At 40.9% G+C, this 72089-nt stretch overlaps 1 protein-coding gene and 2 long non-coding RNA genes across 3 annotated transcripts; 1 reads left to right on the top strand and 2 right to left on the bottom strand.

The window, feature by feature from the left end:
- Positions 1-5579: 5579 nt before the first annotated feature.
- On the bottom strand, positions 5580-18746 carry LOC120720338. The gene is made up of 3 exons (XR_005692895.1): positions 18049-18746; positions 6734-6839; positions 5580-5630 (listed from the first exon to the last, which is right to left on the bottom strand). It is a non-coding gene; the product is annotated as an uncharacterized LOC120720338 (long non-coding RNA).
- Positions 18747-41576: 22830 nt separating this feature from the next.
- LOC120720351 (G2/M phase-specific E3 ubiquitin-protein ligase-like) lies at positions 41577-44206 on the bottom strand. The gene is made up of 10 exons (XM_040009994.1): positions 44060-44206; positions 43908-43971; positions 43591-43670; positions 43414-43469; positions 43275-43302; positions 43168-43187; positions 42965-43054; positions 42558-42868; positions 42124-42311; positions 41577-41786 (listed from the first exon to the last, which is right to left on the bottom strand). Exons 1-10 carry the CDS (start codon positions 44204-44206, stop codon positions 41610-41612), a joined length of 1161 nt encoding a protein of 386 aa, XP_039865928.1. The 3' UTR covers positions 41577-41609.
- A 14521-nt stretch (positions 44207-58727) lies between these two features.
- Positions 58728-61898, top strand: LOC120720348. Its single transcript, XR_005692904.1, has 3 exons — positions 58728-59016; positions 61317-61406; positions 61848-61898. It is a non-coding gene; the product is annotated as an uncharacterized LOC120720348 (long non-coding RNA).
- The last annotated feature ends 10191 nt before the right edge of the window (positions 61899-72089 follow it).

Genomic DNA, 72089 nt, shown 5'->3' with positions numbered 1-72089 from the left:
ATATTTTTTTTTTGCATACAGGTATAACAGAATAGCTTTAGTGTAGTTGTTGTTTTAAACTTGAGTATGAACTTATACAAAATGCAGCAAGATATTTAAAAAACAGTTTTGTTGATTAAAAAACACTATATCGGATTCATATCGGTATCGGCAGATATCCAAATTTATGATATCGGTATCGGTATCGGACATAAAAAAGTGGTATCGTGCCATCTCTACAATAGACCACAAACTTAGTCACCGAGCAGTGACTAAGTTTGTGGTCAAAGGCTTGCACCCATTTGCCACAGCAGATGCCCCCGATTTTCGGTAAGTGAATGTCTTTAATTGTAGGCAGGGACATTACTGGATATTCTTGTGTAATTGTAATTGTTGCTACAGATGAATATTTATTTTATTATTTTACATTTACAATTTCTTTTCCTGGGGACCCTGTGACACCCCATTGAAGAGCCGTAGGCTGTGGATCTCTTAAGATCTCACTGTTTTCGGAAACAAACTACTTGTTGTGAGACCAATTCTTTATTTTTCACACCAAACTATTTAATAAGACAAACTTTACACAGAGTTAATCAAATATAACTAATGCTTTAACATTAACAGGATTTCATAACAAAAACTACAGATTCCATCTGAACTCTGTGGAGCCTGATCTCAAGTCCAACTCTGAAACCAGAAGAGGATCTTCCTCTCTCTTCAGAGTCATTGTGATCCAGTGGTTTCAGTCCTGCATGATCAGGCTGATGTCTGTCTCCACGTTGGTTGAGTGTGGAGTAAGTGCATATGAGAGCATGAGGGTGGGAATGGATGTTTGTATCTGTGTGTGCCTGTATGTCTGTGTCTATATGTCAGGTTGGGTATCAGACGCCACCTCTCTGGGGACATCTCAGGCCCTCCAAGGTTTGGAGGCCTCTCTCCCCCCACCACCACTTCCCCTGCCAATGGCGGACTCCCTCAGACATCGGTGCGTTGGTGGTTCTTTGTGTCTGGGGATGGGCGTCCAGGTACACACCGGCTCACTCCTTGGCGGCCGCTTATCGGGGCCTGGAGCCTGGGGCTCGCTCGGGCCACTTCGGAGGTGGGGTGCCCCCGGCCTCTCGGCCTGGGGCTCGGTCACTCAGGCACGGCTGGCTGCCGGCGGAGCTCACCGGCGCGTCACTGCAACTCCCCCTGGCTTCTGCTCCGCGGCTGCTGAGTGAGCCCTCATCTGGGACTCTCCTCAGCTCTTTCTGCGACAGTGGCGCGGCTGCCCCTCTGTTGGTCTTCCTTGGTCTCTTGTGTTCTGGGGGCCTCTGGATGTCTGGAGTTTTGATCTCCTCCATACCTGCTTCATGCCCTGGAGGACGGGGCTGTGGCCCCCCCACACCCTCTAGCAGATCATTACATGAAGGAACCTTTTAAAAAAACAAGCGCGTCCATGCTCACAGGTGTACACACGGGTGATCACACCCACAAACTACACCCTTTTTAGCTCCTACCTCAAAGCACACTGTGTTCTGTTGATCTTATGTGCTGCACAATAATGTTTAATATTTAGTATTTACTGTTATATTCCCATATATCATTGTGATGTTGTTTATTCTATTACTCTTGTTCTCTTCTGCTTGTTTTCTTTTTTCTTTCTCAGCAGGTGATCCAGGTGATTGATATATGCATTTTTTTTATTTTTTTTTATTTCTGCCCGTTCTGTTGGTTTTTGTTTTTTGCCCTTCTCCCCCGTCCCTCTTCTCAGCTGTTTCTCTTTCCCTCTTTCTTTCTCCCCTTCTTTCCTCCAGTCAAGTCTGTCCCGTATTCAGCAAGTGAAAATAAAATAAACAATAAAAGGTGAATCAAATGGACCATTATGGCAAGGCTGGGATGGTCAATTTGGTAAAGTAAATCCGTTGGGCATCTTTCTTTGCCTTTAGACAATAATTCTGATGGCAAAAGAGCCAAACGGGACAGGCAAAAAAAAAAAAAAAAAAAAGATCTCACTGTTGGGTTTGTAAGGCCATGTTACTCCTAAATTTCTATCTTGTTCAAAGAGAAGATATAAACAAAGTTCTAAGCTAATCGACCTTAATGTTCTCCTTTTTTAAAAAGAATTGAAAAAGAATCGAATCGTTAAACAGAATCGAAAATGGAATCGGAATAGTGAAAATCGTATTAATGCCCATCCCTAATCATCAGTATCAAACTGTGACAATAAAAAAAAACTTCATTAAAGCAACCAAGAATGGGATAAGTTTGATGTGAATCTTTGGTAATGCATGGCGGAAGCTCTGTGCCAATTTTATCAACAAAATAAGGATTTTATCGTCTGCTGGATGCAGTACCTTGGCCTCCATTAACTATGAGGAATCTTTGACATTTCGACCAAGATTCGTTCGTCAATGGAAATATTAAGCAAGTATTTAAGACTCTGGTCTCTTAGCCTATGACTGCTGGGATTGGCTCCAGTGCCCCAGCGACCCTTAAAAAGATAAGCAGAAGCAAATCGATGAATCTTTACTTTCTTCCATTTCTGCAATATTATTAAGAGTAGAAATACCCTGTCTGAGTGATGCTGAAAAACTTGTTCATGCATTTATTACTTCAAGTCTGGACTATTGCAATTGGTTATTATCAGGATGTTCTTTTTTGCGTTAGGACAAAGGTAGGATGCGATTGCTGCTGTTTTATCCATGTGTGGATGCACATGCCCAGCTCCCAAATTGTACCCAAATACTGTACCTCCCTCCATCCAACCATACACTTCTTTGGGTTTGCCATCAGTCCTGCCTGCCAAAGGGTCTCTGGGACCGTGACCAACCACTGCACATGCTCCACCACTATGAATCACTATGAATGATAACATCATCCAGGTAGCAAACAGCATAAGCAGTGTGAGGATGCAGCTGTAGCTCCAGCACGTGCTGGAAAATGGCCGCGGCTTCAAACAAGCCAAATGGAAGTGTGACAAATTGGTACAAACCATAAAGAGTGGAGAAAGACGTTTTTGATGATAATAATAATAATAATAATAATAATAATAATGATAATAATAATGGATTGCATTCATACAGCACTTTTTCCTCAGACCCTCAAAGTGGTTTACAATTCCACTATTCATTCACGCTCACATTCACACACTGGTGGAGGTAAGCTACAGTTGTAGCCACAGCTGCCCTGGGGCAGACTGATTGCGAGGCTGCCATTACGCGCCATCGGCCCCTCTGGCCATCACCAGTGTTTGTCTTTGGACTGTGCAGACAAGGGAATCTGCCAGTAGGCGTTGGTTAAATCCAGCATCATAAACAACCAAGGAGTGCTTATAAAGTCCAGGTCAACCTTTGGCATGGGATAAGCATCAAACCATGAGACCTTGTTCACTTTGTGATAATCATCAAAGAACCATATAAAACCCTGCACTCACTCCTTAATTCCCTTGAAGTACCTTAAAAACAACCGGGCCCTCTCAACAGCTGAGACAAATCATCTGGCAAACAGATAAGCATAGGAGACCAAACACTGAGGAACAAATCCTCACTTCATCCTATGATAACAGCATTTTCAACATTTCCTCCAAATCCTTTTGCACAATTTGTCTCTTCTGCTCAGGCAACCTGTTAGGCCATGAACACACTTTCATGCCAGGCTGCGTTTCAAAAAGGTGCACAACACATCTGCAAACTGCTGTTGCAATGCAGGAACATCAGCTTTATTGGAATGTGTGAGATGTTAATCACAATGTATCTTAAACACACTCTCTGTTCAGTGTGAGTCTCCTCCTCTGATAAACCTCCACTGAAAACAGTTAAATTAGTTTGAATCTGAAACAAACTACTTGTTGTGAGACCAATTCTTTATTTTTCACACCAAACTATTTAATAAGACAAACTTTACACAGAGTTAATCAAATATAACTAATGCTTTAACATTATCAGGATTTCATAATAAAAACTACAGATTCCATCTGAACTCTGTGGAGCCTGATCTCAAGTCCAACTCTGAAACCAGAAGAGGATCTTTCTCTCTCTTCAGAGTCATTGTGATCCAGTGATTTCAGTCCTGCATGATCAGGCTGATGTTTGCACAGAGCAGATAATGAAGGGAAGGTTTTTGCACATTGGTAACAGTGAAACAGTTTATTTACAGTGTGGGATCGTTTGTGTTCGGAGTATGAACTGAGATTCCTGAAGCTCTTGTCACACTGGTCACAGCTGAAGTTCACTTCCATGTGTGTACGTTCATGTTTGTTACAACAACCTGATTGTGAGAAGCTTTTGTCACAGTGTCTGCACTTGTATGGTGTCTCTTTTGTGTGAATTCACTTATGCTTGTTCTTTAAGCTCACGTGCAGTGGTGAAGGATGACCCACACTAGTCACAGGTGTGCTTTTTGACCCCAATGTGGAAGAGGTCATGTATTTTTAATGTACTTGGTGTGTGGAAGCCTCTCCCACATTCTTTGCAGTAGTTCATTTTGTCTCCAGTGTGGCTACGTTGATGTGGTTTTAGGTCCTGTTGAAGATTGGAAGTTTTTCCACAAAGGACACAGAGAAATTTTCCCACCACCACAGTGACGACAGGGCTGAGAACAGGATCCATCTGTGTTGCTCTGCTTCTAAACAAAGACACTGTAAGTCAACTCTGCCAACGTCCAATTACATTTTACTGTTTACATTACAAATCTCAGCTTACTGAGTGAAAATGATTCTTCATTTTTCCAAACAGTTCATTCAGAATAACTCCATAAGTTTACTGATCAGACTTGTTCCAAACACTCAGGTTAAAATTACAAGATAAAAAACTAAATACATCCTCACAGTAACTGCACTTGTAGAGTTACTTTCTGGTGTGGATCTGTTGGTGTTTATTCAGCTGATTTGGAGTTTTAAAAGTCTTCTTACACAGGTCACATTTGTAAGGTCTCTCCTCAGTGTGGCTAAACATGTGTTGTTGTAGCTGTGCATCTGTTGTAAACGGTTTCCCACACTGATCACAGCAGTAAACATCATTTCCAGTGTGAATCAGTAGGTGAATATTTCGGTACTGTATGTTGTTGAAAGTTTTTCCACAAAAGTCGCAGCTGTACACCTTAATTCCAGAGTGGGTAACTAGATGCTTCTGTAAGTGTTCATTTCGAGCAAAAGCTTTAGCACACAAGCCACAGATGTACTCTTTAACTCCACTGTGGATGACTTGGTGTGTTTTTAAGTGTCCAGCCCGTAAAAAAGACTTTCCACACAAGTCACAGCTGTACGCTTTAACTCCACTGTGGATGAGTTGGTGGTTTTTTAAACCTCGAGTCTCGGCAAAAGACTTTCCACACTCATCACAGCTGTAAGGTTTAACTGCACTGTGGATGAGTTGGTGAGTTTTTAAGTGTCCAGCCTGGGTAAAAGACTTCCCACACTCATCACAGCTGTAAGGTTTAACTCCACTGTGGATGAGTTGGTGTCTTTTTAAGCTTCCAGCCCGGTTAAAAGACTTTCCACACAAGTCACAGCTGTAAGGTTTAACTCCACTGTGGATGAGTTGGTGACTTTTTAAGTGTCCAGCCTGGGTAAAATCCTTCCCACACTCATCACAGCTGTAGGGCTTCTCTCCCTTTCTTCTGTGAGGTTTGTCGGCCTCCTGAGAGCACTGACTTCTCGCTTCATGTTGGTCCTGCAGTGACAGAGATACAAACAGAGGCAGTGAGTGAAATGCAGTCATGGAACAAACTGTAACTCCCTCCATTGGTGGAATTTAATGTGACAAAAAACACATTGTTGGTGTGTTACCATCACCTTGTGGTGATAGTGTCACATTACAATGATGTGCAATGAGAGTTGTAATGAAAATGACATTCTTGAAGAAATACTGATAAGTAGAGGTGGGAATCACCATACATCCCACGATACGATATTATCACAATACTTAACGCACGATACAATATTATTGCGATTTTTTTTAAAAATATTTTGCAATATTCAGATTCTGTACATAAAGGTACACTTCATCAATATTCATTTTATCTAATATCAAAGTCTCACACTCAGTCTTTCTCTCATTTCAGCCAGTTTTATTGTTGACAAACTGAACGGTTTGTATTACAGTCTAGTCCAACTTAACTGAATGCAACCATCTGGTACAATTACAGCTATTCTGAACTATGCAATTTAGGAAAACTATGCAGCCCATTCAGCAACTGAAGAACTTGAAAGTAAATTAAAACAAAATAGAATTTTACATTAAATAAAAAAGTTTTAAACTTAATTAAAATAAAACATGTCTTAAATTCAAATAAGTAAACTGTCATGTTTATTGCTGCCAAAAAAAAGTTAAACACATTTGGACAGTGAAGGAATGTCAGGATTCTTGCTCAGAAAAAGGATCAACATGCTCTGAAGTCAGAGCACAAAAACCTTTTTTGTAACAAAATATCGATTTCTGCTGTCCCTGTATCGATACATTATTAGCAAACAAAATATCACGATACTACACAGTATCGATTTTTTTCCCCCACCCCTACGTGATAAGTGGAGAAAATCTTTTACTTCATAAAATTTTTTGAGTTCAACTGATGATATTGTTGTTTCAATATGTGCTGATAAAATATCATCTTTGTATTTTCTTCTAACTTCTGTGGTTTTTGGTTGTGAATGTAGATTCTGTATATATGGAGGAGCCCAGGATGGAAAAGATAAAGCTGCTGTTAATGTGTTATTAAAAACCAACCAGCTGTGCACACAGTTTCAATAACAGTGTAACTGTGATATTTTTCTCACCTTCTGTGTTGAAGACATTGTTTCCTCTGTAGTGGCTGAGCTGAGTCCAAATGGCTGAAATTGTTCCTCTGCTGCACCACCAGACCCTTCTCTTCCTGTTACTCAGCTGGGACACAAAAAGTATATATTTGTATTTTATCCCTGACAAAAAGAAGCAGAGCAAATAAACATTACTACACTCCTCAGTGACAACAATACCCATGAAGCTTCAAGGTAAAACCCCAGAAGCAACTACAAAAAGAAAGTCATCAGTTGCCTACAAGAACCTGAAAGGTAAAAAGCCACTGACTGTCCTGTATGTCACCGCCTTTACCCAGGGGATGCGACACCCTGTATATATGGACTTCCATAGTTTCACAAAGGAGTCCAGCTTGGAAATGTTGTAGCAGTATAAACTCAGCCAACTACAACATTTCCAAGCACCTCATTACCATCCTAGGGGAGCTAGGATGGTAATGAGGTTTTTAAAAAACATTTTAAAAAATCACTTTGTTAATGTGGAATTCAAAAAGTATTTCACAAATGGAGAATGTATTCTACAATTCATTATTTAAGCACAGAATTCTTTATTTCGATGTGCGTGGCTCTTGTGGTCCTCCATATAGGGCTAGCAAAAAATCATAGAAGTGGCACACATCACATCACCTGTTGAAGGTGTTAACAACACCTTTACATCCACTTGGTGAACTCGCAAACGCTTAGGATTTAGCTGAACCTGACTTTAGATGTTTCTGAAACAAGAAGGACATATTGATTTGCTCTCCTGATATTGAGAGTGTAGTATTGATATTTTAACCTTTAAGGAGCACAAAATGTATTAATCCTACTAACACATACACGCATGTAATGAAGCTCAAGAAGACCAGATAGTATTTTAAGCCTGTGTTTCTGATTTTATGGTTCACTTAGTGGGATGAGAAGCAATATATGAACTAGTGGACTAATATTATATTAGGAAAGATGATTGAATTATAGCAGGGGTGAACAGAATGCAGCAGAGGGATTAAATGAGTGAGACTAGTAGATTCTTAGTTTCTTGTTCCTGATGTGTAGGGGAGGTTTTACCATGACATACACCTTGTTACATGGGATGAAACTTGCATTTTTGTTACCAAGTGGAAGTGAAAAGTCCTAAAATTAGGCTTTCATATTTTTACATTTTGTAGAATTTTATTTTATTATATATGTTTGAGGAGTGCACTGAAAGTTAGGTTTGAGAATCTGCTCTCCTTCAAGCAGGCCTGCATGATTGGAACTAAACGTGCTATACAAAACTGTTGCTTTAAAAACGATGGTAAGGTGAGCTTCTCCACCTTACAATGGGCTCTGGAGAAAGTCACCTATGTGGGACACGATTAGATAGTAAGTCCCAAGTCCCTTGTCTAAAAGGAATCAGCAAGGTAATCAATTCTGAATTCATCTTTTTTCTTTTTTGAAATTATGTCATGTTGCTGGCAGTTAGTGATGGGATTTCCGGCTCTTTTTAGAGAACCGGCTCTTTCGTCTCGGCTCACTAAAAAGAGCTGGCTCTTTCGCCTCCCAGCCAGCTCTTGAGGTTTTTTTGTTGCTTTAATTAATTTATTATTAACAACAATATAAAATTATGCACAAAAAAAATTACTAACGTAATTACTAGGGGTGCAACGATACACAAAATTCACGGTTCGGTTCGATACTTTGGTGTCACGGTTCGATATTTTTTCGATACAAAAAATGTTCATGCCTTTTTAATTTGTCATTTATTAAAATTATAAATATATATTTTAACTCAAAAGTACAGTTTTTAAATTTAACCCTAACCCTTGTGCGTGTTTTTTTATTTTGACAGCGAATGCGCACCTGCGGACTACTTATGTGCAGCCCTGGTTATTTAGCTCATCATATTGCAGCCACAGAAATTATTTTGTCCATGAAACCATAAAGCTGCACTTTCTTTTTGCCTTATAGTCTGATTTGTCATAACTTTTCTGTTTTGTGGTAAGCTTTTCTTTGGCTGTCACTTCTTCACCCTGACCTGTCTTATTTGGCTCAGCAGAACTAAAATATATATCCTGCTGCTTTTACACACGCACTCACATAATGCTCAGCGATTCTCTGCGCGATCAACCTCTCACATGTTTAAGCTTGCTGCGGGAGATTTCACTTGTCATGCTTGCCCTGCGCTCTTCCTTCTGAGGATGCTGTCTGTGTGGAGCGCTCAGTGAATCTGCGCTCGACAGTGCAGCCTAGGCGGAGTAGTCGAATGCAGATTCACTGAGCGCTCAACACAGACAGCATCGTCAGAAGGAAAGTTGGAAAATAAATTACAAATTTTGTATTGTTCGATACATATGCGTACCGAACCGAAAGCACTGTATCGAACGGTTCAATATCAATACGAATATCGTTGCACCCCTAGTAATTACACTGCGCCTAGCATCCTGGAGCACTTCTGTTGTGTTTTGTATGTGTTTTGGAGTTTGTGCGTGCCTCAGGGTTTATACGTGCTTTGTCTCTAGGGACCACCGTAAATATACTTTTATTTATTCAGTCCACATAAAATGTAATAAATTAATCATATGATACAAAAACCAACTTTTAACTATTTAAATTTTCATCGTTTTCCTTTTAAACTAATTTAAAGTGAAACAAAACAAAACACTGCAACCCACAACACAATAAAATATAAATTATAATATGAAAACAAAAAGAAGATGCATATTCTCTGTCATATGGGCCTGCATGAATAAACTTTCTGAATCCTTTATCATCTGCAACTGAAAATAGTTGTGGTTGATTCCTATACCTTTCTAATGGGATGTTGTTGTCCCTGGCTCTCTTTCTGTCTCGCTCTGTTCATGTGCTACTGCGAGCGTAACTACTGCCCCTCCCCCCTCTTTCCAGCGCAAAGCACAAGGCTCGCATGTGGAGTGAAGCGGAAAAAAGTGCGACAGAGAAGGTGAGAGAAAGAAAATAAACCCTACAGCTTGTGACGCTCACTTCAAAGATCCGGCTCTGAGATTCATTTTGTTCGCGACCGACACATCACTACTGGCAGTAGAAACTTAAGTCGACAGAAGAAGTTGTGCTTTCACCAATAAACATACGGGGACTGACTGGACTGATAATGGAGACAAATGGTTGACTGACTTGACACTGATATGCAAGATTGTACCTACTCCAAGCAGACAAGGAAAGGGTTGATGCATGTATGTTTTTTTCAGGAGCAGGAAGATGACAGCGACATCCTAGGGTAGCATGAACTTGTGGGCTATGAAGACTTAATCTTGTAATTGTTCATTTCTATGTGTATTTACCACCAGTATGTTATTTTCATGATGTGGTGGCAGATTTCTTTTCCTATGTTTTAATCATATCACATTAGTAATAGTAATTTTATTTTCTCACTTCAGTGTTCATCAGTTGTATGCATTCACATAGAATGTTATCACAAGTGGGCCCCATGTTATTGCACCTTCACAGTGGACCAATCGTAGACTGGAAGATCTCCAGACAGCCTACTTTAAGGGAGGTGACAGGTGGTTGTAATTTTTTCTGAGGTCAAGGATGAGCTGGACTGAAGGTATAGGGATACGTGATGTCCTGTGGAATGTTCTTTGTTTGAGAGTGTCTGTGAGGGTGGCGGCAAAACTTCAGAGATGATCCTTGTGTTGACTGGGATGTTCCCACCCAAATTGTAATGTGTTTATTAAACACACTTCAAACCCAGCTCACAGGGTATGTTGCAGCGAGTTTTCTAAAATTTCCATAACAGTTCGGCCTTGATGATCAGGATTTCTCAGGTGAGTTTTGATGAATCACAGGCACGTGGTGACTGGCCATCCTGAGGGAAAATTGCCTCAGTCCCATCGTTCTTTTGTTTGCACAAAAGGGGGAACCGTGACATGTGCTTCAGCAACTCACACATGTAGGACGTTTTAACGAACTAGGAGAGAGACTGCAAAGAATTTGCAATGGAAGTGGAAACACCACTATGATTCTTAGTGTTTTGTTAACCCCTGTTTAAAGGACAAAAATTGAGTTTTGTTCTCCAAGCATTTTGTGTCGCCTTAAATCTCACAAGAATGACAGTGGAGGTCTGCCTGTCTTTAAATGAGGAGTAAGAGCTGCCTCAGCCAGATCCCGCCCCCCACTCTATGGCTGTATTCCAATTCAGAAGAGGTGTCAAAATCCATAGGATGCATCCTACAAACGTACTTCAAATGCGGCCTCAAGAGGATGCAGCCCATGAATTTGGACATCCACAGAGTCTGCAGCTTTGAAAGCGGGATTTGAAGGCCGATTATGTCACGTGATGAAGAGTTTCCAAATTCATGGGTGGGTGGGTTTTGATGGGGTTTTTTTTTTAATATCTAAAGTAACATGGCTGCTATGAGGCCAGCTAGGATCCCTGTGGACCTTTCCCTACAAATGATCCAAGATGGATGGGATGAAGAGCCCATCGGAGGCATTGACTCGGACATCTCAGATATAGAGGACCCAGACTATTGTCCCCCCCCACTGAACAAGGCCAGTCAGACACAGAGGAGTCCTCTGAAGAGGAAATGGATATTGAGTCCAACAGAATGAGCCCCTCTTACTGCTCTAGCCACAATATTCTGAATTAGTCGGCTAGGGCTTGCACCTGGGTTTAGTACGGTCTCCCCAATAGATGTATGGAAGATGTTCATGTCTGATAATATAATAGAAGAGGTGCTGACATGCACAAACATGGAGGCACAAAGAGTCGCCACAGACAGGGGAAAAGAGTGGAAAAATGTAATCAAACATAAGCTCCTGGCCTTTATTTGATTGACCATTCTTGCAGGAAGTGAGAAGAACTGGGATATACCAGTCGGTGTGCTTTTTGGGAGTCCTCTGCATAACCAATTGTACAAGGCCACTATGTCAATTCAAAGATTTGAAGATATTCGCCCGTCTTGCACTTTGATGACAAGAGGACCAGAGCCTACCGACTGAAAACAAACCACGTGGCAGCTTTCCTTTCTACATATGGGGCCTGTTCCTGGTCAACTGCAGGCAGAAATTCATGCTCAGTGATTGTGTTACAGCGGATGAACCAATTGTGCCTTTCAAAGGGAAGACCCAGCTTCTGCAGTATATACTGAGCAAGCATACAAAAGTGATACAAGTGATACAAAAACTCCAATTTCTTAAAATAAATGAAAAAATAAATAAAAATGAAACGGGCCTCATGTCACAAACATGTTTTATGAGGAATACCTCAAATATGAAAATATTACAACTCTTCGTTTTAAAGATTTTGAAGAATAACAACCGAGTTTATAGCAAAATGCATTGATTTTATTTGGGGTCATTTTTGACCCCACTCGTGGAAGAGTGTAGGTATTGGTAGGTTGTGCATCCAAGGGTTAAACGTGCTGCTGTTGTTTAATGCGACCTCGCTGGTTTTCTCTTTCTGGCGCAGAGAAAAGCCGATCAGCTGGTCACTGATCAGTTTCATAACTGAATTAGCAGCTTTCTAGCTGAAGTAGTACGGGACAAACCGCCTTGCTTTTCACCTCAACTTTAGTTCGACTTCCTCGGCTGTAATTGGTCCAGCCCAATTCAGTTGATCATAACCAACTGGCCAATCCCCCACCATTCATTTATACCGTAAAAAAGAGAAAAGAAATAAAACCCCATCGGCCCATAAAAACGAAAAATCAAGGGCGGCCCACTGGGCAAATGCTGGGTATGCTCGATGGCCAGTCCAGCCCTTCCCGTACTGCCACACATTTGTTCGTCCAAAGCCAGTTAATCTGCGATGCCAGTTAAACTGGAACACCGGTCTCAGTCAAAATGCCCGGGTCGATTTTTTTATCCCAGTCCAGCCCTGGATGCATCTGGAGATCGTCCTATGAAGTCCTATTTCAATGACTAATTGCCCTCCCCCACGCTTGTACCCGTGGCTTCCTGTCACCGCGGTAAAGTGAGCCGTCATTTGTGAGCCGCGGTCAAGCCAGCCGCCTCTTATCCGCCGCATAAATTTCCTTGCGCTTTTACACCAGTCTTCACGGTAGCGCCTTTCCGCTTTATGTGCCGATTGAAAGCCTATACCCGCGCACACGTGCACATGCGCGAACGCGAGCACGTGCACGCGCACACACAAATTACAATGAAACAGCCCGATACAGTCAATACAATTATGGAAATGTCATAAATTCATTAAAAATCATCCTGAGTAGTTGATGTCCAACTTTCAACAGATTCCTTCTCTGGGACACCTACTGTACCTGTGTGCCAAGTTTCAGCCAGATTTACTGTAGAATTTCTCAGAAATTAAAGGAAACTTATATTCAACGCAATCAGCCAATACAATAGAATTATGTCAATTTTCAAAAATTCATTAAAAATCATCCTGAGTAGTTGAGGTCCAACTTTCAACACATCCCTCCTCTGGGACGCCTACTGTACCTGTGTGCCAAGTTTCAGCCAGATTTACTGTAGAATTTCTCAGAAATTAAAGGGTACTTGTATCCAATGCAGTCAGCCAATACAATATAATTATGTCAATTTTCAAAAATTCATGAAAAATCATCCTGAGTAGTTGAGGTCCAACTTTCAACACATCCCTCCTCTGGGACACCTACTGTGCCTGTGTGCCAAGTTTCAGCCAGATTTACTGTAGAATTCCTCAAAAATTAAAGGAAACTTATATTCAATTCAATACAGTCAATACAATAGAATTATGTCAATTTTCAAAAATTCATTAAAAATCATCCTGAGTAGTTGAGGTCCAACTTTCAACAGATTCCTTCTCTGGGACACCTACTGTACCTGTGTGCCAGGTTTAATCTCAATCTGCTGCATCAATAATTGTTTAATATTGATGGATCAAAAGTGCTGCTGAGAGAGTCATGACAGTGACTATAAAGAGACAGCATATTTGCTTTTCTTCACTGACTCGCTCTGAAATCCAGATTTTAATTTTGGAATATTAGGTGTACTTGTGGTTCCTATAGAATTTTAAGGTTGAACGGTAATCAGAGTCTTCATCTCTTAGATCTCTCTTCTGTGGATGCAGCTCACATCATTCTGTACAATACGATCATTTTTAATTCTACAACTGTTTATAACCTGCATAGTTCACATTTCTGTATAGCTGTATATCTCATATTCTGTATAGTTTTTTATATTTATATCCTGTTCATAGCGTGTAAATAGTTTGTACTCACTACAGCCTGTAACTATACTTATAGTTATAGCATATTCATAACATACCTTCATACCGTGTACATTGTAACATACCATAATAGACCCATTTCTGTAATATACTTACATACCTATATTATTGCTAATATATATTCTAATATATCTATATCATGGCTAAAGCACTTCTGGATGGATGCAAACTGCATTTTCTTGCCTTGTACCTGTGACATGTGCAATGACAATAAAGTTGAATTCTATTCTATTCTAAATTAATTCAGAAGACAAACACCCGTCTCTGCTTTTGAGATTAGCATTAACACCCTCAGTTTTGACAAATAATACAGTTATAGTGGATCAGGTGCCCCTGAATCTTCCCTTATTTGTGCTGCAATAAGCCTAGGCTCTTGCGGGCTTCCCATCATGTATGAATTTTTTCCTTCTTTGCTCGTTCTGTGTTTATACACCTCTCTGCATTTAATCATTAGTTAGTATGTATCTCTTGCACAGTGTATATGTTTTCCTGTCTCCTTTTCATCAACCTCAGCCAGTCACAGCAGATGGCTGTCTCTCCTTGAGCCTGTTTCTGCCAGATGTTTCTACCTCTTCAAATGGAGTTTTTCCTTCCCACTCACACTAAATGTTAGCTCATATGGGGTACTTAAATTGTTGGGGTTTTCTTTGTATTATTGTTGTGTTTTTACCCAGCAACATAAAGTGTCTTTAGGTGACTGTTGTTGTGATTTGGCGCTGTACAGGGAGTGCAGAATTATTAGGCAAATGAGTATTTTGTCCACATCATCCTCTTCATGCATGTTGTCTTACTCCAAGCTGTATAGGCTCGAAAGCCTACTACCAATTAAGCATATTAGGTGATGTGCATCTCTGTAATGAGAAGGGGTGTGGTCTAATGACATCAACACCGTATATCAGGTGTGCATAATTATTAGGCAACGTCCTTTCCTTTGGCAAAACGGGTCAAAAGAAGGACTTGACAGGCTCAGAAAAGTCAAAAATAGTGAGATATCTTGCAGAGGGATGCAGCAGTCTCAAAATTGCAAAGCTTCTGATGCGTGATCATCGAACAATCAAGCGTTTCATTCAAAATAGTCAACAGGGTCGCAAGAAGCGTGTGGAAAAACCAAGGCGCAAAATAACTGCCCATGAACTGAGAAAAGTCAAGCGTGCAGCTGCCAAGATGCCACTTGCCACCAGTTTGGCCATATTTCAGAGCTGCAACATCACTGGAGTGCCCAAAAGCACAAGGTGTGCAATACTCAGAGACATGGCCAAGGTAAGAAAGGCTGAAAGACGACCACCACTGAACAAGACACACAAGCTGAAACGTCAAGACTGGGCCAAGAAATATCTCAAGACTGATTTTTCTAAGGTTTTATGGACTGATGAAATGAGAGTGAGTCTTGATGGGCCAGATGGATGGGCCCGTGGCTGGATTGGTAAAGGGCAGAGAGCTCCAGTCCGACTCAGACGCCAGCAAGGTGGAGTACTGGTTTGGGCTGGTATCATCAAAGATGAGCTTGTGGGGCCTTTTCGGGTTGAGGATGGAGTCAAGCTCAACTCCCAGTCCTACTGCCAGTTCCTGGAAGACACCTTTTTCAAGCAGTGGTACAGGAAGAAGTCTGCATCCTTCAAGAAAAACATGATTTTCATGCAGGACAATGCTCCATCACACGCGTCCAAGTACTCCACAGCGTGGCTGGCAAGAAAGGGTATAAAAGAAGAAAAACTAATGACATGGCCTCCTTGTTCACCTGATCTGAACCCCATTGAGAACCTGTGGTCCATCATCAAATGTGAGATTTACAAGGAGGGAAAACAGTACACCTCTCTGAACAGTGTCTGGGAGGCTGTGGTTGCTGCTGCACGCAATGTTGATGGTGAACAGATCAAAACACTGACAGAATCCATGGATGGCAGGCTTTTGAGTGTCCTTGCAAAGAAAGGTGGCTATATTGGTCGCTGATTTGTTTTTGTTTTGTTTTTGAATGTCAGAAATGTATATTTGTGAATGTGGAGATGTTATATTGGTTTCACTGGTAAAAATAAATAATTGAAATGGGCATATATTTGTTTTTTGTTTAGTTGCCTAATAATTATGCACAGTAATAGTCACCTGCACACACAGATATCCCCCTAAAATAGCTAAAACTAAAAACAAACTAAAAACTACTTCCAAAAACATTCAGCTTTGATATTAATGAGTTTTTTGGGTTCATTGAGAACATGGTTGTTGTTCAAAAATAAAATTATTCCTCAAAAATACAACTTGCCTAATAATTCTGCACTCCCTATATAAATAGAATAGAATAGAATCGAGTACTTCAGACCGGGAGATTGGCAAAATGTATAAATAGGGTGGCGATTAGGGGAATTGGAGACAGCTGTGTAACACAGCAGGGATACATTGGGAATAAGAAGACAGTGGACGTAAGGCTCAACACAAGAAAGAGACAAGAGGCCACCAAACTAAGACACAGACCTAAGACACACGAGCTTGACACAGACAAAACCATAAACAGACATGAAGACAAGACTGGCTTTAACACTAGAGTGTTTTCACAAGTCTTCCATCCACTTGTGGAATGCTGAAAAAGAACTACACTTAAAAGCAATATGGAACTGAAAACAAAAGAATACATAATGTAAACATATCATCAAATAATCCAGGACTCACAAACAATGATATGATGAACAGAACTATAAAAAACAAAACTGAGAAATGCTTGGTAAACTGACCAAGGACTATGTCATCATGTCATTTTTTAAATATCATAGTTAATGTGTCCTGATTTGTAGATAGTGCCATTTTACAAATACAAGGAAATCCAACTGGGTGACAAGCCAGAGTTGTCTGCCCACACACCCACTGACCAGAAAAAGGGTTGAAACCTCAACTACTCAGGATGATTTTTAATGAATTTTTGAAAATTGACATAATTCTATTGTATTGGCTGATTGCGTTGAATATAAGTTTCCTTTAATTTCTGAGGGATTCTACAGTAAATCTGGATGAAACTTGGCACACAGGTACAGTAGGTGTCCCAGAGGAGGGATGTTTTGAAAGTTGGACATCAACTACTCAGGATGATTTTTAATGAATTTTTTAAAATTGACATAATTATATTGTACTGACTGTATTGAACTGAATATAAGTTTCCTTTAATTTCCGAGGGATTCTACAGTAAATCTGGATGAAACTTGGCACACAGGTACAGTAGGTGTCCCAGAGGAGGGATGTGTTGAAAGTTGGACATCAACTACTCAGGATGATTTTTCATAAATTTTTGAAAATTGACATAATTATATTGTATTGGCTGACTGCATTGGATACAAGTACCCTTTAATTTCTGAGGGATTCTACAGTAAATCTGGATGAAACTTGGCACACAGGTACAGTAGGCGTCCCAGAGGAGGGATGTGTTGAAAGTTGGACCTCAACTACTCAGGATGATTTTTAATGAATTTTTGAAAATTGACATAATTCTATTGTATTGGCTGATTGCGTTGAATATAAGTTTCCTTTAATTTCTGAGGAATTTTACAGTAAATCTAGCTGAAACTTGGCACACAGGTACAGTAGGTGTCCCAGAGAAGGAATCTGTTGAAAGTTGGACCTCAACTACTCAGGATGATTTTTAATGAATTTTTGAAAATTGACATAATTCTATTGTATTGGCTGTATTGCATTGGATACAAGTACCCTTTAATTTCTGAGGAATTCTACAGTAAATCTGTCTGAAACTTGGCACACAGGTACAGTAGGTGTCCCAGAGAAGGAATCTGTTGAAAATTGGACATCAACTACTCAGGGTGATTTTTAATGAATTTTTATACAAAGCGAAAAGGCGCTACCGTAAAGACTGGTGTAAAAGCGCAAGGAAATTTATGCGGCGGATAGGAGGCGGCTGGCTTGCCCGCGGCTCACAAATGACGGCTCACTTTACCGCGGTTTCCTGTCCTGGGGGTTGGTTGTTCTCCTGCCCTGCACCCCATCCTTTTGTTCTTACCCCCTAGCAACCGCCATATTCTAACGTTGCAAGCAATCACAAACTCTACAGTCTGTCTCACTCCAATGTATAATTTCTCAACAGAGCTAAACTCAACATAAACTGAACCCACATTAAAGTTAGCTCGGTGCTTACCTTTAGATGAGCCCACAAACCGAGAGAAACTCCGTGATGAAGCTGGAAGTCTTAAGAAACAGATCAGGGAGCAGAGACCCACGTGGTTCACGCTGATCTGAGCTACGATCCAGGAGACAAGGGTGTGGAGATCGATGCAGATATTAATCCCAACGTTGGTAGTTGTATATGTTCCTGTAAGTTTACTACGTCACTCCCGTTTCATGGAAAAAGCAGCTCTCTCTGCTCGACTCCTCTCCTGCACACACACTTTGCTCCGCCTCCTTTTCCGGCTCTGCAGTGATTTGTTGCTGTGCGGCCACGTGACTCAGCTGGGCAACGTAACCACGTGGGTGTTATTTAAAATTTCAAAATTAGGGCCTATCTCATTTCCCCAAACTCTTTTCCTTGGCTTCGAAGAAAACGTCATCGTGGGAAGGAGAATTGCTAAGGACTCAGGAAAAGAGAGGAGCGGTGCTGAGAATTGGAACAGCCTTACACTCGTCTCTCTGTAACAATGTGACACCGGATGTCCGCCTGTTGAAACTACATTGTGCTGAAGATGGACTACAAAACAAACATCTTACTTCATCACAATGTGTTCTAACCCTGTTGTTTTATGGAAGTCATATAAACGAGAACAGCCTGTTAAAATATCCCTTCATTACAACGTTTGAATGTTAAAGAAGAAGGAACATTTAGGGTCAGATTTACTAACATCTGCAGCAGCTCAAACACGTCTTTTGATCGTTGCTGCTGTATTTACTAAAGAGACTCTTAGCTTTTTAAAATTCAGTGACAGAAAGACTGAAGTCATAGCTGGACTTGCCATCGGGCATTTGCCCGGTGGGCCGATGGTTATTTTTCGTTTTTCTTTAATGGTATAAACAATGAAATGTGGTGGATTGGCCAGATGCTGGCCGATGTGTAAAAAAGTTTGGTGCTGATAGTGGCGGAGCGTCCACAGAGGCCAGGAGTTGGATGAGGGAAAGGGGAGGCAGGAGAGATCAATGACGATAGAGCATGTGTCCAAATTCATGGGCTGCATCCTCCTGAGGACCCGGCCTTCGCGGTCTACGTGGGCCGGGTCCTCAGAAGGTCGGGTAGGCCGGAAGTAAACGGCTGGGGAAATTGGACGGTCTAGCCTTCTGATTAGCTTCACCGCTGTCTCGGTGGAGTTTAATAAACTCGGCCGTCTGCTCCTTGCTATCTAAAATATAACAGGACACTGGCGTAAATTCTCGACCGTCTCACACTTCTGTTTAATCAGTTTTCTGCTTGACGTTTATTCAGCTGTGTGAAAATCCTGGGGGATTAATAAAGTTTTATTTTATCTAATCTAATCTAATAACTTTAATCTCAGCCAAACCGATTTACTCACGAGCAAATAAAACACTGAAAAAAGCCCAACAATAACATTTTTAGGTTATTGTTGGGCTGGTGGGTAGCAGATGCTCCGAAAACGTCGAAGCACTTTTGCAAATATGCGATATCTTGATAAACCGAGCAGATATTTGATGTTTACACAGCTACTTTCTTGCCTGAAAATATGTTAAAAGTTTATTTTGTGACCCAGAAAGATTAGTAACAGTAATTTTAAAACTTAGTAGCGGCCGCCATTATTGGAAACTGGAGTTTGGCTGGGCTGCGCTATGAATTCTGGGATATGGTAGGCCACGAAGGACACACCCGACCCACCCTTCAAATTCGGGGAAAAAGAGTTCCTGTCTACGAATTTGGACAGCCTTCGGCGCATCGCTGTGATGTAATCGGTCTACAAATGCGGCCTCAGGAAGATGCAGCCCATGAATTTGGACACGACCATGGACGATGCGACAGTACCCCAAAAATGAAGCCAAAACGTCTCTATCGCCCCCTAGTGTCTGGCTGCAGTGTAGGTCATAACCCCCCCCATGTTAGCAGATGGAAATTGATTAATTCTCCTTAGATAATTTTTCTTTTCTTTTCAATAGTTCTCATCATGCTGATTTATGTCCAAGGGGTCTCCTTTCCCATAAGTCTGATTCTAATTTCTAGTGCGGTGATGTTAAATTGGGGTGTAACGCAAGGGCGTACATTTGGCATGGATGGAAGGGACATGTCCCCACCAATAATTTGATCTTCTCAAGTAAAGACAGTAAATTAAAACAAAAACGATAGAAAGAAGAAGAAAAAAACAGCGATCAATCAACGTCTCATTCACCCAGCGGTGCAGAAAGAGTTAAATTATGTTCTCTACTGGAGTCCTACCTCATGTGACAAATATGGACAATGTGATTGGCTGCGCCTTACAGGGAGCTCCGTTTAGTTTTAGCAGCGGCAAGCCTGCGCTGCGAGGAGGAGAGGAGGATGGGCAATAATGCGTTACAAGTAACGCATTACTGCCCATCTCTGGATATAAGAAAGTATTTTTCAAAAAGAAACCTGTAAGTCACTTAAAGTCAAGTTTCACTCATAAAATGTGTCCGTCATAAAAACGTTACAGGCTATGCTAGGCCATACATGCGAACCCTCCCAATTTTTTTGTGAGAATCCCGAATTTCAGTGCCCCTCCCGAAAATCTCCCACAGCCACACCATTCTCCCCAATTTCTCCCGAATTCCACCCGGACAACAAAATTGAAAAACCATATCCCAGATTGGCCCAGCCAATTCCAGTTTCAAACAATAGCTACTACTACTACTGCAGCTACTTAGTTTTGATTAGAGATGGCACGATACCACTTTTTTATGTCCGATACCGATACCGATATCATAAATTTGGATATCTGCCGATACCGATATGAATCCGATATAGTGTTTTTTAATCAACAAAACTGTTTTTTAAATATCTTGCTGCATTTTGTATAAGTTCATACTCAAGTTTAAAACAACAACTACACTAAAGCTATTCTGTTATACCTGTATGCAAAAAGAAATATTTCATAGTTCAGCAATACTGATCAATCTAATAAACTTAAACCTACACCATCCTCCCTATTCTGGTATTTTAAAGAGTACTTAGCATAAATATTAAGCAACCTAACTAATAGGGTTCCAACTCCCAGCAACAACAAAAATAAAAAAATAAAAAAATAGGGAACCACCCCTCACGCTCCACCTCATGATGCTTAATCGACGTAATCAACCTTAATTTGATGCAGTGTGAAAAAAAATGCACAGAAATCAATTATTTTTCAAGAAATATTAAATAGATTCAACATCTTTCTTCAACAAAATTGCAGACTGCACAGATGGTACCTTCCCAAAGGAAAAAGTACTATAGCTTACTAGGGTATATATATTAGACTTAATAGTTACTATATACAGTAATGGACTTCTATTCATTTTGCATCAAATTAAAACTTTGGGTGTCAGATAATTATTTATTAAAAGCTAGACATTTTAAATGAGAATAAGAAATAAAAGTATGTCTTTGTGCCCCCTTTCCCCTGTTAATGCCCTATCGGCCCCCCTGGCTAAACTTTGCTAGATCCGCCCCTGCACAGTTACCAGCGTCAGCTACGTAGAAAAAGATCCTCGAGTAGAAAGTAATATTAAATAAATTCTAACAACAGCTTATCAAGCTTAAACGTGCTGCTGTTGTTCAGCCGCTGGTTTCCTCTTTCTGGTGCAAAGTGGGCCAAAAACAAACAACAGAGACGGACTCGCGACAGAAAAGCCGATCAGCTGATCATTAAGCAGTTTCATGATTGAAGTAGCAGCAAGAGAGAGAGAGGCAGTCGCTCCATATATCGTTTGTTAAGCTTAACGCAGGAATGCTTTACAAACATTCAGAGATGGACTTACACACTTGCTTTACTTCTCTCGGGATAACTTTGTCGGAGATGAAATGCCGGGTTGCTAGCGAAGCTCCAAATGCTATCCAGACCACCGACAGGTCCCACATGCCACAGCCGCTCTATCACGTGATGCATACTGCTCCGACGTGCTAACGTTCTGAGGTGAGTTACGGCGTGTTGCAAGTTTTGTGAGGTGCTTTCGTGATATTTAATGGATCGGATTACATTTTTTTATTTTTCTCCGATATCCGATCCAGTAATTTAGGTCAGTATCGGACCGATACCGATACGTAATATCGGATCGGTCCATCTCTAGTTTTGATATTACTCTTTTTACTCTTTTCCGGTCACAAAATAAACTTTTAACATATTTTCAGGCGAGAATGTAGCTGAGTAAACTTCAAATATCTGTGTTATTGTACTTACATTATAAAATCAATCAGCTTTCTTTTGTCCGCTTAAAACATGTTTACGGATGGAAGATGTTATGTTCTTTTTAAAAATGGAGAAAATAAAATTTAGACTCAGAGGAAATGTTAATAAGTTCTCACAGATGTGGCAGCCTTTTATCATTTACTTTAACTCATTGAAAACACTTACAACAGACTAAACTTTTGAACCATGGGGTTCCCTTTTGTTATGGTTTTGGGAGGGAGTTGATTTTTTAATAATTTTTTTATTTTGTTTGTTTTTTGTTGTTGTTTTCTGTGTGTGGGTTGTTGTTGTTTTTTTCTCTTTCTTTTTTCTGTTTTATTGTTATCATCCGAATTTTAATGGCCTAATTTGTTTTGATATATGTCTTTATATCAGTTGGTACTTGCTGTATTGGGCCTGATATGTCAAATTACATATGCAAAACTTTATAAATAAAGAGGGGAAAAAAACATGTTTACAGAACTATTTTTTGCATTTGTTGCAATCTCAGCTGTCCTCTTGGCCAGATTTCAGTTCAGTTCAGTTCAGTTCATTTTTATTTCAAACATTTCAAACATGTGCCTTCACAATCATTACAAAATATCATTCCATTATTTGTTTGAAAAGGAGTAGGCTGAAGTATTTACTTATTTGTCCCTACCCCCTCAAGTTTTACCTCTCATTCATTTAATTTTTTTTGTCTTAAATTAAACAAACAACATATGAAACATATGAAGTAAAACAAAACATAACATGCATAAATCAAAACAAGAAATTAGCAAGCCCCACCACAGTATAGTTTCTTTCATATGAAAAATACAGAATGTGTATATTTGCAGATACACAAGTTATGGAAAAACAACAAACCAAAACAAAACAAAAAAAACAAAAAAGAACCGCAACACCATTACCAGCAACATTACCGTCCTGGGTTAACCCCGTTTTCTTCATTCTTATACTTATTTAAAATTAGGTTTTTATATTTTACTTTAAACTGTTTTATGTTTTGACTGTCTTTTATTTCTTCTGTTAGACTGTTCCATAATTTAACTCCTGCAATTGAGATAGACATAGTTCTTAAAGTTGTTCTAGCACTTTGTATTTTTAAATTCCATCTCCCTCTTAAGTTATACCCACCTTCTCTTTCTATGAACAATTTACAGATTTCTTTGGGAAGCAATTTATTTCTTACTTTATACATTATCTGCGCTGTTTTAAGCTTCACCAAGTCTTGGAATTTGATAGCTTGCATTTTGACAAAGAGTGCATTTGTATGGTCCCTGTACCCTACATTATTTATTAATCTAATGGCCCTTTTCTGTATTATAGTTATTGTTTGTGTGTTACTTTTGTATGTGTTTCCCCAGACCTCTACACAGTAGCTCATATATGGCAGTAATAAAGCATAGTATAAAATGTGCAGTGCTTTCTGATCCAACATATGCTTTGCTTTCCCCAGGACGGCAATGCCCCGTGCCAATTTCCCCCGAACATAAGTAATGTGTGGCTTCCAACAGAGCTTGTGGTCAATGATCACCCCAAGAAATTTTATTTCATTTACTCTTTCTAAATATACATTGTCAACACATATTTCTACTTCGATGTTTTTCTTTTGGTTTCCAAACAACATAAATTTGGTTTTATCTAGATTCAATGATAATTTATTTATATGAAACCACTTCTTTAATATCGTTAATTCCTGTGTGATCATTTCCAAAACCTGTGGCAACTCCACACCTGAACACAGTATATTTGTGTCATCTGCAAATATTACAAACTTTAAAATCTCCGATACTCTGCAGATATCATTTAAGTACATAATAAACATTTTTGGACCCAGTACTGAACCTTGAGGTACTCCACAAGCTATATCCATCAAATTAGATTTATATTCATTTATTTGTACATATTGTTGCCTATTCCCTACATAGCTTTTTAACCATTCCAAAACCACTCCCCTAAACCCGTACTTTTCCAGTTTTTTTAATAGAATTTCATGATTAACAGTATCAAACGCCTTCTTTAGATCTAAGAAAACTCCGAGCGCATACCTCTTATTATCCATACATTCCGTTATCTCTTCCATTAAATCTATCAGTGCCAAAGCTGTTCATCTGTTGTTTCTGAACCCATACTGACTATCTGTCATTAATTCATATTTTTCCACAAAACTGTCAAATCTTTTTATGAAGAGTTTTTCCAGTATCTTAGAGAACTGGGAGAGTATTGACACTGGTCTATAGTTTGTAAAATGATGTCTTTCACCGGTTTTGTAAATGGGAATAACTTTAGCAACTTTCATTTTTTGTGGAAAAACTCCTTTTTGAAACGACAAGTTGAATATATATTTTAATGGTTTTACGATACCATCAATAACTGTCTTTACCGTTACCATATCAATATCATTCCAGTCTGTACTGGTTTTGTTCTTAAGTCCTCTAACTATGTCATAAATCTCTTTCTCTTCCACTGCTCTTAAAAACATTGAGCTACTATTCCTTTCAATATTTTCACCAGTGTCCCTTTCTATTCCATCAACCTTTATTTCTTCTGCCAGTTTTGGCCCTATGTTTACGAAGAATTCATTAAAGCCATTTACTATCTCTTCCATGTTATTAATACTTCTTGTCCCTTCTATAAAGTACCCAGGGTAATCATTATTCTTTGATTCATTTTTGATTATTCTGTTTAATACATTCCATATATCTCTTGTGTTATCTTTATTGTGTTCTAACCTTTTAATGTAATACTCTCTTTTACAGGATCTCATTATATTAGTTAATTTATTTTTGTAAGTTTTATACTTCATTTCAGTTTCTATTGTTCTCTTTTTTATGAATTCTCGATATAGGGTATTTTTTTTTTTTGCTGGCATTTTGTAGTCCTTTTGTCATCCATGGTCTTCCTGCATAATTGTGTTTCCTATTGATTTCAATTACTGGGCAGTTTTTATCAAGTAATGTGTTAAATGTTCTTAAAAATCCTTCGTAAGCTTTATTAACTTCTGTTTGTTCATACACAATATTCCAATCTTGCTTTAAAAGTTCATTTCTAAGACAATTTAAGGTCTTCTCTGTTCTTATTCTTTTGTAAATAATCTTATGTCCATCGTTGTTCACTTTATAATGGCATTTATAAGATGCAAAGACTGGTAAATGGTCACTTATATCATTGATTAACAGCCCACTTTTTATCTTTCCTTCTATTATATTTGTAAATATATTATCTAATAGAGTTGCACAATTAGATGTTATTCTGGTCGGTCTTGTTATCAGTGGAAATAAACCGATGCTGTACATGGAATCAATAAATTCTTCTGTACTCTTATTATGATTTGGATTCAATAAGTCAATATTAAAGTCCCCACAAATGAACATTCTTTTCTGATTTATATTTGTAAATAAGTCCTCCATATTATCCTTAAATATCTCAATCTTAGATCCTGGTGTTCTATATATACAACTGACAATTAGGTTTTTCCTTTTTTCCATACTTATTTCCACTGATAAACATTCCATCACTCCATCAATAACAGTTGTCATTCTTCCCATTCTTTTGTACTTTAGGTTTTTATCAATGTAAAGTGCCACCCCACCTCCTTTCTTGTTGATCCTGTCTACATGAAGGAATTCATATCCATTTATTTTAAAGTCTTCTTCTTTTCCAGGAGTTATCCAGGTCTCCAATATGGCTATCACATTGAATGGCTGTTCAAACTGTGTTATGTAGTCTTTGATGGATTGAAAGTTTGCATATAAGCGTCGACTATTAAAGTGCACCATTGTTATACCCTGTTCTACCTTGAATTCCTTTTTAAGTTGCTCATTTGTATAATAATTGCATTCATTTGTCTTATTGTTAAAGAAATTACAATCAGGATCTATGTTGCTGTCATACATCAATGTCTTATTTTCAATATCTATATGAGTTGTTAGTTGAAAATTGTCAGACATCTGCGTTGGTTGTGCACTTGGACGGTCCCATCATATTTAGCACTGCTTTGCATTTATCAGTTATATTTTTCTAGTTCAGTCATCTCTTTGATGACTAGAACCTTAGCCTGCTCTGGTGTTCCATTTAACTTAATGAATATTTTACAGTCTGACGTCCAAGTTGACTGTATTTTCTTCTGTTTTCTTAATATTCTTGCTTGTCTTGCAATGTCTGCATTTTTCTTGATTAGGTGTTCATTTAAATAAACATTTGTACCTTTTAGCTTTCTTTTTTCTGTTTTCTATTAACAAAACAAATGATAATGGCAGGTATTTGATTTTTTCTCGGAAGCGGATGGCATCCCTCAATATTTTTACTGTCCATTTCTATACCTTTGCTTTTAAAGAAGGCCATTACCTGCTCTTCCAAAGAGCGTAGCTCTTACTCGGGTGGCTCCCCTCTCTCTGATGCTGCTACCCGTGTGTATGTCTGATGCTTGGTTTCCAGTCCTGTCACTATCACATCATTTACTCTTGAATATTGTTCCAGATCTGACACCCGTCCTTCCAGCATAGCAATCTTCTTGTCCTTTTCCTCGCTCTGCCTTCTTAGTTCTTTAATATCATCCATTTTTTCTCAGTTTTTCTCAGTTTATTTCTACTTTTTTCACCCGTGTCTGGGGACCCAGAGCAGAGATCCTTTGTTTACAGTAAGGACCAGCTGTTAGCGCTGCGTCCTGCAGCGGTACTGCCGGCGGACAGACCCGATATTCCCAGCGAGCTGAGGAGGAAAAGACGGGGGTGTCGTGCTGGGAAGGAGCGCCGTCGCCCGAGAAGGAGACGTTATCGACCATCTCTTCCTTCTGTAATTATTGGAAACGTAAGATCTTTGCCCAATAAGATGGATGAACTCATGTCGCTAACCTGGTCACAGAGGGAGTACCGGCAATGTAGCATCATGATGCTAACGGAGTCGTGGCTAACATCGCTAACTCCGGACACAAGCGTGACACTACCGGGATTCCAGCTGCTGCGAGCGGACAGGACCAGAGACAGCGGTAAGAGGAAAGGAGGGGGACTGGCAGTTTTTGTGAACGACAGATGGTGTAACCCTGGGCACATCACTGTAAAAGAGCAACTCTGCAGCAGAGACATTGAGCTGTTAGCCGTTAGCATGCGTCCGTACTACCTGCCCCGGGAGTTCTCGCATGTTATCGCGATAACAGCGTATGTCCCCCCCTCGGCCAACGCGGATGCAGCCTGTGACTCTCTCCACTCTGTGGTCAGCAGACTGCAAACACAATCACCGAGAGCCCTTCTCATAATATCAGGGGACTTCAATCATGCCTCACTGGACTCCACACTGCCCACCTTCACCCAGTATGTGACCTGCCCAACCAGAGTCAATAAAACACTGGACTTACTGTATGCCAATGCAGAAGAGGCATACAGTTCATCACCTCTCCCTCCCCTGGGCAGATCTGATCACAACCTGGTGCACCTTGTCCCTGTGTATGAGCCCTTAGTGCGCAGGGAGCCACCAGCCACCCGCACAGTACAGAGATGGTCAGAGGAGAGCGAGGAGGCTCTTAAGGATTGTTTTGAGTCGACTGTGTGGGAGGTGATTTGTGATGACCATGGAGAGGACATCGACAGCCTTACTACATGCATTACTGACTATATAAACTTCTGTGTGGATAACACTGTACCTACCAGGACTGTACGGTGTTTCTCCAACAACAAACCTTGGATTACCCCAGAAATTAAAACCGTCCTCAAGCAGAAGAGGAGGGCCTTCAAATCCAGAGACAAAGAGGAGTTGAAAAGGGTGCAGAAAGAGCTGAGGGGACTGATAAGGAATGGGAAGGAGAGCTACAGGCAGAAGATGGAGAACCAGCTTCAACAAAACAACGTTGGTGAAGTCTGGAGAGGCCTCAGAACCATCTCGGGCCACAAACAGCAGAACTCTCTGCCTGGGAGGGATGTGAGGTGGGCAAATGAACTGAATCATTTCTTCAACAGATTTGATTCAGCCATGAGGCAGTCTGCAACATCGGCTGCAGACTCACCCACCCCCACTGCTGCTGTTCCACCTCAGACACTTTACACCTCCTCTATTCACCCTGCTCACTCCCCCCCACCCCCAACTGCAGAATCCAATACACACTCAACACAAGGCTCCAGCCTGTCTCTCTCAACCACCCAGGTTAGGAGGGAACTGAGGAGGATTAATGGCAAGAAGGCAGCGGGTCCAGATGGCATCAGCTCGAGGGTCGTCAGGTCCTGCGCGGACCAACTGTGTGGGGTGATGGAGCACCTCTTCAACCTGAGCCTGAGGTTGGGAAGAGTCCCACAGCTCTGGAAAACCTCCTGTGTTGTACCAGTGCCAAAGACTTCACGCCCCAAGGACCTCAACAGCTACAGGCCGGTGGCTCTGACATCCCACCTGATGAAGACCCTGGAGCGGTTGGTCCTGGCTCAGCTTCGGCGCCTAATAAGCTCATCACTGGACCCACTTCAGTTTGCCTACCAGCCTGGCATTGGAGCGGATGATGCCGTCATTCACCTCCTACATCGTTCCCTCGCTCACCTGGAGACCGCTGGGAGCACTGTGAGAATCATGTTCTTTGATTTCTCCAGTGCCTTCAACACCATTCTTCCCTCGGTTCTAAAGGACAAGCTGGTGAACTCTGGAGTGGACCATCACCTCACTACCTGGATCCTGGACTACCTCACCGACCGACCACAGTATGTGAGGACTCAGGGCTGTGTGTCGGACAGGGTCGTCTGCAGTACGGGGGCCCCACAGGGAACGGTTCTGGCTCCGTTCCTCTTCACCATCTACACTGCAGACTTCTCCCACAATTCCACCCAGTGCTTCCTGCAGAAGTTCTCTGATGACTCTGCAATAGTCGGCCTCATCACTGATGGGGACGACAAGGAGTACAGAGGTCTGACCCAAGACTTTGTGGACTGGTGCCAGCTGAACTACCTCCAGATCAACGCCAGTAAAACCAAGGAACTGGTGGTAGACTTCCGCAGGCACAAGCATTCTCCACTGCAACCACTGAACATCCAAGGTATGGACATTGAGGCTGTGGACAGCTACAGGTACCTTGGTGTTCATCTGAACAATAGACTGGACTGGACTCATAACTCAGACGCCCTCTACAGGAAAGGGCAGAGCAGGCTGTACCTGCTGCGGAGACTCAGGTCGTTTGGAGTGGAGGGCCCACTCCTGAAGACCTTCTATGACTCTGTTGTGGCTTCTGCTATCTTTTATGGCGTGGTCTGCTGGGGCGGCAGCATCTCTGCTGGGGACAGGAAGAGACTGAACAGGGTGATCCGAAGGGCCAGCTCTGTTCTAGGATGCCCTCTGGACCCAGTGGAGGTGGTGAGTGACAGGAGAACGGCGGCTAAGCTGTCATCCCTGATGGACAACATCTCCCACCCCATGCAGCAGACTGTGACAGCACTGAGCAGCTCCTTCAGTGGGAGACTGCGGCACCCACGGTGTGGGACGGAGAGATTTCGCAGGTCTTTCCTCCCCACTGCTGTCAGACTCCATAATAAAGACTTTAACTGATCAAGCACACACATCCATACGTGTGCAATAACACTAATGTGCAATAATCTTTTCTGGCATCGTTGTATTTTTACTCAGTTGTATATAGTATTTGTATTTGTATTCTATTTTTATCTTATTGTATATTTACTTTATTTTATTCTACTGTATATAGTATTTTATTCTATTCTGTACAGTTGTGTACTGTATTTATTCTTATTGTATTCAAATTTTTGCCTCATAACTTTTGCACTGTCCACTTCCTGCTGTGACAAAACAAATTTCCCACGTGTGGGACTAATAAAGGTTATCTTATCTTATCTTATCTTATCTTATCTTATCTTATCTTAAATTGAGTATCAGTTTTTGTTGTTTGGAAATTGTTGTTATTTCTTCAGACATAAAGTTTAGGGATTTCTTTATGTCCTCCAGTTCCTCCTCATTAACGTTGCTCCTCCTAGGTGGCATCTTAATGGCGTTAAGGCCCACTGGTTGCGAAGCACCCTTGAGGGTTGCCGAAACCCGGCCTGTCCTGGCAATTAACCTCACTTCAACTCCTGGGTTTGCTTTTTTAGGTGGCATTTTGAAAATGATGAGATTGGTATTTCCTTGTGATGGCCCGTTGAAGTCACTGTTGATTTACTTGTTGGTGCCTTGCTAGAGGATCCTGGGCCTAGTGGCTGCTGGAGGATCCTGGGCCTGGTGGCTGCTGGAAGAGCCTGGGCCTGGTGGCTGCTGGAAGAGCCTGGGCCTGGTGGCTGCTGCAGGATCCTGGACCTGGTGGCTGCTGGAGGATCCTGGGCCTGGTGGCTGCTGGAGGATCCTGGGCCTGGTGGCTGCTGGAAGAGCCTGGGCCTGGTGGCTGCTGGAAGAGCCTGGGCCTGATTAAAAGTGTCTCTCTTAAGAGTTAAGTAAACAATATTTTTTTTTACTGTATAAATACAGGATACATAAAAGTGTGGTGGCTGTGGCTGTGGCTCAGGTGGTAGAGCAGATCAGCTACTGATGGGAAGGTTGGTGGTTCGATCTTTGGCTTCCCCAGTCTACATGCCAAATATCCTTGGGCAAGATACTAATCTCAAGTTGCCCTCCGATGCGTTCATCGGAGTGTGAATGTAGTTTAGTTTGCACTTGACTTTAGAAGTGCTTGTATGAATGGGTGAATGAGGCATTATTGTATAGAGCGCTTTGAGTACTCCGGGAGAGTAGAAAAGCACTATATATGAATCAGTCCATTTACCATTTAAAAGTCACTGCCAAAAACTGATTGCGGTGTCTACCTTGTTACACGAATGTTGTTTGTTGCTCAAGATGACTTGGTAAAATTCATAAGGGATAAATTTGACATATTTTTCACATATTATAGACCAACAAGTTATTTATAGCAGTTTAAATACAAGCAATCAGTTTTTGGCAGACACTCACTTTTTGGCACAACACCTGGTCTTCAGGTGGACGCAGCCTCTGAAATTGGACAATAATAACGGTGACATTTAAATGTCTCCCTAATTCTAAGGTCTGAAGGTTGGCAAGTATGTTCTAGGCTTTAGCCCACATCAGTCTAAACTTATATGTAACCATGAATAACATGTTGCCATGTCCACCAGGGGTCCGTTCTTCGTACCTCGCTAAGTAAGTTAGCTGGATTTGATTGTTGACGATTTCGCGTGATCTTGGATCGTTCGGTTCTCCGAAGCTCTTCCGGGACTTGCTGTCATAGCAACAGATCCGTAAGCGTAAACCTGCTCGGGAGCAGGCTTACTTTATGTAAACAAGATTAGATCGCGGCCACTCAGGTATGTCCGCTTCATGTATACGAAAGCAACAGCGATATTTTACCACTGTTTTTCCATAAATAAATATTATCAATGTAACTAAAGATAATGCAGTACTTGATCCTTTTATTGATATAGCAAAAATACTGAGCGCGCTCCTTCGACATTTTCGCCGACCAATCAAAGGGTTGCCGATCAATGTTTCTACTATCGATGCGTAGCCCCTGTTAAGCCACCCAGTGATCTCACATTACTTCATCCAGCTATACTAATCATCAACAACAGGTGTGTTCGGAGAACCGGAATAGCGAGCTCAAAGTTAGCGCGATGATTTGATCTTGGATGTGTCATTTGATCTTGGATGTAGTAAGCGAGGTACGAAGAACGGACCCCAGGAGAGACTGGACAGTATAGATGTGAAACAAATATGCCAGCAGTTTATCTCAGTTAATGAGAGGAGAAGGCATGTGTTTTGCTCCTTCACATAGTGGACATTGAGTTGTTGTGTGGGGCACCAGTAGTATTAATGTCTGTTGCTGTAACAGTAGTTCATGTTTAGAAGAAAAAAAATTCCAGCTCACTGATTTGATAGGGCAATAGTGTGGCTAAAATGCTGCATTGTCATGGTCTGGTTGGGCACCTGCAGGTCTCAGACAGCGGCTCCTCCTCCTCCTTTAGGCGGAGTCCGGTTGCCCCTCCCTGGCTGACCACCTGTGAGCAATCGTGCCAGCGGTATATCAGACCTGTGCTCTCAACCATTCATCGCCTGAGTATCTGCTATCCCCATAGATAGCACCCGGAGTGGAGATCTCGTTCCCCTCGCTCCCGTCCTCCTGGACCTGGGCCGCCTGCTGCTTACACAACGTGGCCTGCCGGCCCACCGCTCATCTGCCTGCCTCCCCACGCCTCGACCGCTTCCGGGCTTTCCGCTCCACCTGTCCCCTCCATCTGAAACCAATGCCCCCGGTCCCTACCTAGTCCTGTTTCTACCTCCCCGCTGCCTCCGCTGTTCAGCCGTCTCCTAGAGGTGTCTAGGTCGCCCTCATTATTCACCGACGAATCCTACGCGCCACTAGTGTGGTGGCGTCGCTTTGTTTTTTACCTTTGTTTACCTGTGGGCGGAAATAAATCATTTGTTCTCTGTCACCTCGCTTCCGGGTTGGTTTCTGCACCTGTGTCCATCCCTGTTCCTTCGTGCCGCTGGGCCGTGACATGCATAACTTTGCTTTCAGCGCCGGGTTAAGTAGCTCTTCAGGTAATCACCCCGATGGAGAGCAGGTGTGCCGGTGATGGCCAAGCCTGGTGCTGTGGTCCTGTGTGTGTGTGGAATGTGTGATTCCACCACATTCCACACACACACAGGACCACGGACCATGACAGTCTTGATGTGAGCTTCTACTCAGGGTTTTTTCTTCCAGTTCAGAGCAGAAATATTTTTGTTAAGATACTGGAGGTTGTTTTCCCCCCACAATTTTAATTATAAGCTAGATATATTTCTACTAATGAAATTCGTTTGCTAACAGCAACAGGGATGAGTCAGTGAGTCAGCTGGGCTTGTGAATCATGATTCACGAGTCAGTAAAGTGATTCTCGAGTATTGAACGATTCGTTCATGATTCGCACAGCACTACTGAGGTGTTCTTCAGTGAACTGGATTACACGACAGAAGGAACCGAGGCCCCGCTGCACTTTTTCGGCAAGGTAAATGTGTTTTTAAGCTACTCTGTAACTACCAGTGTTGGTCAAGTTACATGAAAAAAGTAATCAGTAACTAATTACTGATTACTTCCCCCAAAAAGTAATCCCGTTACTTTACTGATTGCTTATTTTCAAAAGTAATTAATTACTTAGTTACTTAGTTACTTTTTAAAAACACGATTTACAACCTGAATAGGTGATAAAGCGATAGATCTCTCAGCCCAATTCTACTTTTTCTACATAATCCATCATACAAAATGTAATCAAATGGAAAAGTCCCTTTTTAAAACTTGTTTTATTAGTTTTAATCTTTTAACTTTATGCATCAAGCAAAAATGTAATTATATGCAACATTCACTGACTGGAAGAAATTTGTTTAATATTTAAACCTATTTTCTGCACATTCCAGCACATAAATTTATTTTTTTTGTGTGTTTACACTCAGTCTTTCAAATAGATGCAAGTAAAACACAGCAGAAAATAAATAAAGTCAAAGACTCAGCGGTCCTGTTGCTCTATTTTCACCTGTAAAGCAGGAGCAGGGTAGGCGGAGGTTTACCCTAGTGCAGGTGTGCCGCAGCGGTCAGTGGAAGGATATGGCAGCTCTGTGAATTTCCCATTACGTCGTTGCGCACTCATTGCTTGCTTGGAAGTTTAGGGGTTTTTTTTCGCTGTGAAAAGAAGTTTTCTTCCCACGCACAACGGACGCTAATGTTTTTGTCACTTTTTATGGAATCAAACTCAAAGTAAGGTCAGTACTTCCACGCTTTAAACGCTGCACGCTCATACTCTTTCCAGTACTCGATATATGATCCACTGTTGATCTGCACACAGCTGTTGTCACAAACGTCGCACGTGCTTACGTCACTGTCATGAGACATTCTCGCAAAAAAAAATCACGGTTTTAGTAACTCAGTAACGCAGCGTTCCTACGGGAAAGTAACGGTAATCTAATTACCGTTTTTGCAATAGTAATCCCTTACTTTGCTCGTTACTCGAAAAAAGTAATCAGATTACAGTAACGCGTTACTGCCCATCTCTGGTAACTACTGTCCTTAGCTAGGTCCTGAAACCTAGCTAGCTAAGATGAGCACTCAGCTGTCGGGGAAACTTGTTTTGTAAAGCTCGTTTAGCTAATCCGTGCAGGCGAATGAAGTTACAGTTTGTTCACACCGAACGCAATAGACGTCACCATAGCGTCAGGTTTACATGTAAAGTTAATGAAGAAGCTTGAAGACATGCGATTGCGGGTCCCGCGAAAATTCAGAAGCAGATTTGCGTTGCGAAATCGCGTCAAACACATGTCAAAGTAGCACGTTTGACGTGCAAATAAAAATACGCGCGTCAGTTTTTGTGTTGCATTTTGTTCATGCGCGCGTATCGCGTCTACCTCTTGAGTTGGAAAAATCTGAACACGTCAATTCGTGCCACGACAACCAATCAGGAGCCTGGTGACGTGGCTCTGACCTAGGTCAAATGGGCAGGTGCAGCCAAAGCCCTTCATACTTCATTCAAAATGGAGGAAAGGCTAATCAACGCCGTAGCAAACCACCCGGAGCTGTACAACACCTGCTGCTTTCTGTACCGAGACAGGAATAAAATGTTGTCATATAGGAATATATTTTAGGAATATATTTTATCTTTTTTTTTTTTCGCTGATTTTTTTATTGCACAGTACAGCTTTCAACAATGCACATTGCATTCTGCAGCCTGATTGACAAATCTCCTTCGTGTCGTGTCTCCTGCGCTTGCCAAATTGATCATGTTTTGTTTTGATAACCATCACATCCAAAAAACAGCACAAAAACACCCATAACTATGACCCTCATTCGGAAATAGACACCTGCACCAGGGGAAAAGGCGCACACAAGTGGCAGGCAGACAAAGAAAAAACGTGGCATAATAATACTTTTACGTTTTAAAATCTACAAAGGTTTGCACTTTGAGAATCAACTTGTGAGAACTGTGACTAATGTTCAGGAGTGTTTGGAAAAAAAGAGTATAACGTGCGTGGCAAGGGGCTAGTTATTCAACACGTTCTCACTCCCAACTGGTCAAACGTGTGATGCATGGTCAGGCTCCCTCTGCTTCACTTATGGACGTGCAGGGTACCCCCCTCGCGTCGGGAATTGACGTGAAGGGTCCTCCGATTGAAGAGATTGCCGCGGAAGTGCCTGTTGTCGGTATATTTAGACATTTTCCAAATCACATTGTAGTGACGTATACAGAACACAATAAATTATATAATGTAAACAACTACCTGAAAAACAGGTAGAACAATACTTTTGTATCGTTTATTGCATTTATGGAGGGAGTGATGTATGCTGGGTAATGGCACAGCTAGCTACTGGGTGACTTTATTCACCTGCTTCGGCTGTTATCAGTCCATACAATGGGCGTTATTAGCACAAACCAGTCCCATAGATATGGGCCATCTCCTGCTAGATTGTTCAGAAGGTTGTTCTCATCCATCCAGATGGAGGATCACTAACAGGAGCGTGGAAGACTCCAGAATCCACTCTGGCTGCAATCCGGTGGATATACAGTGTTTACAGGTAAGACCATTTAAACGGACAGCATTTATAGAATGACTATTAAAAGGCAGCGAGTGTCAATAATGTTAATGTGGTTATGTTAGTAATACACCGAGTGCTAATATAACAGCTTTAAGATGCATTTGTAGATGTTATTACGTGTTTTACCGTCTTTATGGTGCTAGCTTAAAGTTACGGTGTAAACGTTAGCTTATATTGGAGTAAAGCTGTTACTGTTTAAACGATGTTAGCACAGAAATATTAGCTTCTGTCATGACTGATGAAGTTACTAGTTAATAAAGTTTTCAGTAAAGTGTTTAATCGCAGCCACAGATTGACAGCAAATATCTCGATTAGCTTCAGTGCATCTATAATAAATATGTGCAAGTTTCAGTGCTTCGTTTAAACTGTATGATACTTATACTGAACCAGGGTCAGTGTAAAATACAATCCTAGCTGTGTGAACAAAGCCTGGCTCCTTTAATCCTGCATGACAAACCTCAGGATGCAGGTTATTATTACTCTTTCCTGCTGGCACACCTGTCACACCTGAGAGTCAGCTAGAAACTTACAGTGACGTGGACATCATGCAAAGACTGCCAGACTCTGTAATACTGCAAATGATCAGTGACTCAGGTTAACACTAAACTTTAAACGGCACCTCTGTGTCTCTGTGTGCTGAACATCTAAGATTGAGTCAGGCTGCATCAGCTGAAGCTGTTATTTGTATATATCAGTATTTTTTATTCAGGTGTGGGGAAAATACGTAAGACTGCAGTGAAGCAATGCACCAGATTAATCCCTGGCCAAAGGTACCGTACTTAAATCAGACTACTGATCCAGCCACATCAGCCTTTTGTGAGGTCTGTTTAAAGTTGACTAAAAGTGAACTGCAGGTTCCTGAGAGGTGGACTGTGAGCACAGAAACACATGTTCATACATACAGCTGCAGCAAACTTACATTAATTTTAAATAGGTTCAAGGTTCAAGGTTCAAGGTTCAAGGTTCTTTATTTGTCACATGCATAGTTATACAAGTATAACACACAGTGAAATGTAGGCTGACACGCTCCTCGACATGTGCAAAAATTGGGGGGGGGTGTAGAGGAAGAACATTATATATATATATATATATATATATATACAGACATATAGTATATACACTGGGTGAATGTGCAGTAGTAGCAGCAAGCAGGTGAATTCTGTATATTAATATGAATAGACATCTGACTATTTTACAGGAGACAATATAAACATATTTAAAATTAAAGGAATTTGAAATGTACATTGTGCCTTGGTTTAGTGTCTGATAGATTTGTTACTCTGATGTCTGTCTCTGTCTTAGTCCTCTGACAGACTGGTGACCTGTCCAGGTGTGCTCTACCTATGACTACTGGGACAGGCTCTAGCCTTTTTAATAGAAATTTAAGTGCTTATGCTTATGCTTAGTTGTGACACTGTTACTGTTCAGTGAAAGTTTCTAAAACTAGATGAACTTCCTTCAGCGTCAGCAGTTTGAGAAAACAACTCCCTTTACAGGTGCTGATAAGGCCAAGGGCACAAAACAGCATAACCATTGATCCGTTGAAGTGTGGTAGGATCAGTTTGTAACTTCCTCCCTCTTCCTTGGAATGCATAAAGGAATAGGAGCACCACTTCTGTGGCAGCGCTGACATGACTGAACTGTGATGTTTGATGTGTGTTGGCGCAGTAATAAAAAGCTTGATCACAGCTCTTTCTGTGTTGCAGACTTTATTTTAAAAATTCCACGACACCCCCCCACCCTCCCACTGTGAACATGAATTGAATATTCAGAAGACATTTGTTTAAATAGTTCTAGAAATCTGAGCTGTTGGTGTGTCCTTTGATTGTGTGGTAATAATATTAGAGCCTGCAATCTTTCTTACTGAATCTCTACTATGAGTCATCTTACCTGAGATTAATTCTATGTTTACCTGTCAGCCTGGACGAATGTGCTGTGTGAAGGAAATTAAATTAAATCAGATCTGAACTGCGTACATTTAAGGAACCTGTTCATATTTAATTGAAATATGAACCAGTGATTTTTTGATTGCTGATTCCAAGAGAGTCTTTGTGGAAATCCTGTTTGGCTTTTTGTTATTTTAATTCTCTTCTCTGTTTTCCAGAACAGTTCTCCACAGTCGCTGTCCACATGGGTCAGTGGGACCAAGAAGCACTCTGCTAATGTGGGACTCTGACCAGCAACATCCAGCAAGACCCAGACAGCGTTTTCTATCTCCCAGCTGGAGGTTTTGTTTGTCTGTGACTGGAGAGTCAGATTTTTGTTGAGCTTCACACTTGCAGAGGTAAGTCAGTTTGCAGAGATCCCTCCCACCCTGGCTTTTATGTGCTAGATTTCTTATCTGAAACAGTAATATTTCAGTGACTGCTGCAGGGATCAGTAGCGTGTATTAACCTGTGGTATACAGGTTAATACACACTACTGATCCCTGATAGGAGAATCATCAATTTTGCCAACAAAGAAGCCTGGTGGATGTTTGTTTACAGTCTGATGATGAGACATCATGCTCTGCATCTTCAAAGTTTGCCTCCTCATTATTATTCATACCCAGTAATGTGAAGTATGCTTATATCTACTATACCTGAACCAACCTGGTGCTCTTCATTTATGGAGGCTGTTGAGTCTGAATGTTGGATGTTGTGTATCTCGTGTTCTCTGGGCTTTGTTGTCCTCAGTCTTTTCGCAGGATCAGAAAACAAAACCAGGAGGCGCGTAAATGTTTCTTCTCCATGATGTTTCTTCAAATGTTTCTTCTGGATGATGATAAGACTGTGACACGGGATGCCACCTTTGGTCTTGTGATGAAGCAAAGCTCAGGAAGAAGTGGGATTAAATGGTACCCACATGTTGAGAAGGATGTACGGGGCACCTGCAGCCAAATCCAAGCTTCAGGTTAGTTGTAGTTGCAGAACGCTATAGGACTGAGACAGCTGAGGCATCAAATGTTTGATTAAACGGATGAAAAAGAGAAGTTTCTTCCCTATAATTATCACTTCTTAAAATCTGTAGCAACTTCAAGTCTGTCAGCGTGCTGAGCATGCTCAGAATGTGACAATATATTTTTGTTCAATATTTAATTTCTTTAAGTTGCAATTGTTCAATGAAAAAATATATATATATATCTGTATTAGTTTTAATAAATTAATTTGACACCTGTATTGAAAATACCATATTGTATTCATACAGAATCAGTATGGTATCATTGTTTGTCTGCTCACTGATTGTTGAAACTAAGAGCTGCTTTGATCTGTTAAGATCTAAAGTATCCAAAGTTGAGCTCTGATGTTTCTTCACCCTTGTGTGTGTGATATGTGATTCCTACATGCTGGCAGAGCAGCAGTTTGTGTTCACAGATGGTGACGGTGTGGAGAGACGGTGGTGTTTCCTCAGAAGAACCAGCAGAGTCACAAAGGACACCAGTCCATCTCACCACCTTGACTCGCTGACTGATGTTCGTCTGCACTGCACAGAGGAAATCAACTGACCGAGGTTTGTCCAGTGACGTGTTATGAAATGTATATTTGTTTTATGCCTACAGATGTGTTTTTCTTGACAGAGGCTCTGCAGAGGTTAGACAAAGCAGAGAAAACACGTGCTTTACATTTTACTGTGATTTATGTGTTTTCAAACTCTCAGATGGGCAGCTAAACAATAAAGGTTATTCTATTCATATCAGTCTTGGACTGTCTAACCTGCCGGAGCAGCACTGAATGACCACCACACATGAGCATGTTCCTGCAACATTCAGCATCTGATCCTTCATCTATGTGCTTCTGCTTTTGGTAAGTAGAATTACCCAACTCCAGTAACTCCAAACACATGCCATCCATTTCTAACGGCCTGGTTACTTCCTGTCAGTTACAGTGGGGCAAAAAAGTATTTAGTCAGCCACCGATTGTGCAAGTTCCCCCACCTAAAATGATGACAGAGGTCAGTAATTTGCACCAGAGGTACACTTCAACTGTGAGAGACAGAAAGTGAAAAAAAAAAATCCATGAATCCACATGGTAGGATTTGTAAAGAATTTATTCGTAAATCAGGGTGGAAAATAAGTATTTGGTCAATAACAAAAATGCAACTCAATACTTTGTAACATAACCTTTGTTGGCAATAACAGAGCTCAAACGTCTACTATAGGTCTTTACCAGGTTTGCACACACAGTAGCTGGTATTTTGGCCCATTCCTCCATGCAGATCTTCTCGAGAGCAGTGATGTTTTGGGGCTGTCGCCGAGCAACACGGACTTTCAACTCCCGCCACAGATTTTCTATGGGGTTGAGGTCTGGAGACTGGCTAGGCCACTCCAGGACTTTCAAATGCTTCTTACGGAGCCACTCCTTTGTTGCCCGGGCGGTGTGTTTTGGATCATAGTCATGTTGGAAGACCCAGCCTCGTTTCATCTTCAAAGTTCTCACTGATGGAAGGAGGTTTTGGCTCAAAATCTCACGATACATGGCCCCATTCATTCTGTCCTTAACACGGATCAGTCGTCCTGTCCCCTTGGCAGAAAAACAGCCCCATAGCATGATGTTTCCACCCCCATGCTTCACAGTAGGTATGGTGTTCTTGGGATGCAACTCAGTATTCTTCTTCCTCCAAACACGACGAGTTGAGTTTATACCAAAAAGTTCTACTTTGGTTTCATCTGACCACATGACATTCTCCCAATCCTCTGCTGTATCATCCATGTGCTCTCTGGCAAACTTCAGACGGGCCTGGACATGCACTGGCTTCAGCAGCGGAACACGTCTGGCACTGCGGGATTTGATTCCCTGCCGTTGTAGTGTGTTACTGATGGTGACCTTTGTTACTTTGGTCCCAGCTCTCTGCAGGTCATTCACCAGGTCCCCCCGTGTGGTTCTGGGATCTTTGCTCACCGTTCTCATGATCATTTTGACCCCACGGGATGAGATCTTGCGTGGAGCGCCAGATCGAGGGAGATTATCAGTGGTCTTGTATGTCTTCCATTTTCTGATGATTGCTCCCACAGTTGATTTTTTTCACACCAAGCTGCTTGCCTATTGTAGATTCACTCTTCCCAGTCTGGTGCAGGTCTACAATACTTTTCCTGGTGTCCTTCGAAAGCTCTTTGGTCTTGGCCATGGCGGAGTTTGGAGTCTGACTGTTTGAGGCTGTGGACAGGTGTCTTTTATACAGATGTTCAAACAGGTGCCATTCATACAGGTAACGAGTGGGGGACAGAAAAGCTTCTTACAGAAGATGTTACAGGTCTGTGAGAGCCAGAGATTTTCCTTGTTTGAGGTGACCAAATACTTATTTTCCACCCTAATTTACGAATAAATTCTTTACAAATCCTACCATGTGAATTCATGGATTTTTTTTTCACATTCTGTCTCTCACAGTTGAAGTGTACCTCTGGTGCAAATTACTGACCTCTATCATCATTTTAAGTGGGGGAACTTGCACAATCGGTGGCTGACTAAATACTTTTTTGCCCCACTGTAAGTGTTTAAAAGTTTGAAATTTGATCTCTGTCCTTGCAGCTTCACATGATTTTTTTCTATACTGAGTAAAGCACATGCATGATAACTCAAAAACTTTTTGCAAACATTAGTAGTACAAACACAAGTATAATTAACCATGGAAACAATAAATAAAAAGGGAAGATGCAAAACTGTAAAATTAAGCAAAAACATACAAATTATTCGAAAAAAAATTTGGTCAAAAGAATAGGCAGACCACTTCTGTAGCTGTGGTCTGTTATCAATTCAGTATAGTGTTGCTTATGGTTTAAAAACAATTTTGTTAAAAAACTATTATTAAAATAGTGTAGCTACATTGCCCCATTATTTAGTATCAGTCCAAATACTTACAAATATGTTACCTTTGGATTGAGAAGTGGTTGCGGTATATGATGTACCACCTAAGGTAGTCCTTAATGATGTTGCCTTTACCATCTAAAGAGTCCGGAAATCCATAGCAGCCAGCTGTCTGCAATAAGCTGCAATGCATTTCAATGCACCCATGGAGTTCCTTCAGCGTTGCAGCATTGGATATCTAGTGTTTACATAAGAAAAAAAAAGAAAATTGCAGTATCACAGGTTGTTGTGCATGACGTTCACATCAAAATTATTTTAAATATAATTACTAGTGCACTTCAATGTTTGGTCTATATTTTAAAGCATGTTATTCTGGTATTGTTTTCTACTCCTCTACTTAAAGTCAAACATTTATCTTTGTTCATAATTAACAAACATCGGTACACTTAGCATGCTGATTAAAATTACAACTACTTTGGAGCACAGTGTTACAGTCCAATGTGCAATTAACACATCAAGCTTTGTGATAACAAAAGAAATTGTAGTTTTAAAATAGAATATTTAAATCAACATACTTCCAACAGAAAAGCTTTTGTAGCTTCATCAGTTACATCTTCAATTGTGACCTCCACCACATCAGACTTTGTTGTCCCAATCAGATGCTGGTAGAGTGTCTTGGAGAGGAAGGCAGGCCCTGGACCACCATGTACCAATGATGTGGCAATCATTCTGCCAGCAAGGAAATATTCATCCTCTCTTGCAGCTGGTAATGGATGTATTTAGTTAGTTATGCTAAAATAATGCTTTAAATTATATGCCAAAGGAGCTTGCAAAGAAAAGCGTCTGGACTTCTTTAAGTTGCTTGAAGACGTTTCACCTCTCATCCGAGAAGCTTCTTCAGTTCAGTTTAAATTATATGCCTTTTTATTTTAATAAACAATTAATCATCCAAGCTTAACTTCAGAATGTATTAATTTAATTTTATAGTCAGATGGTATAACTTTCTCACCAGCGCTGTCAAATGTAAGAAATTTGTTGTCCTCAGGTCCATCAAAGATTCGTCGTGATCTAAGGCATTTCATTAATAATGTCAAAAATTCACGTTTAGGACCACCATTATCCATTCCATCTTCACGCTGTCCTGCATCATCGCTGAACTTCACAAGTATATCATCAGTTGGGTTGTAAGACACACGTCTAAAGCCCCGAGCTGCTCCATCCCAAACATTTGCTCTGTTTATATTAAATCTGCTGACAGATGTTTTTATTGTCTTAGACGCCAGCTCTTCAAGTACTTCTGCAGCAGTCAGGCCATTTGTACTAGAACATAAAAAAATTATTTAATATCACATAAAATGAGGATGTTATTACTCACTTTTAGCATATTTACATTCTCACATTTAAATGTATACTTACCTTTGTGTTTCACTCTCATCCTTTTCGATGAGAACTTCTTTGTCTGAGTCACTATCAATTACAATCGGTGCATAAACACTTGTGTATGTGCTGCAATGAAAAACATTTAGTGGGCAAAGTAGAACATTTCTTAAAATCTAAAGTTAACTAAGATTTTATTGGTCTAGTGTCTCAATACACAAATTTCTGTGTCCAAAACATACCTGTAGCAGGGACCTTGAGTCTAAATATCAAAAATATATGAACAGTTAATATAATTTATGTCTGTAGCCTGTATGATAATTATTAATGACATTTTTCAGAGTCTTACTTCAGAAGAAGTTTGCAAGTTTGACCCCCTGTAAAGAATTTAAATAATTTCAGAATTTACAATATAATACATAATAATGTGTTTTGGCTCCTCCCTATTCAGGGTCGCCGCACTGTATCCTCCACAATACAAAACTTACCTATTTCTTGAAGGTGCTCTTTCCGGCGTGCTGTGATTATCTGGAAAATCCCATACCTGATAAGTAGTAAAATAAGCTTAACAGCACTTTTTAAAACTTTAAAATTTTCTTGATTATATTGGTGTATACAAACACAGACACACACACACAAAACAATGGTAAAGAAAAAAGACTAACCACAGTGTCCGACAGTGGGCTTTCTACTGCTTTTACTTGAACTTCATTGTCCTCTTCAGATTCACACTCTGTGTTGCAATCTGCAAATATTCAATGATTCAAAACATACAGTCTAATTTAAATATATGTATGTATTGAAAGCTATATCTAACAATTAGCAAACATATAGAACACTTTGGCTATGCAGCACAAATTAAATATATTTAAAATCTGTGGCAAAATCATGTCACTCTCTGATTAACATTTTTTTGAAAAATCTTGAATTATTTTTAATATCTAAAATTTATGATTGTCACTGCATTATCAGAATCACTTACCAGTATTTAAGAAGTCATCATGGTTACAAATGTAGAAAGTTATTCTTTGATAGGCCTTCCTTCCCTATGGCATCCTTGTATTTTTGGATGTTGAAAGGGGTGTTGGTTCCAGGAATTGTGTTAACTTCCCTTGCATCGGGGTATAGCAGTACATAGGGTCCATCGGCCATGTCCTGGTTAAAGTCCTTATGTTTTTTCACGCTGGCAGACAAGATTTGCTCAGTTGACCAGTGAGAATGAACATCAACTGGAAGTGACTTTCCTCGAACAGGTCTTATACCATCACTGGTCCTTCTCATGATGCCAATCTGTATCTAGGAATGAGATTAACAATAACATGTTTTTACATCTTTGCTCCTACATGGTCTTCCCTGTCTTCCATTTTATTTCTGATCTGTAGTTGTGCTCCAGCTGTGCTGTGACTCAAAAGACAACATTAGCGACTAAATCTAGTTTTAACAGGGGGCATATATTATTGAAGGAATGTTGACCAAAGGCTGACAATTAAGAAATTCAGATCAGGTTAAAAATTGTAAGCCCTGTATCAGTGGTGAACTACAATCCCCAAGAGCGGCAACTAGATCGTTTCTAGTTTCTTCAACGTTCCCCGAGCAACACTAATGTCCAAGGTTGTGATTAGCTGAACACACCATATGCAGGTAATAAACAGCAATCAGCCTCAAAGTAAATTAAACAGAGATAGTACGGGGGGGGGGGGGGGGTCCATAGCTGTAGAGGACATAGTTAGCCACCCTTGCTACAGGTGCTACAGGTAATTTGGATTTTGTATTAGCAACAAAAGTGGTCAACTTCCACGTTCAAGTTTATGACATACCTTCATTGGTTTCTGTTCCTTCTGTTCCTGGTGTTTCTTTGAAAAAAAATGCCTTTCTTTCCCTTTCTTTCACATCCCTAAATTTTATAAATGACTCAACTAATGATTTCCCAGCTATAAACAGAAAAAAAATAATTTATCATTTTAGGGAAGGGACAGTTAAGAAGATTTATTTAATACAAATATGTTTTTTACCCTGTGTAGACTGTATAGTTGTGCCAGTCAGGATGCTGGAACTGGTAGATGGAAGAGCTGCTGCCTCTTCACCAAGGGCAGGATTTCTCGATGCTGGTGCTGGTGATGTCCTTTAAAAACTTGATGTTTTTACCACATAGACTACAAAAGGCAGGACTGTCTGCCAAGAGGTGTCCACAGAAGGGACAGTACATCTGTAAAAATGACCCCATCAAATGTTTTACAAAATTAAGATTCACTACAACCCACAGAAAATACAAGTATTTCACATCTTACATTAAGACTCCTGAACCAAAAGCATTACACTTAGATTTTTATAACCTCACTTGCAAATACTTGTTTGACCATGAGAATGTTTTTCAATCAATTACTCAGAGCAAAATATTAAAATAAGATTACATATTTTATCTTAACTTTCATTCTATATATGTATATTATAAACGGCACAGCATGCTACTTTTGATGTTTAGCAAAGGACAGAAATCGCTAAAACATTACGTTTTCATACTTTTATCCATTTTTTAAAACCAGTTCTCCATGAGCAAAGCATAAACCAAGCGTTCATAGTAATAAAAAAAACAACAACAATCAAACTAACAACAGGGCCCTGTTTCAGGAAGCCGGTTTAGAAAACTCAGAGTGAAAAACGATACTCAGGGTTGAGTAACCCCGAACTGTCCAACTCGGAATATTCGGTTTCAGAAAGGCTGATAACAAGTAGTTCAATCAACGCGGAGTTGCTTTAACCCCAAGTTAAGCTCGCGCACGAGGATACATAAAGCCCTGATCAGTGGAGCACAGATTAAGCGAGTCACCATGGAGACGGAGGGAAAGAAGGCGCGGTCAATGTATTTTACAGCGCTTGAGGCCGAAATTCTGATGGCAGCATATGCCGATAACATGCAAATTTTGCAGAAAAAAAGTAACACAGCCCCAGCTGCAAAAGAAAGGGAGCATGCATGGCAAAACATAGCCGACAGAGTCAATGCGTGAGTGTTAATTTAAACATTGATCTAGGGATTTCCACCCATTTAACACGTTATTTATTATATTTTATTTTTTATTTTATACATTTTATTTTGTGATGTGATGTGAGCGCAGGTGCAACCCAACAGGCCCCAAACGTTTCTGGCAGCAAGTAAAAATGAAATATAAAAATATAGTCCAAACAGGTAAGGTGTAATTGTATTATGGGCCATAGTGCTTGGTCTGTTTGTCCCATGTAAATCAATTGCAGTTAGAGGCTACATTAATTTTCTTTCTGTAAGCACTTATTGAAATTATCTGAGCACATTACAAGTACATATTTGCTTACTCTGTATGCTCAAATGTGACCCGTTATAGCCAACAGAAAAAAAGCGGAGGCCCGAAAAACAGGTGGGGGTCCTCCACCACCACCACTCACAGAGGCTGAGCAGTTGGCCCTCAGCCAAAACAGTGGGCGCCCTGTGGCCGAAGGCATCTCTGTGGGGACATCCTCTGAGTCAATAACCCTGCAAGACACAAGTGCCTACATAGGGGGTAAATTCAAAATAAGACATGATGTGCATACATCCTGTCTTCACAGTCACCTTTGCAGTGCTACTCATTCATTTGATAAACTCTTTACCATAATGGATTATTTTGTAGTGAAGTTATTTTCCTACTGATTTTGCCTTCCCTCAGTCTTGGTTGTCTTTGAGAGCAATATGACAATGAAGTGTAAGGTGATTGGTATGTTTGTTATTTGCCATTTGGTCCCTTGTAAGTTATAAGTGACCTGTATAAACCTCATATACTATCAGTTGATGGTGGTGGTGTACTGCATCTGGTGCAGCCTCCTGTTGAGCCAGACCAACATGCAGTTGTGAGTAATACTCCACAGATTACATGAGTTTACAGTAGAACAGCAATGTTGTTTATTTCTTTACTACAGGAAAATAATGAAGAAACATTGACAGCTGTTACAGAGGAGGAAGCAACAGAGACACTTTATGAGGTTTACATCTTTTAATACTTTGTGTACAGGAAACACAGGCGACCAATAAAGCCAGTTGAACACAAAATCTGTTTATTCTTCTTTCAACATGTTGAGGTGATGGGTCAAAAGAAATGATTGTGACATATGGTGTCTCTGACTGCGCTTCCATCTTGTATGTCCGTGGGAGGGTCAGGATGTTCATGGTTTGGATCACTGCTGATGTTTGGTTCAGAAGGACAGTGTTCTCCTCTAATTGTGGCAATGTTGTGAAGAATCACACATGGCCACAATAATGTCACATGCCCTTTCTGGGGTGACCCTGAGTCTTTGCAGGCACTGGAACCGGGCCTTAAGCATTCCGATAGTCATTTCAATTCTGGCTCTTGTCCTGCAATTAGCCAGATTATATCGCTGCTGTGGGCCCGGTTCAGGGTCAGGGTAAGGGGTAAGCAAATAGGGTAAACATGGATACCCCCTATCACCAAGCAAGTAGCCAGTGAACTCTCCTAAGACAGAAGGATACACTTCAGTTCAAATGTCCCTGAAGCAATTGGTCTTTATATATTTTAAAGTATTCTCAACTCACCATGTCCAAATTTTGTGCTCAGTGTACATTCACGGAATATTTGTGAGTCATGGACAGAGCCTGGCCACTTGGCTTCCACATTTGTGATAATGTTGGCAGCATCATATATGATCTTCACAGTGCAGAGAACACAAATTAGCATCCATTACTATAATGAAATAATATGTTAGTTTGAAATGCTGCAGGGAACTATGTACCTGTACATTAATGCTGTGGAAAGACTTCCTGTTCACATAGTCTCCTTCATTTACTGAAGGAGCAATGATTGGAATGTGAGTGCCATCTATACAGCCAATCACGCCTGGGAACCCTGAAAATAAATGTAAAATTTAAGTAGTAGTCCAAGTATCACCACATCATAAATTAAGTTTTGGTCATCCTGATACCTGCAATTTTGTGGAATCCCTCTTTGATAAATCTTGTGGGTCTGTGACCGGGGAACACCACAGACGAGTACAGGAGACGTTTCAGTGCAACTGTAACATTCCTGACTGCCCGACAGACGGTAGCCTTGGAAACGTGCTCAGCGTCACCAATATTATACAGAAAGCTCCCGTTTGCAAAAAACCGAAGTGCAATACAAATAATATGTAATGAACTGAGAGCATGTCCGCGATGTGTCACATGCGTAATATATGGCCTGAGGATGTTATCCAAATAACTTATAGATTGTGCTGAGAAACGGTAACGTTCGCACAGAAAATCATCAGGAAATGATAAAATGTCCGAACGCGCTCTAATCACTCTCTCCCGGCGGAGAGCTCTGCAGAGAATTCGGGCTTCACGATCTACTGGCTCTTCAAGGCAGGGGCACGCCATGTCCGACACTTCCTACTGTCAGGTTTCCGACAAAGGGGCGGAGACAGTCAGGGTTAGTTGTAGTAAACCTGCTAGGGGGCAGGTTAGCTTCACGGAGTGTGTCGTCATGGTGACTCACTGAGGCTTCATCTGAACTCGCTTTGTGAAACCGAAAACCCAGAGTTTTCGTTAACTCAGGGTATACTTACTCAGTTTTTCCACTAAACCGGCTTCCTGAAACAGGGCCCAGTTTGCACATTACCTTTATTATGAGGCGTGGTTGGTCTATCCTTGCTGGTGTTTTCCGCTGGTATCCATCTCCGTGTGTTTGCAACAAACTTGCCGTTTATTTTGCAAATCGAGCTCAACACTGCCCCTAGCATCCTGGAGCACTTCCGTTGTGCTTTGTATTTTGCATGTGTTTTGGATTTTGTATGTGTTTTGGATTTTGCATGTGTTTTGGATTTTGCGTGTGTTTTGGATTTTGCATGTGCTTTGTATTTTGCGTGTGTTTTGGATTTTGCGTGTGTTTTGGATTTTGCGTGTGTTTTGTATTTTGCATGTGTTTTGTATTTTGCATGTGTTTTGTATTTTGCATGTGTTTTGTATTTTGCATGTGTTTGGTATTTTGCATGTGCTTTGGATTTTGCATGTGTTTTGGAGTTTGTACGTGCTTTGTCTCTAGGGGCCACCGTAGTATTGATATGGCGAGTAGCCTTCAGTAATAGTAATAAATCACACAGCAATAGTACATTCATGTAGTTGTAAAGTATTCAGAATACATTAATCTATAATCTTTGGTGGAATACATTTTAAAATTAACCTTCCCAACACTATCAACAGGTTAGCACCTCATACCACAGTGCATCAAAGCAGTCTCATGAGCGCTGGGAAGGACGAGCCCAGAGCCCAAAACAGACAGTGCAGGAGATGACAAGGTTAGTAATTGAATGGTGAAAATTATATTTTGTTATCTTGATTGGCAAAAGACAAGTAAATACAAAATCTGCTTCTCACATTTAGGGCATTTCCAAGAGTTTTTTTTTTCAAAACTTCTTCAATTTCTCTCATTACAGCTGTCCTGTGCCAGAAGTTCTGTTGACCCACAGTGAGAGGCATCATTTCAGAAACACCAGGAAGACTGAAACTCGTCGCCAGGATCAAGCAGGGCTCGTGATCTTCACCAGCAGCTCCCTCACAAGAAGGATAAACCCAGCATTTCATGAACACTGATGGAGACCATTGCTTTGTATAATGTTAGAAGTACTCAGATAATCCTCAGAGGGTCTGGACTTTTACATAATATAATAGAATTCAACTTTGTTGTCATTGCACATGCACAGGTACAGGGCAATGAAATGCAGTTTGCATCCATCCAGAAGTGCTTTAGCCATGATATAGGTATATTACAATATATATTAGCAATAATATAGATATGTAAGTATATTACAGAAATGGGTCTATTATGGTATGTTACAATGTACACGGTATGAAGTATGTTAAGTATATTCTATAACTATAAGTATGTACAGGCTGTAGTGAGTACAAACTATGTACAGGCTATGAACAGGATATAAATATGAAAAACTATACAGAAATCTGAGATATACAGAAATGTGAACTATGCAAGTTATAAACAGTTGTAGGATTAAAAATTATCATATGTACAGAATGATTATTTACACAGAACTATACAGTAGTGCAGGTAAGTAATAGCTATAGCTATAAGCTATAGTAATAGCTTTAAGTCCTGTAGAAAGTTAAATATATGTTGTGCTCACTGGTTACTCTAGTATGAATGACTCTGAATTACTTTATGATAAATAACACACTATTGTCAAAAAACAGTGAAAGAATTCCAGATCACAAGTTTTTAGTTCAAATACAAGTAACAACCTTTGACTTTAATCAGGTTTTATTTAATTGTGTCAGAGAAAACATCATGTGCTCTTCATGTAGCTGAGTACATTCAGTGTTTAAAACAGAAGTTGTGCAGGTCTGAGATCAGCAGTTTTCTGAAACACCAAACTGAGGTCCTGTTAATGCTGATGTATAGTGACACAGTTACAGGGGTGATTAATCCTTTTGACTTTTTGTCTTTAAATTTATCAATAAAACAGCTGCAGCTTTCACTGACAGCACATGTGGTACTTTAACCTTTGTACTGTTTTCTTCAGTTAATTTTGGAGTTACTACAAAGATTGAAGATATAGGATGATCTGTCTGCTGTCACTGGGTGGTGCTGAGGCCTGAATCTGAGGACAGCTCCTGTAATCACAAACAGAACAGAATCATCACAAACTGAAATATAAAGTTTATCTCTCAAATCTGAAATAGAGCTGATTACTTCTCTGTCCTCACACACTCGGGATCTGAAGTTGTTCAGTCCTATAGTTCTGCCAACAGCTGTTTATTTTTTTTATTTGTTTTAAAGGCCTTACTAACACATTTTCTAATATCATGTTTACCTTTGAGTTGTTGATGCTTTATAAATGGACATCTGCAAAGATGAGATGATGGAGCAGGTTTCAGTCGAGGTTCAGTCTGCTGCTGCATCCTGGTCACAACATACAGAGGTGTTATCAGCTCAGTATTGAACGAGAAATATTAATGTTTCAAATTATTTGTCCTAAAGGATGCAAGCTGTACAGAGTACTGCACATGTGACTTTGTGAACATAATTCATTAAAAGTAATTTGGACAGTTTTTTAACCTGAATGTTTGTAACAAACTCAGTAAAAAAAAAAAAAAAAAAAAAGCTAAAAAAAATAATCAGGGGAAAAATGTAACATTTTAACTTAAGCTGACAAGCGGAAGTAGTTTGTTTCAGAGGGGAATTTAAAAGTTGGCGTTAATGTCCTTCCACATGTGGAAAGCGACAGAAAACATGCTGCTGTTTGCACATATTTAATAATCAGCTCTGCGCAGAAGCAGAGTCCAGCCTGTTGCTCTTACAGTATAATACTCATAATAAAAGTATAGTAACCGTGGTTAGTCACTGAGCAGCCCGGTGCGTTTCTCTTGATTTCTTTAGTCAGGGCAAATTCATTCACCTGCACGGGGTTAGCTAAACGAACTTTACAAAACAAGTTTCCCCGACAGCCGAGTGCTCATTTTAGCTAGCTAGGTCCTTAGGTAGCTAGCTAAGGACCTAAATTACGGATTAGCTTACAAACACATTTAACTTACCAAAAATAATGCGGTGCGGCCTCAGGTCCTCCTGTCCGGTAGTCCAATTTACTGAAGAACACCTCAGGCTGTCACTTTGAAATAGTCGGTAATGTAAACGCTGGACCTCTCGGCATCTGCCATTCCCGAACAGACACGTGCGAGTTTGTCCGTGACCGCAGCTGCATCGTCAGTGTTTTCTCCAGTCATTGGTCAGCATTATAATATATGCAAATACATGTGGGTCGGAATCCCCGCCCCCCAGCCCACCCCGTACGCCAAAACAGTGCCAGCAGAGTGAAACTGAAAAATGGTTTGAAACCGAAAAGTGGATTGAAACCGAAAAATGGATTGAAACCGGAAAAAAAAATTGTAAGCGAAAACAAAAAAATTACAGTTTCAATTAATTGTTTTTCACTAACAATTTTTTTTCGGTTTCAATACAAGATTTTTCAGTACATTTATTTCAGTTACAATATTTTTTTTCGGTTTCAATATTTTTTTCGGTTTCGTTTCAAGGTGGCATCGTTCTGATTCCATACTGCTCACACTGTCAAGACAATACACCAGACAATTACATCCACGCTCTTTGGTTCTGTCCACCAGTGCAGAAGTTTTGGAGCAGGATATGTGAAGACTTATCAAAGTGTTTGAAATGTAAAATTCCAACCTCCCCTTTAGTGTACTTGTTGGGCAAATTGGATGATGTCACTACAGAAACTGATACAGTCCACATGGTTTTTACTGCCCTTTGCATTGCCAAGAAAATGGTCCTCATGAACTGGAAAAATAAAAGTAATCTTAACTCTAGCCAATACAGAAACCATCTAATAGATCACATTAGTCTCGAGACAGCCTCTACCGCCACATTACATCAATCCCTCTGGGCTCCTTTGATCGGCTCCATCACCTAGCGGGGGTGGGGGGTCGATGTTTGGTCCCGCCTTCGCCATTGTGGTTGATGTGGAGGTAGAGACAGGCTTAGGTCATCTGGAGAATCCCTAGGGACGTAATCACTGGAGGGCTTAACCCAGGGGTTGTGGTCATAACCTGGTTAGTGACTCTGGTTGCTCTTAGAGGGTGTTCTCCTTGCGGCTGTGTGCAGCAGGGCTGGGGGAGGGTCTGTGCTGGCGGACGTAGGTTACTGGCCTTGAAGTCTGGCTGCCCCTGAGTGGATCCGGGGCAGGCGTGGGGGCTTGGGGTTCGGGGGTGCTTCGCCTCCGTGCTAGGGCTGTGGCTGGGCCTTGGGGGCTTAGGTCCTTGTTGGTGCATCGCTGAGGTTGTGGGCCGGTGGGTGCACAGGGGCTCAGCAGGGGGCCTCCGGCGCATCGGCCTAACTAGGGGGCTCTTCAACTGACAGGGAGTTTGTTCCATCCTTGCAGGAGTCCACTCTGCAGGTGGGGGAGAGTCACAGGAGAGGTGGAGAATAAACTTAAGCTGGGTGTCTGCTGTCTTGTGCAGTCTGGGAGATGACTGAATGTTAGGGTGGGTACAGTTTCCTCTGCGGTGGGGTCGGGTGGGCTGCCCCGGGTCCTGCTGCCGTAGGCCCCGATCTGGATAGGCCTGGGCTCCCTTGCCTTGGTGTTGCCGAAGGACGGGGGTGCCTACTGGGGTCAGTGGGGGAGCTGGCCCCAGGGAGGGGTATCTTGTTCCTCCCGTCTTTTCCTCCCCATCCCCGGCTGCCTCCCTCTTCCTGCACCATCACACCCACCCACACAAGTAGGGCTTGGGGTGCTGGTGTGTCACCATAGTGCAGAGGAGACACCTGAACTCTCAGGCCATCCAAAGGCCTATCTCCCCTCACCACACTCCCTGCCGGTAACTGGTGCCCTCAGAGGTCGGTGCGTTGGTGGTTCTTGGTGTTCGGGGCTGGGCGCTCAGGTATGTACCAGCTCACTCCCGGTGACTACCTGGCGGGGCCTGGTGCCTGTTGCTCGGTCAGGCCTCTTCCGGGGCAAAGGGGGCCCTCGGCCCTCCGGGCCTGCGGCTCGGTTCACTCTGGCACAGCTGGCTGCCGGCAGAGCGGGCGAGCACACCTCTGCAGCCCCCTCTGGCTTCTGTTCCGTGACTACTGGGTGACCCCTCATCTGGGGCTTTCCTCAGTTCATCCCAGGAGGGTGGCACAGATGCCCCTCTGGTGGTCCTCCTTGGGCTCTCGCACTCTGGATGTCTGGAGCCTGGATCTCCTCCATGCATGCTTCATGCCCTGGGGGACAGGGCTATGGCTCTCTACATCCTCTAGCAGACCGTTACATGGGGAAACCTTTTGAATACAAGCACGCTGAGCCACACAGGTGTGCACACGGGTGTTCCCTGTTCGTAGACTTAAACTACACCTTTATTGGCTGCTATTTCCAAGCACAATGTGTGCTGTCGGTCCTGCTTGCTACACAACAACATTCAATATTTTGTATTTACTGCTGTTTACACTGAGCTAGATTAACGTGATGGTGTTGTGTTTAGTATGTTGCTCTGTTTTTGGGTTTTTTTGCTTGTTTTCTCTTCTTTTTCTCTCAACAGGTGATCCAGGTTTTTTCTTCTTCTTTGACTTTAAAAAAAAAGTGCAGTGAATCCTGCTTGTGCCGTGATATTCAGGACTGCAAACCAAGCAGCATCACTGACTTTCAGCTTCTTGTGTTTGTGGATATATGACTGACTTTAATTATCCATAAAATCATCGCATTCTCTGTAAGATTAAGTTCAACTTAATTTTACAGAGAATACAACTGAACAGTGAATATTTTAAAGTCAAGGCTTTAAAACCAAGTTAACGCAGAAAGTACAAACATCACTAATGTCACATAACTTTGCCGACATGTGGCCAACAGTGGTGATGGCCCACTTGAACCTGAGGCTCTGGTGTGTGTGTCAGAAAAAAACAACACGTTGCTTCAGAAGCACTGTGTCGAGGCTTGATTCGTTTGGTCAGAGTCACGTGATCAGTGATGTCCGAAGCTTCATTTAGAAAGTAACTGGTTCAGTGATTTATAAGGAAGTCAATTGTGGGATTTATGGAGTGTTTTGATGGTGAGAGACAGCAAACCACTGATTATTCTATAAAGAGACATGAAGATAGTGAGGAAGAGAGGAGGTTTTGTTGTGTGGGAGTATTTTGATTTCGGTAAATCGGGCGGGTTTTTCAGCTTTCTGTTCTTGTTGTTTGCTTAAGAAACTTAAAAAACTTAAAATGTCTGAACAAAACAAATCATAATATTCATAATATGAATATCATTTATTAACTTTAGAATGACTCTGACTCATTGAATTTAATGTAATCAAAAGATATGTATTTTTAAAATGAACTTAAAATGTGATTCTACAAAATTCGCAGCAATTTAATTTGTTTATTTTTTTGAGCTGATAGTCTGTGGTACCCAGGAAGAGTCTGTACCAACTTACATTGCAGTTTCTGTGCACTCCAGCCTCTTCTGTTCCATGTGAGATGATTTTCTGAGGCAGAAGAAATTATCTCCAAGAAAAGAAACAGAGTGGAACAAATCCTCTTCTTAAATAAAAATAGATTTGAAACAGGATTACCTTAAATGCATCATGCTTTTACTTTACAAGTTCACAAGCATTCTCCATTTTCAGTTTACGATCAATTCTACCCCCAGGTCAAAATTATGTGCAAGAAATTGACCTAATATAATATTATTAAACACACCTGTCCAGACCTCACAGCACAAGCATACTTCATAGTGTGTTGTACATTATTATATGTATATTAAATGTATTTTTCATCTATTGCGTTTACCAACATCAAGAAGTCACAAGCAAAGAAAGACCACACCATGGTAAATGTTTAAACAAGGAAAGTATTGATAAAAATTATTTAAAAAATAAACATAACAATTTTCAAAGCTGTTCAAAGCAACACAACAGTGGGCCAATGTCAAACAAAATTGTGAACTTCACTTTGTAGAGTGGGCAGTCATAATGAAGCAGTACACTGAAATTTGAAAATTCAAGCTGTGCTTCATATTTTTGGTCTCCAGATAGAAAGCTTTATTTGGCCATCACTGGCCAACAGTAATATTGTAATGTTCTTCCATATTTAACATTTGCACATAAATAAGTGAGATAATATTTTATGCTTTTTTTGAAAAGTTTCTTCACCACAGTTCTGCCATCCGCCGTTTTTGTTAGAAAAAATTGACCACAGCCACTGCGTTATGAATTCTGGGATATGTTCGGCCACAAATGATACACCCAACCCATTCTTCAAATCTGGGGAAATGAAGGGCGCATTTTTGGCTGCATTTCGAATTGGGACAGGCTTCATCATGTTGGCGTGACGTAATCACCCTTCAAATTGGGTCTTGAAGAATGCTGACACTGAATTGGAACAGTTATTTTGGCGGCAGAAAATGTGAAAGAGGAACATCACATGGAGATACTTTAAGGCTGGAAATTAAAACATGTTATGGTTCAAAATATTGGGGATGGAGACAAGAGAAAAACCACAATAACAACACTGGTCCGGCCGGGTTGAGTCAAACGATGATTTTAATAGTCACACACGTGGGAGATGGAAACTGAATGCAGACAGCCTCTGATCTCAAAATGGTGGAGGATTACTCAAACTCTTATAGCCTCTGGTGCCCCCACCTTATCATAAAAGCCTAAACATTCACATGCTTTTCTCTCACACGGCGCCTAAGCTACGACCTTGGCTCCCCGTTTTATCTGCTCCTGCTGAGATGGGGCAGAAAACTCCAGCATGCTCTGTTCTCTTCTAATCAGACAAATAAGGCGATGACTTTCTGCAAACAGTATTTCTTATAACATCATAAAACAATATCATTCATCCACAATAAATCAGCAGTCTAATGTAATGCAAATCAGTTTAACGAATGCAATAGTTATCAGCTTCTTCTAATTCAGGAGAATAATGCAAACTAAAACTACATAATAATTCACAATCTTTAGTTAGGGGTATAACATGGCATAAAATAATATTATAATCTAACAAACACTAACATGAAAATAAACATAATAACTTGATACTGTCACTGGGTTCAAACTGAAGGAGTGTTTACAAGAAATCATCAGTATCAAACTGTGACAATAAAAAATGTTCATTAAAGCAACCAAGAATGGGATAAGTTTGATGTGAATCTTTGGTAATGCATAGGGGAAGCTCTGTGCCAGTTTTTTTATGCTGTACCTCCCTCTATCCAACCATACACCTCTTTGGGTTTGCCATCAGCCCTGCCTGCCTCACGGACTCCGTGACCGTGACCAACCACTGCACATGATCCACCCAGGTATCACTATGAATGACAACATCATCCAGGTAGGAATTAACATATGCAGTGTGAGGACAAGCTATCGCTCCAGCACGTGCTGAAAAATGGCCGCGGCTTCAAACAAGCCAAACAGAAGAGTGATGAATGGTACGAACCATTCAGAGTGGAGAAGGTCTTTTTTGTCTTTGGACTCTGCAGACAAGGGAATCTGCCAGTAGGCGTTGGTTAAATCCAGCATGATAAAAGCTAAGCAGTGCTTAACCAGTCCAGGTCAACCTGGGGCATGGGATAAGCATAAAACTCATGAGACCTTGTTCACTTTGTGATAATCATCACAGAACCGTATAAAACCCTGCGCTCACTTCTTACCTGGAAGCACCTTAAACACAACTGGCCCCTCTCAACAGCTGCGACAAATCATCTGGAGAAAAGGTAAGCATAGGAGACCAAACACTGAGGAACAAATCCTCATTTCATCCTGTGATAACAGCATTTTCACCATTTCAGCCAATTCCTTTTGCACAATTTGTCTCTTGTGCTCAGGCAAAATGTTAGGTCATGAACAGACGCCAGGCTGCGTTTCAAGGTGGTGCTCCATGAGAGTCATGCAGCCGGGCAGGGGGTAGAACACATCTGCAAACCGCTGTTGCAATGCAGGAACATCTGCTTTGTGTGAGATGTTCAGTACAATGAATCTTAAACACACTCTCTGAAAACTTCATGCCCACATCTTGTTTTTAAGAAAAATCAAACATATTTTCCTTAAAGATCATTTTAGAGTTTTTAATGAGCTGCAGGAACCCTGTTCTGTGTGAGTGGAGAACAGCCAAGTCTCCTCCAGTGATAAACCTCCACATGTACCACTGAAAACAGTTAAATTAGTTTGAATCTGAAATCAGGGCTCAAACTACTTGTTGTGAGACCATTTCTTTATTTTTCAAAGTTCATCAAATATAGGATCAAATCAAATCACGATTTCATAATACAAACTTCAAATCAAGAAGAAAACAGCTGCAGAACATGTGGAAATGAAATGAATTCATTAAAAAACAACATGTGGACTTCAAGAACACAGTAAACACACTAAAGTGAAAGGAGGAGCCAAAAATAGAGGTTTAGTAGAATTTTTGAATTTGTAACATTTCTTTGCTGCCAATGTGAATATGATTGTGTTCTTTGCCTAATTGAATAAAGGTTACACTGACTCACTGCTTCATCTTCTGGTACAAACTGGTATTACATGGAAGTACAGCCCAAAACCAGTTTAGCTTGAGTTTCTTTTTTCTGGACATAAAGTCAGAACAGATGTTGTTTCAAAGCTGGTGGACAGATAAGAGCAACAGATTTAAGAGATTTAAGACAGATTTAAGAGCAACTGTTGTGAAATTATTTGCAGTTTGGGGAGAAAAGGATTTAAGAGAAGATTTTACAACAGCAAAAGATTAAATATGAATGAAGAATTGAAATTTAACTGAGGTAACACATTAAATGAATACATTACAAAAGAAGTTAATTTTGGAAACACTAAGAAAGCTCAAATGAAAGAAATTGATATATAAAACCATAAAGCACCGCAGCAATTTCCTAATGTTGTAAACCTGCTCAACATTTGGCAATAAAAACCCTTTCTGATTCTGATATCTGCAATTCTGATACAATATCAGTTTGGTAAAAACGGCATTCCAAATGAACAATATTTGTCTCTTATATATGATCCACTTATATATGAAACATCTATACGTATTTATACACTGTAAAAGACAAACCTCGCACTTCCGGCCTTAGCGGTCTTTGAGTACGCGGCCCTTGAGGACCGTTAAGGCTGCAGGACCTGAATTGGGTTACAGCCTAAGGCTGTTCCAATTCTCAGCACTGCTCCTCTCTTTCCCTGAGTCCTTAGCAATTCTCCTTCCCACGATGACGTTTTCATCGAGGCCAAGGAAAAGAGTTTAGGAAAAGGAGATTTCGAAATTACACCCCACGTGGTCACGTTGTGCAGCTGAGTCACGTGACCGCACAGTAACATATCACCACAGAGCCAGCAAAAGGGGGCGGAGAAAGTGTGTGTGTGCAGGAGAGGAGTCGAGTAGAGAGAGCTGATTTTTCATGAAACGGGAGTAGAGTAGTAAACTTACAGGAACATATACCACTACCAACGTTTGGATCGATATCTGCATCGAGCTGCACACCCTTGTCTCCTGGATCCTAGCTGAGATCAGTGTGAACCACGTGGGTCTCTGCTCCCTCATCTGTTTCCTGTTTGGAAAGACTTCCAGCTTCATCGCGGAGTTTCTCTCGGTTTGTGGGCTCATCTAAAGGTAAGCACGGAGCTAACTTTAATGTGGGTTCAGTTTATGTTGAGTTTAGCTCTGTTGAGAATAATAGATTGTTTGGTATACACCAGAGTTAGAGAGACTGTAGAGTTTGTGATTGCTTGCAACATCATAATATGGCGGTTGCTAGAGGGAAAGAATATATTCAGAAAAATAGTCTTGGAATATGAACAAAGGATGGGGTGCAGGGCAGGAGAACAACCAACTCCCACCCTCAGGACATGAAGCCATAGGTACAAGCGTGGGGGAGGGCAATCAGCCTTTAGAATTGACTATGTGCACGTTAGCATATGCTACTTCCGGTGTGGAAACTCCCGTGGGGAGCTTTGTTTCCGGTGTCCTATTCGCGCCTGGTTTACAGTCCAAAACAAGTTGATGAATGAATCAAGCGGCGATTTACATTTCTATACATGTCTTGGGCATTTACCCAATATATCTGTAAATGATGTCTGTGAAGGTTCTCAGTCATCCAGGTCATCGGTCCTTTTGTCCCTCTGTGGGGGGTCACTCCCACTAGGTTTATATCTGGGACTCTCCACCATTTGACCTTAGAACTGAAGAAGTTTCTCGGATGAGAGGTGAAACGTCTTCAAGTAACTTAAAGAAGTCCAGACGCTTTTCTTTGCAAGTTCCTTTGACTATCTGTAAATGATGTTCATCGACTTGTCGATGTTTTTTCCCCGCGCCTCAGAGCAAAAGAGAAAAGGGATTCAAATGTTATATTTCTCAGCTGTCCCTCGTTTATCGCGGGTGTTATGTTCTAAAAATAACCAGCGATAGGTGAAATCAAGTAGCCAATTTTATTTTTGACGGTGCAAAAAGTTTGGTGGACATCGTGGACATACAGTACCGCACTTCAGAGTCACACTGCTAGCGATCGATGCAGCGATTCTGTACTGTACAGGAGAGATGTCACGGAGGAGATCGTCTGCAGCAATCAGGACGCAGGACACAATGTGACGTTAAAAAAAAAGCATGCAAACTTGCACTAAAAAAATCCGTGAAACAGCGAGGTGAAAGGTGAACCGCGTTATAGCGAGGGACCGCCTTAATTTTGAAGGTAAGTCACAACATACCCTTCGTAAATACTAATGTATAGAAACCGTTACCAGCAATCATTCATTTGTTGTGTGGCTTTTTTCATGGTTTGTTAGCATGCTGTGTAGGTGTGTACTTGACTAGCTGATATCGACATAATGGGGGAAACATCTGGTTTGACTATTCTTCACCTGTAGTTTGAATGCTGAACATTTGCCTGTTTAAATCATGAGACCAGTCACTATACAGAGATGTGCTTCTGAATGTGGACGATGCCACATCGAAAAGTGTAATGCAGTTCTGCTTGTGTTGAGTGATGTAAACAACTGATCGATCTAAATGCTTTAAACGTCAAAATTGATCATTAGATTTTTTATGAAACAACAGTGGTGAGTGTTCCCACCTTCTGCTCTTTGTAACTTAACGCAATCTTTCCGTTTTCGAGTTTTAGACATGATTTTGGAGTATATCTTCGCAGTAGCGATTGACCGCAAAGTAAAGCTACCGGAAATGCACAAACCAGGAAGTTAGCATTGTCTCGTGCACATAGTCAATAGGACTTCATAGGATGATCTCCAGATGCATCTGTAAAAAATAAATAAATAAATAAATACACAAGCTCTGAGTATAAGATCCATAGAGGCTGGGGTCTATCACACCAGGCAAGACCCCAGGTGCAGGCTGTGTAAAGATGCCCCAGAGACAATCCAGCACATAACAGCAGGGTGCAAGATGCTAGCAGGCAAGGCATACATGGAACGCCATAACCAGGTGGCCGGCATAGTGTACAGGAACATCTGTGCCAAGTATAACCTGGAAGTCCCGAGGTCAAAATGGGAGATGCCCCCAAGGGTGGTGGAAAATGACGAGCTAAGATCCTGTGGGACTTCCAGATACAGACGGACAAAATGGTGGTGGCTAACCAACCGGACATAGTGGTGGTAGACAAACAGAAGAAGACGGCCGTAGTGATCGATGTAGCGGTTCCAAATGACAGCAAAATCAGGAAGAAGGAACACGAGAAGCTGGAGAAATACCAAGGGCTCAGAGAAGAGCTCGAGAGGATGTGGAGGGTGAAGGTAATGGTGGTCCCCGTGGTAATCGGAGCACTAGGTGCGGTGACTCCCAAGCTAGGCGAGTGTCTCCAGCAGATCCCAGCAGATCTCCAGCAGATCAATATATATATTTATACATACATATATATATGTGTGTGTGTGTGTATTTTTTTTTTTGTGTGTGTGTCCCAGCTGAGTAACAGGAGTCTGGTGGAGCAGCAGAGGAACAATTTTGGACTCAGCTCAGCCACTACAGAGGAAAGAATGTCTTCAACACAAAAGGTAACAAAAACATCACAGTTACACTGTTATTGAAACTGTGTGCACAGCTGGTTGGTTTTTAAAAGCATGTTAACAGCAGCTTTATCTTTTGCATCCTGGGTTCCTCCATATACACAGAATCTACATTCACAACCAAAAACCACACAAGTTAGAAGAAAATACAAAGATTATATTTTATAAGCATACATTGAAACAACAATATCATCAGTTGAACTCAAGTAAAAGATTTTCTCCGCTGATCAATATTTTTTCAATAATGTAATTTTCATTACAACTCTCATTGTAGCACATCATTGTAATGTGATACTGTCAACAGAAGGTCGTGGTAACACACCAACAATGTGTTTGTTGACATGTTTGATTCCACCAATGGAGGGAGTTTCAGTTTGTTCCACGACTGCATTTCACTCACTGCCTCTGTTTGTATCTCTGTCACTGCAGGACGAACATGGAGCGAGAAGTCAGCGCTCTCAGGAGGCCGACAAACCTCACAGAAGAAAGGGAGAGAAAACCTACAGCTGTGATGAGTGTGGGAAGGATTTTACCCAGGCTGGACACTTAAAAACACACCAACTCATCCACAGTGGAGTTAAACCTTACAGCTGTGACTTGTGTGGAAAGTCTTTTACCCAGGCTGGAAGCTTAAAAATACACCAACTCATCCACAGTGGAGTTAAACCGTATAGCTGTGACTTGTGTGGAAAGTCTTTTACCGAGGCTGGATCCTTAAAAACACACCAACTCATCCACAGTGGAGTTAAACCGTATAGCTGTGATGAGTGTGGAAAGTCTTTTACCGAGGCTGGATCCTTAAAAAAACACCAAGTCATCCACAGTGGAGTTAAACCTTATAGCTGTGAGTTGTGTGGAAAGTCTTTTACTCAGTCTGGAGGCTTAAAAACACACCAACTCATCCACAGTGGAGTTAAAGCTCACAGCTGTGACTTGTGTGGAAAGTCTTTTACCCAGGCTGGAGAATTAAAAAGACACAGACTCGTCCACAGTGGATTTAAAGCGTACAACTGTGACTTGTGTGGAAAGTCTTTTACCCACGCTCAAAGCTTTAAAACACACCAACTCATCCACAGTGGAGTTAAACCTTACAGCTGTGACTTGTGTGGAAAGTCTTTTACCCATCGTAAATGCTTAAAATTACACCATATCATCCACAGTGGAGTTAAAGCACACAGCTGTGATTTGTGTGGCAAGACGTTTGCTCAAAAGCACGACTTACAGAAGCATCTAGTTACCCACTCTGGAATTAAGGCGTACAGCTGCGACTTTTGTGGAAAAAGGTTCAGAGACAAACAGTACCGAAATAGTCACCTACGGATTCACACTGGAAATGATCTTTACTGCTGTGATCAGTGTGGGAAACCGTTTACAACAGATGCACAGTTACAACAACACATGTTTAGCCACACTGAGGAGAGACCTTACAAATGTGACCTGTGTGAGAAGACTTTTAAATCTCCAAATCAGCTGAAAAAACACCAACAGATCCACACCAGAAAGTAACTCTACAAGTGCAGTTACTGTGAGGATGTATTTAGTTTTTTATCTTGTAATTTTAACCTGATTGTTTGGAAACAGTCTGATCAGTAAACTTATGGAGTTATACTGAATGAACTGTTTGGAAAAATGAAGACTCATTTTCTCTCAGTAAGCTGAGTGTTGTAATGTAAACAGTAAAATGTAATTGGACGTTGGCAGAGATGCTTTTTGTTTCAGGCGACTTTCAGGATAAAAACATTGAAGGAATTCCCCGACTTACAATGTCTTTGTTTAGAATCAGAGCGACGCAGATGGATCCAGTTCTCAGCCCTGTCTTCACTGTAGTGGTGGGAAAGCGTTTCTCTGTGACCTTTGTGGAAAAACTTCCAATCATCAACGGGACCTAAAACCACATCAATGTAGACACACTGGAGACAAAATGAAAAACTGCAAAGAATGTGGGAGAGGCTTCCACACACCAAGTACATTAAAAATACATGACCTCTTCCACATTGGGGTCAAAAAGCACATCTGTGACCAGTGTGGGTCGTCCTTCACCACTGCAGGAGAGACACCGTACAAGTGCAGACACTGTGACAAAAGCTTCTCACGATCAGGTCATCGTAACAAACATGAACGTACACACATGAAAGTGAACTTCAGCTGTAACCAGTGTGACAAGAGCTTCAGGAATCTCAGTTCATACTCCGAACACAAACGATCCCACACTGTAAATAAACTGTTTCACTGTTACCAATGTGCAAAAACATTCACTTCATTATCTGCTCTGTGCAAACATCAGCCTGATCATGCAGGACTGAAATCACTGGATCACAATGAATCTGAAGAGAGAGAAAGATCCTCTTCTGGTTTCAGGCTCAGACTTAAAAACCTTGAGATCAGGCTCCACAGAGTTCAGATGGAATCTCCTGTAAAGAGTGTCAGCTGATGCCACACTTGGATCTGATGAGGTAGCTCTGATTTCTGGACCTGCAGTGAATAATTCTGAATGTTACATTTAGGAAGCTGCATGTATAGATATGCATATCAAGTTTGTTTTTTCCTTTGAGGGATTTTAATTCTCTAAAATGTTATCCCTGTTTACATCTTTGTTCCCTTAGGACACAGTAGTGTTTAGTAGTTGTACTTGTTACTGTATTATTAAAGTTATAGGAATGTCTTTTTCACCAAACAGATAATGTATCAGAATTGCAGATATTGGTGTATATATATCAATTTCTTTCATTTGAACTTTCTTAGTGTTTCCAAAATTAACTTCTTTTTTTAATGTATTCATTTAATATATTACCTCAGTTAAATTTCAATTCTTCATTCATATTTAATCTTTTGCTGTTGTAAAATCTTCTCTTAAATCATTTTCTCCCAAAGCTGCAAATAGTTTCACAGCAGTTGTTCTTAAAACTTCCAAAATGAACTAAATCTGTCCACCAGCTTTGACACAACACCTGCCGTGACTTTATGTCCTGAAAAAGAAACTCAAGCTAAACTGGTTTTGGGCTGTACTTCCATGTAATACCAGTTTGTACCAGAAGATGAACCAGTGAGGCTGTGTAACCTTTATTCAATTAGGCAAAGAACACAATCGTATTCACAGTGGCAGCAAAGAAATGTTGAAAGTTAAAAACAGCAGCACACATCAGAACCATTTTAAAGATCACAGGTGACTACTTTTACTTAATTCAAATTCCGTTAAACCTCTATTTTTTTGCTCCTCCTTTCACTTTCGTGTGTTAAGTCCTTGAAGTCCACATGTTGTTTTTTAATGAATTTTGATCCACGTGTTTGCTGCAGTTTTCTTGTTGATTTGAAGTTTGTATTATGAAATCCTGATTCTGTTAAACCATTAGCTATATTTGATGAAGTCTGTGTAGAGTTTATCTTATTAAACAGTTTGGTGGGAAAAATAAAGAAATGGTCTCAGAACAAGTAGTTTGAGCCATGATTTCAGATTCAAACTAATTTAACTGTTTTCAGTGGTACATGTGGAGGTTTATCACAGGAGGCGACTTGGCTGTTCTCCACTCACACTGAAAAAGGATCCTACAGCTCATTAAAAACTCTAAAATGACCTTCAAGGAAAAAGATGTTTGATTTTCCTTAAAAACGTGCTGTTGGCATGAAGTTTTCAGACAGTGTTTTTAAGAGTCATTGTGGTTAACATCTCACACATTCCAATAAAGCAGATGTTCCTGCACTGCAACAGCGGTTTGCAGTTGCGTTCTCCTCCCCTGCTCGTCTACAGGACTCTCATGGAGCACCACTTTGAAACTTTGTAACTCTCTCTCTGCAAAATACAATATATAAAGACCAATGCTGGGCAATTAATTATATAGTTACTTCTTCAAAAAAGTTACTGAGTATTGCAAACAACAAAGATTTTTGCAGCTGTTTACCTAAAAATGCTGCTAATGCAATTTTATTTAAACAAACATTTCAAACTATTTACAGAACAATCAGGTGTTCTGCATCAAATCTGATGCCACACAAATTATTTGTGCCACTCCAAAAAAATAATTTCTCTCCACTATGAGATAAAGGAGAACATCAAAAGCCTGATACCTGCAAGCCTGACAACAGGAGATGTATCACTCCTGTAACATTTAGCAGTCGCCTCATTGTTCTGACACACACAACAAAACTATTGACTACACTACACACTAACTATACAAGATTTGCGCTAAACGTTGCAAATCTCTCACATCTCAAAACCGCTGTTCTGAGAAACCATCCTACTCTGACAAATTGTCCTACCCGTATTATAATTTGACGGTGACTTGGGATTAAACCTAACCCTACCCCTAACCATAAGCATAACTTTGAGAAGTATTCCGGATGGGTGAGAGAAAAAGTGGATTCGGCTTTGGTGTTGTGCACATGCACCGCATCTGTGCAGAAACATTGGGAAGGATGTTTTTTGAGGTAGGATGGATTCCCAGAACACCGTCACTCCTAAAACTTCCTCCCGTTTCTTAACAACTAAATGCCATGTTTTGATTGGTCGACATGGTGCATTTTTTGACCAATGGGAAAGGGTGGGGGTGTTTTGGTTTTGTCTTTGCTCACAGGCAGTGAGTGCTTTAGAGCGTTTTCCTTATAAAACGCTGTTTTTACCGTTTCTTCCTGCAGTATTCTTGAAGAAAACCAAACATTGCAGATATTTTTATCATAACTGGTTTTACGTGGCCTATCAAGACAATTTAAAAACTGGTATAAGGTCCACACTTTTTCTGTCACTTGTTCCATCTGTCCTGCTCACATCTCCAATGGTTGTACATGTTGTCATTAACATGGCTTCACTCCACATCAGCCACGCCACTTTGCTAGCTAAAACACCGGTGTCGGCACATAAGGCTGTCATAGCCTGTCAACGACGTTGATTAGCTGCGCATATACAAATGTGAATCGCGATTGGCTGGACTATGGGATAAGGTGGCATTGTTCTAGTCCCATACAGGACCAACCAGTCACTTACTGACTAACACTGCAAAACAGAATTGTTAACGTATTTACTTTAATTTCAATTCAGGTTAGAATTTTATTTTGTGTGCAACACAGATTTTTTCTGCACAGACACCGTGCCAGCAGACATGCAGCTCAGAGGGAACATTGGTGATGATTATCACAAAGTGAACAAGGTCTCATGGTTTGATGCTTGTCCAATGCCTGGGTTGACCTGGACTGGTTAAGCACTGCTTGTCTTATTTTATGATGCTGGATTTAACCAACGCTTACTGGCAGATTCCCTTGTCTGCAGAGTCCAAAGACAAAAATGGCCTTCTCCACTCTGTATGGTTCGTACCAATTCGTCACACTTCTGTTTGTCTTATTTGAAGCCTCGGCCATTTTTCAGCACCTCATGAAGCGGTAGCTTCTTCCCCAAATTGCATATGCTGTTTCCTGCCTGGATGATGTTGTTGTGGTACCCCTGTGAGGGAATGGCCGCATTAATATCATTTTGTGTAAAACATTTGTACTGTGGGACATTTTTTTATTACTATATGTATTTATATTCGGTTTCTTTAAAATAATCGAAATCCTTGTAAAAGGGAGTCATATTATGTTAGAAAGCCGTGAGGGCGGAACGCTGGTGGTTGCTCCAGGGTTTCGAGGTGCAGCCCACCTTTCGCTGCTTCCTGAGACACGTTCTGGAGGAAGACAGAGACGCAGCGTGCCTTCCTTACTCTGCTCTTCCCCTGCTTTTACAGGTCGGTAAATGGTGCTCGTACCGAAAATGTTGTTTATTGTTACAATGGTTAACCACGTTAATGTGAATGCGAGAGTTTAAGGCGGTCCGCCAGAGTTATTTGTACGTAAACATTACCATTTACCATATACGGGAGAAACCAGAGGAATGTCCCGTGCTGCCACATCGTGAGCCCCGCCCGTTAGATGGAACGCTCGTGAAGCAGAGACAGTGCACTTCTATGCTCTTTGCCAACTTTTTGTAATGCTCCAATCAAATCAGTTCTGTGAGATGTGAATGTTAATAGTGACTGAGTAGATTAGCTAGTGTGACACAAGCACTCTGAGCAACACTGTGTAGCTAACAGAGGCATGACAAGTTAATTCAACAAGCTGGGTTTCAATATGCACTAAATAGTGATTTTGCCAGTAAATTACTGAAGGGAACAAATGTGATATATTTACCGATGCTGTTATGGAACTGTTTAGCCAGTAAGACACTGTAGAAGACAATGTGATGTGTTTATTGATATGAGTAAGGAATGTAACTGTTAATTAGAGAAAATGAACCAGTAAAGAGAGTATATTTCACTGAGGATGTGAAATAAGTAAATGTAATTGATGTGAATGAGGAAACAGCTGAATAGTATATTGAAAGCTTATGGTAGTGTTTATATAGCATTTGTTTGTGTGAAATAAATCACACTCAGACACGTTCTGGAGGAAAACAGAGACACATGGTGTCTTCCTTACTCTGCTCTTCACCTGCTTTTACAGGTAACATATTTGTCATCATGGTCTTCATCCTTGGAACCCGTAACAAATCTTGGGGGCTCGTCCAGGATTGTCGCCACCTTGCATTTGGGGCTGATCCAAAAATGACATCTGGGATCAGGACGGGAGCTGATGCGAGCTGAAAGTTGGAGCCGAGACTGATCCATGGTCGTGCTGAGTGACCCATCGAGAGGGAAGGGAAGGAGTTGCAGCCATGGCTGAGGGCGGGAGGAAGAGCCTATTCTGGGACATTAGGAGAAGCCTGCTCACCCTGTTGGCAGGAGAACTCTACAAGGTTGCTAAGACGGTGGGTCCAGCGGGCCTCGGTCAGCAAGAGGTCGACGCAACAGACGAGGAGGGCTGCTTTGACCACAACAGTTCTTTCATGTACAGTAAGCCATTGCTTGAGGCAGAAGATGGTGGGATGGTAGACTTGCTAACTTCATTGATGATGTGACTGAGAATCGACAAGTATGTAATAATAGTGAGGATTTAGATTCACCTGTTATACAGACAGTTGCACAAGCTGTGCAACCAGCTCGCCTTTCAAGTGGCATGGGTGATCGTCCTACACTGTAAAAAAAAAAAAAAAGGTAATATAAAAGTATCTTGCTGTATATTTGACATTTTTGTACAGTTTTTCTAGAATATCATTAAATTTACATAAATAGACTGTGATTTTACATGTCGTCTCAACACTGCTGTCCCTAGTCGGTCCCAGCATCGCCCGCCTAGACACCAACTACAGGCGCTCAATTCCACCTGCAGAGCGCCTGTCCATCTGCCTGAGGTTAGTAAAAGTGTTTACTACGGTAGTCCTTTATTGATACCTGTGCTAATATATGCTAAACCATCCATTTATACACTGCTAACATGGATGTGGTATGCTAACAGTGAATGCTGTCGGTGTTTACTGATAGCAAACTGTGGTATGAAGATGACTGTTTATAATATTTCTAGTGATACTCGAAAGGTCTCATCAAGTCCCAATTTAATTCGATTTATGCTGTTATCAGTGTTTGCAATGATTAGGGATGGGTATCGAAAACCGGTTCTTGTTGAGAACCGGTTCCCACTGTTTCAATTCCTTGGAATTGTTTGCCATTTTTGTAAACGATTCCCTTATCGATTCCTGTCGCCCCAAATGACGTCACCAAGTTGCGGAGCGTCACTTACCTGGCAGGAAACACGGCGCGTAAGCGGCTCAAACGCTCAAAAGTTTGGTTATACTTTACGAGAACGGATGACAAAAGGGCAACTTGCAATACTTGCAAAGTAGATATTTCATTTAAGGGAGGAAACACTACGAATATGCAAAAGCATTTGCTCACAAAACACGTGATAACCTTAAATGAATGTCATGTTTTTAATTCCGCTCCGGACTCGTGAATCTCAACCCAGCAGCAGCGCTAACGTTTGCACGTCCTCTCCCGTTAATGCGGCAGGTAAATAATCAACTAACAGCGCATATTATGTTAGCGCGATCTGACTTGTTACAAAACCTGCCATTACTGTGCATTTAGGTGACCATGATGAGACAGACAGACAGAGTCTGGCTCAGATGCTGGCAGTTGTCGCTGCAGTCTACCGGTAGCTAAGTTCTAAGCTAATCGAACTTAGTGTTCCCCCTTTTTAAAAAGAATCGATAAGAGAATCGATAAAGAATCGAATCGTTAAACAGAATCGAAAATGGAATCGGAATCGTGAAAATCTTATCAATACCCATCCCTAGCAATGATAGCATGGCTGTGGTGTCTATCAGTGTATGCTCTCGGTGTTTGCTGATATCAAACTGGTATGAGGACCACCTTGTGTTAATCTTTGTAGTGATACTCACTCCTTTTTTTATTTAGACCTGGTTTAATTCTGGTATAGTTGAATCTTTGTATATAATCCCCACAGCTGTCAGACTCTATGACAGGGGTCACCAGCCTTTCTTAAAACTGAGAGTTAGATAAAATTGTGAACAGTTTGGTTCATCTTTAGTTATATGGTTCTATCTAGCATATTCTATCTTGATAAGCTGTCTTACCACAGATTAATTTTTCAAAAATATTAACAATGATTTAAGCAAGGAAAGGGCTACATGTCAACATACAACTCTTTATTTCTATTAATGTCTTACTTCATTCCTACCTGATTGACATGTTTTAGGAATTATGAGTGATTGGCTCACTGTAGTGGTAAAAGTTGCTACCAATCAAATTATGATATGTTAAAGTTAAAACAAAACACAACTGTTTTAGATATTATCTAATATACATTTTGTAATTATCCTTATAATTACAAAATGTTTTATGTAAGATTTATGTTTTGTAATTTAAAACTGACATCACAAAAGTATTTTGGAATTTGAATAATGTATTTTGTAACTGCAGTACACATAATACTAATTTTGAACAATTTTGTCCAGGTTCTTTGCCACCGGGGGACTCCTTCAGGACCATCGCGTTCAGTTTCAGAGTCGGTGTGTCCACGGTGTGCCAGATCACCCCCCAGGTAGCGACGGCCATCTGGGACTGTGTAGTGGACGACTTCATGGCTGTGCCTTCACCTGGAGACTGGCGGTCCATCACAGAGGGAATCCAGGAGCGCTGGAACTTCCCTCTGTGCTGTGCGGCTCTGGATGGGAAGCACGTCCAGATGAAGGTACCCCATATATCATAGGAGACACACACACTGATACACACTAAATATTTATTTCATTTCCTTTTTTGTGGTGCCCAAATTTATGCACCTGCTTGATTTTGTTTAAACAATTATTGCACACTTTCTGTAAATCCAATAAACTTCTTTTCACTTCTCAAATATCACTGTGTGTGACTCCTATATGATATATTTAACTGACATTTTTTTTATTGTAACAACCAACGAGGAAAATAAGGAAATACAGGAAAATAATGGCTATTAACAATGTTGCCCAAACTTTTGCATCCCACTGTATCAGTATATTTTGTCATTAGTATAATATGAAATAAATTCTACATGTATCAAGTCGTGTGTCATCATTTGCTGTGTAGTAGAACTGAGACATTAGTCATTATAAAAATTTATTTGAAATAATATTAAAATTCTCAAAGAGAAAAACATTAAACATAAATTTATAAAATAAGTATTTACAGAGAGACAGGAATCCTGCTCTTGCTCTTGAAGGCGGTCGCACTTTTCTCCTCTCCTCCTCTCCCTTAGCTTCCCTGATTAGCCTCTTGTGTCCTTGTCTAGTCACGTGTTTTTTTGTATCCCCCCCTCCCCCTCCAAACGCCTTCGACGCTTATTCCCTTCCGATGCTGACAGTGGATCAAGGAGACCAGCGCATAGGCTGCAGGCCCGGATGTACTGTCTAAATCAGCTGTCTCTCACCGTTTACCCATCCCTGTTGCTTTTCATGTTTTTTTTTTTGGTGTATTAAGAGCTTTTCTTTGTGCAGAGGTGTTTTTTTTCTGTTCTCAAACTGATCTCCCTGTTGGAGCTCAGTCTGGGGGGAGTTATTTTTTCTCCTTAATCTTTCCTCATGTGGTGCATTTTCCATTTTTATACCTCTCTGACCTGTCTTCCCCATGTGATGTTTTGTGTAATGTATGTATGGTCGGAGGGTAAGATGGCGCCGCCGTTGCATGCAATAGGTTGGCAGCCTTATGAAATTTCCCCTTGTGGGACTAATAAAGGTATATCAAATCAAATCAAAATAAAAAGGACCCAGCTGCTCTCCAGAGCAGGAACAAGGCTGAGGAGGAAATGCTCAATTGGAGACTGGCGTGGCCTCTTCAGGGACTCCAGGATGGCCAGCTCCACCGCCGATGGACCACCCTGGGACCCGTCCCTCATCTGCCTCGGAGCTGTCCTCCTCTGTGGGCCTGTAAAACATAGCACAAAACACAAAGAAATGAGAAGGCTGCTACTAGATTTTCATTTCAACATTGAAAAAAACAAAAAACAGGATATAATCAGATTGGTTGTAGACATTTAGTAAAGGTGATCACAAGGGAATCCCACCGACTAAAAAGCTATCAGTGCTTGCTGTACATCTAATGCTACAATTACATACCTGTGGGTGCAGCAGCAGGAGCTCAGGGACTGGGGAGCCAGGAGAAGCAACAGGGGATGCTCTGCTGCAGAATCAGTTGGTTCTATCAAGACAATATTAAATGTCAACAGGTTGAATATAATAATCATAGAGAAAGTATGTACAGTGGTCCCTCTTTTATTGCAGCA

The sequence above is a fragment of the Simochromis diagramma genome, unplaced genomic scaffold, assembly GCF_900408965.1.
Source record: "Simochromis diagramma unplaced genomic scaffold, fSimDia1.1 OVJJ01000578.1, whole genome shotgun sequence".
Lineage (NCBI taxonomy): Eukaryota > Metazoa > Chordata > Actinopteri > Cichliformes > Cichlidae > Simochromis > Simochromis diagramma.
This window is presented reverse-complemented; position numbering and strand designations above follow the sequence as displayed.

What these genes read in the sequence shown, in the direction of transcription:
- LOC120720351 (XM_040009994.1), bottom strand. Translation starts at nt 44,206, where the DNA reads ATGAGAAGGACCAGTGATGGTATAAGACCTGTTCGAGGAAAGTCACTT. An exon ending in GCCCACTGTCGGACACTGTG is followed by an intron (nt 43,470 to 43,590) that starts GTTAGTCTTTTT and finishes ACTACTTATCAG; the next exon opens with GTATGGGATTTTCCAGATAA. An exon ending in TCTTACATTTGACAGCGCTG is followed by an intron (nt 42,312 to 42,557) that starts GTGAGAAAGTTA and finishes ATCCATTACCAG; the next exon opens with CTGCAAGAGAGGATGAATAT.